The sequence below is a fragment of the Elephas maximus genome, chromosome 17, assembly GCF_024166365.1.
Source record: "Elephas maximus indicus isolate mEleMax1 chromosome 17, mEleMax1 primary haplotype, whole genome shotgun sequence".
NCBI classification, from domain to species: domain Eukaryota; kingdom Metazoa; phylum Chordata; class Mammalia; order Proboscidea; family Elephantidae; genus Elephas; species Elephas maximus.
In genome coordinates this window covers 20,059,404-20,131,492 of record NC_064835.1, presented here as the reverse complement: position 1 = coordinate 20,131,492, position 72,089 = coordinate 20,059,404, and the positions used below count along the sequence as shown (strand labels likewise).

The 72,089-nt window shown below is 40.7% G+C and overlaps 1 long non-coding RNA gene across 1 annotated transcript; it reads right to left on the bottom strand.

Moving 5' to 3' along the window:
- Positions 1 to 20,208: 20,208 nt before the first annotated feature.
- LOC126060688 (uncharacterized) lies at positions 20,209 to 62,285 on the bottom strand. Its single transcript, XR_007513636.1, has 3 exons — positions 62,149 to 62,285; positions 24,343 to 24,463; positions 20,209 to 22,900 (listed from the first exon to the last, which is right to left on the bottom strand). It is a non-coding gene; the product is annotated as an uncharacterized LOC126060688 (long non-coding RNA).
- Between the last annotated feature and the right edge of the window lie 9,804 nt (positions 62,286 to 72,089).

The following is a 72,089-nucleotide window of genomic DNA, read 5'->3' as shown; positions in this document are numbered from 1 at the left end:
CAAAACCAAATAGAGAATTTTAAGAGCGGCTAGGAATAAATGAAAAGTCAGCTACAAAGGAGAACCAACAAGACCTAGCTCGGACTACTCAGCAGAAACCATGCAGGCAAAAAGGAAATGGGATGACATATTTAAAGTCTTGAAGGAAAAAAATTGCCAGCCAAGAATTTTATATTCAGCAACACTGTCTCTCAAATATGAAGGTAAAATTAGGGCATTTCCAGATAATCATAAGTTTAGGGAATTTGAAGAAACCAAACCAAAATTACAAGAAATACTAAAGGGAGACCTCTGGTTAGAAAATCGATAACATCAGGTAACAACCCAAGACTAGAACATAGGACAACGCAACCAGATACCAACCCAGATAGGGAAGTCACAACAATAAATCAAAGCTAAAACACTCAAAACAGGGAAACAGAGATGTCATTATGTAGAGGGTGAAACATTAAATAGAAAAGAGGGACTAAAAATGTAGTCATAGATCTTTCACATGGAGAGAAAGTCAAGGCTATATAAAGAAACAAAAGTTTGGTTTACACATAGGAAAATGAAGTATATATTAAGTTAACCAAAATGGAAAATGACAATCTTACACATCAAAATAAAAAACAAGAAAAACATACTCAGCAAATACAAAAGCAAGGTCAATGAAAAAGAGGAAAAGACAATATATAAAGAAAAACTACTCAGTGCAAAAAATTAAGAGAAAAAAAGAAACTGTCAACAACACACACACAAAGATGTCAAAATGATAGCACTAAACTGATACCTGTCAATAATCACCCTGAATGTAAATGGACTAAAAGCAACAATAAAGAGACAGAAAGTGGCAGAATGGATAACAAAAAAACACAATCCATCTATATGCTGCCTAAAGAAATGTACCTTAGACTTCAAGACACAAACTAAAACTCAAAGGATGGAAAATATATATATATATCAAACAAACAACAACCCAAAAAGAGCAGGTGTGGCAATATTAATTTCTGACAAAATAGACTTTAAACTTAAATCTACCACAAAGGATAAGGAAGGACACTATATAATGATTCAGGAGTCAATATGCCAGGAGGATATAATCATAATAAATATTCATGCACCCAAGGACAGGGCTCCAAAATACATAAAACAAACTCTCAAGGCATTGAAAAGAGATAGACAGGTCCACAGTAATAGTAGGAGGCTTCACCACACCACTTTCCGTGAAGGACAGAACATCTGGAAAGAAGCTCAATAAAGACACAGAAGATCTAAATGCCACAATCAACCAACTTGACCTCATAGACATATACAGAACACTCCACCCAACAGAAGGTAAGTAGACTTTCTTTTCTAATTCACATGGAACATTCTCCTGAATAGACCACATATTAGGCCATAAAACAACCTTTAACAGAATCCAAAACATGGAAATATTACAAAGCATCTTCTCTGACCATTAAGCCATAAAAGTAGAAATCAATAACAGGAAAAGCAAGGAAGAAAAATCAAACACATGGAAAATGAACACTTTGCTGAACAACTACAGGGGTATAAAGAAATTAAGGATGGAATAAAGACATTCATAGAATCCAATGAGAATGAAAATACTTCCTATCCAAACCTTTGGGACACAGCAAAAGCAGTTCTCAGAGGTCATTTTAGAGCAATAAAGGCACACATCCAAAAAGAAGGGTCAAAATGAAAGAATTATCCCTATAACTCAAACAAATAGAAAGAGAGCATCAAAAGTAGCCCTCAGGCACCAGAAGAAAGCAAAAAATAAAAATTAGGGCAGAATTAAATGAAAAGGAGAAGAGAAAAACAACTGAAAGTGTTAACAAGACCAAAAGTTGGTTCTTTGAAAAGATCAACGAAATCAATAAACCATTGGCCAGAATGACAAAAGAAAAACAGGAGAGAAAGCAAATAACTAGAATAAGAAATGAGATGAGCGACATCACAACAGACCCAACTGAAATTAACAGAATCATAACAGAATACTAAGAAAAATTGTACTCTAACGAAATTGGAGACTAGAGCAAAAGGACAAATTTCTAGAAACACACTATCTACCTAAACTAACACAAACAGAAGCAGAAAAACTAAATAAACGTACAACAAAAGAAAATATTGAAAAAGTAATTTAAAAAAACTCCCCAAAGTGACGATAACAAAAGCCCAGGCCCTGACGGCTTCACCAGAGAATTTTACCTAACTTTCAGAGAATAGTTAACACCACTACTACTAACGTATTTCAGACCATAAAAAAAGACAGAATACCCCCAAACTCATTCTATGAAGCCAGCAGAGCCCTGATACTAAAACCAGGTAAAGACAACATGAAAAAAGAAAATTACAGACATATAACCCTCGTGAACTTAGACGCAAAAATCCTCAACAAAATTCTAGCCAACAGAATTCAACAACATAGCAAACAAATAATTCACCATGACCAAGTGGGATTCATACCAGGTATGCGGGGATGGTTTAACATCAGAAAAAACAACCAGTGCAACCCATCACAAATGTAAAACAGAAGACAAGAGCCACATGATCTTATCAATTGATGCAGAAAATGTACTTGACAAAGTCCAACACCCATTCATGATAAAAACTCTCAGCAAAATAGGAATAGAAGGGAAATTCCTCAACATCATAAAGGGCATTTATACAAAGCCAACAGCCAATATCATCCTTAATGGAGAGAGTCTGAAAGCTTTTCCCTTGAGAATGGGAACCAGACAATGATGCTCTTGCTCAACACTGTGCTGGAGGTCCTAGCCAGAGCAATTAGGCTAGGAAAACTAATAAAGGACATCCAAGTTGGTAAGGAAGAAGTAAGGGTATCTCTATTTGCAGATGATATGATCTTATACACAGAAAGACCTACAGAATCCTCAAGAAAACTACTGGAACTAATAGAAGAGTTCAGCAGAGTAACAGGATACAAGACAAACATACAAAAATCAGTTGGATTCCTCTACACCAACAAAGAGAACATTGATGAGAAATCACCAAATCCATAAAATACCATGTACAACAGCCCCCAAGAAGATCAAATACTTAGGAATAAAAAAGACGTATACAAAGAAAACTACAAGACACTGCTGCAAGAAACCACAAGAGACCTATATAAGTGGAAAAACATACCTTGCTCATGGATAGGAAGACTTAACATTGTGTAAATGTCTATTCTACCCAAAGCGATCTATATAGATACAATGCAATCCTGATCCAAATTTCTGTGGCATTTTTTAATGAGATGGAGAAACAAATCACCAACTTCATGTGGAAAGGGAAGAGGTCCCTATAAGTAAAGCCTTACTGAAAAAGAAAAATGAAGTGGGAGGCCTCACACTGCTTGATTTTAGAACCTATTTTATTGCCATGGTAATAAAAACAGCCTGGTGCTGGTACAACAGTTACACAGAATAGAACAGAATAGAGAATTCAGGAGCTGTTTGAATTTATGAACAGCTATTTGACAAAGTTCTGAAGTCTGTGAACTGGGAAAACACAGCCTCTTTAACAAATGGTGCTGATATAACTGTATACTCATCTGCAGAAAGAAATGAGACAAGGCCTATACTCACACCATGCACAAAAACTAATTCAAAATGGATCAAAGACCTAAATATAAAAGCTAAAACGACTAAGATCATGGATGAAAAAATTGGGACAATGCTCGGATCTGTAATACATGGCATAAACAGTATACAAAACATTACTAATAATGCAGAAACACCAGAAAACAGATACCTGGGAGCACCTAAAAATCAAACACCTATGCTCATCCAAAGACTTCACCAGAAGAGTAAAAGACAACGTACAGACTGGGAAAAAATTTTTGGCTGGGACAAATCTCATCAGTGTCTAATCTCTAAAACCTACAAGATACTGCAAATCCTCAACAACAAAAAGACAAATAAACCAATAAAAATGGGCAAAAGATATGAACCGGCACTTTACCAAAGAATTATTCAGGTGGATAACAAATATATGAGGAAATACTCATGATCATTAGCCATCAGAGAAATGCAAATTGAAGCTACAATGAGATACGATCTCACACCAAAAAGGCTGGCATTAATCCGAAATACACAAAATAATAAATGTTGTAGAGGTTGTGGAGACACTGGAACACTTACACACTGCTGGTGGGAATGTAAAATGGTAAAAAGACATTGGCATTTCTTTAAAAAGCTACAAATAGTACCATACGATTCAGCATTCCCACTCCTTGGAATGTATCCTAGAGATCTAAGAGCCCTCTCACAGATAGATATATACATACCCACGTTCATTTCAGCACTGTTTACAATAGCAAAAAGATGGAAACAACCAAGGTTCCCAGTAATAGATGAATGGATAAACAAATTATGGTATATTTGCACAATGGAATACTACACCATGATAAAGAACAAGGATGATACCGTGAAACATCTCATAACATGGATAAATCTGGAAGGCATTATGCTCCGTGAAATGAGTCAGTTGAAAAAGGACAAATATTGTATAAGACCCCTGTTATAAGAACTCAAGAAAAGGTTTAAACACAGAAGAAAACATTCTTCGATGGTTACGAGTGTGGGGAAGGAGGGAGAAGGGTATTCACTAATTAGATAGTAACCCACCCAGTCAACCCAGTGCCGTTGAATTAGATAGTAGACAAGAATTATTTTAAGTGAAGGGAAGGACAACACACAATATGGGGGAAGTCAGTACAACTGGACTAAAAGCTAAGAACTTTCCTGAATACAACCAAACACTTTCAGGGACAGAGTAGCAGGGCTGAGGTTCTGGGGACCATGGTTTTAGGGGACATCTAGGTCATTTGGCATAACAAAGTATATTAATAAAACGTTCTGTATCCCACTTTGGTTTGTGGCATCTGGGGTTTTAAAAGCTGGCAAGTGGCCATCTAAGATGCATCAATTGGTCTCAACCCTCCTGGAGCAAAGGAGAAAAAAGAACACCAAAGACACAAGGAAAATATGAGCCCAAGAGACAGAAAGGGCCACATAAACCAGAGACTTCATCGGCCTGAGTCCGGAAGAACTAGATGGTGCCTGGCTATCACCAATCAGTATTCTGTCAAGGAACTCAACAGAGAGTCCCTGAAGGACCAGGAGAAAAGTGGGATGCAGAACTCAAATTCTAGTAAAAAGACCAGACTTAATGGTCTGGCTGAGACTGGAGGGACCATACAGGACATGGCCCCTGGAGTCTCTCTTAGGCCAGAACTAAGACCGTTCCCAAATCCAACTCTTCATACAAAGATTAGACTGGACTATGAGACATAAAATGATACTGGTGAGGAGTGTGCTTCTTAACTCAAGTAGACACATGAGACTATGTGGCCAGCTCCTGACCAGAGGTGAGAGGAGAAGGCAGAGGGGGACAGAAGCTGGCTGAATGGACATGGGAAATACAGGGTGGAGAGGAGTATGCTGTCACATTGTAGGGAGAGCAACTAGGGTCACATAACAATGTGTGTATAAGTTCTGTGTGAGAAACTGACTTAGATTATAAAAAATTCACTTAAAGCACAATAAAAAAAGAAGAAAAACAAGCAAACAAAAAAATCTCCAGGACTTTCTTCTGATGCAACACTGAGTGGATATAAACCTCAGATTTTTTTGTTAGCCTATGTGGCCATAGGTCAACCGTGTGCACCACCCAGGTACTCCATATACCCAGGAGTTACACTAAATTACTAGTATATTGGATCATAAATTTCAAAAATGACCTTTAGATACTTCTAGTATAATACTGCAACTCATATGTATCCAGAGTAGGTAATATCCTGGGAAACATTAAACAATATATTCAAATGAAAAAAGTCAAATACAATCACACATATGAGCACAATTTTGTTCCTATGCTGCCTCCACCTGAGCCACTACTTTAAACCTGAGAAAAGTGTGCTTGTCTTCCATCCTTTCCTGAGTCATTTCACACCACAGCCTACTTTTTTCCTGCCACCTGGCCCCCGTCTTCTAATAGTTGTATTTTGGATCTTTCTCATCTTTGCCACTCACTATTTCCTGGAACTAATAGGACTGCTCCAGCTATCGTTTATTTTAAGGCCCCATTAACACATGACTGGTGAATGCACTTTTATTAAAAACAGTTTGGGGATAAAAAGTTATCACACCACAGGGAGAATACAACTGCAAATGGAGTGTTAGAAAGCCATGGCCATAAGGAATGTCTTACTAACACTGTCACTCCAGCAGCCTGAGTTTGTCTGCCATGTTCTCCTATCTGTCTACATCAACAGATGTGAATTGCTGAGCTTGTGAAGAAGTAGTACAATAATTTTTTTTGGGGGGGGGTAACACAGTGCTTTAGAAATATATTTAAATTTGGAACCTTTCACAAAACATGCATCTTTCAAATCACCAGTCTTTAAGTGTTACCCCTTTATATAACTGTGTTATCTCCTTGATCCATAAAGGCATTCAAGTTTCTGACTCCTTGCTAGACCCTTTTCCCAATTCTCTCCTTTTTAAGAACCAACTCTTCCTAGGATGGACAAATGGCAACTCCAAATTTCCCCTTTTAAAAAATACTACAAATTCACTTTTATTTTTGAAAAGATTCCTCAAATTTAAATGATTATAACGGTCAGGTGGATATAAGAAATTAGAACTTTATGATACAATATGATGAGTACATGCTCTGATGAAAAACATTCTTTTTTTTTCCAAAAAAAAAAAAAACACACAGCTAACATCATACTTAATGATAAAAGACTGAATGTGTTCTCCAAATATCAAGAACAAGAGAAGAATGTTCACTCTAGGCATTCTATTCAATATTATACTTGAGGATCAGGGCAGAACAATTAAACAGAAGATGAAATAAAAGTGCTCGTACTAGAAAGGAAGAGGTAAAACTGTCTATTAAAAGATTATAGAAATTTGTATATGGAAACTCAAAAATTCAAACGTATTTCTATATATTAACAATGCTGTTGTTGCTAGGTGCCATCAAGGCAGTTCCAACTCATAGCAACCCTGTGTACAACAGAACAAAACACTGCCTGGTCCTGCCCCATCCTCATAATGTTGCTGTGTTTGAGCCCATTGTTGTAGTCACTGTGGGACTCCATCTCATTGAGGGTCTTTCTCTTTTTTGCTGACACTCTAGGAAAAATGATGTCCTTCTCCAGGGACTGGTCGCTCCTGATAACATGTCCAAAGAGTATGAGACAAAGTTTTGCCATCCTCCCTTTTAAGGAGCATGCTGGCTATACCTCATCCAAGACATTTCTTCTGGCAGTCCACGGCATATTCAGGATTCTTTGTCAATATCATGATTCAAATGCATCAATTCTCCTTTGGTCTTCCTTATTTATTGTCCAGCTTTCACATGCATATGAGACAAATGAAGAGGCCATGGCTTGGGTTGAAACCAAAAGACCCATTGCTGTCCAGTCGACTGCCCCATAGGGTTTCCAAAGAGCAAGTGATGGATTCGAACTGCCCACCTTTATGGGTAGCAGCTGAGCTCTTACCCACTGCACCACCAAGGCCTCAAGGTGATATTTTTACATTTTAACACTTTAAAGAGGTCTTTTACAGCAGATTTGCCCAACGCAATATGTCATTTTATTTCTGGTATTGACCATGTTGAATTGAGCAACCATGTGGCCTACTATCCAAGAATGACAAATTGAAGAAGATGGGTGTCACATTCATCTTCAAAAAGAACATCTTGAGTACTATCCTGAAATACAACCCTGTCAGTGATAGTATCCATATGCCTACAAGGAAGTCCAGTTAATTAATACAATATTATTCTATTTTACACACCAACAACTAATGCCAAAGATTAAAAAAAAAAAAAATTGAAGATTTTTACCAACTTCTGCCATCTGAAATTGATCAAATATGCAATCAAGATGCATTTATAATTATTGGTGATTGGAATGCAAAAGCTGGAAACAAAGTTAAAGGGTCAGAAGTTGGAAAATATTGCCTTGGTATGAGAAACGATGTGGGAGATCCTATGCTACAATTTTATAAGACCAGCAACATATTCATTGGAAATACATTTTTTACAACATCATAAATGGCGACTAAACAAATGGACCTTGCCTGATGGAATGCAGAGCAATCAAATCAAATACATCTGTGGAAAGAGACAATGGAGAAGCTCAATATCATCAGTCAGCACAAAGCCTGGGGATGACTGCAGAACAGATCATCAGTTGCTCATATACAAGTTCAAATTGAAGCTGAAGAAAATTAAAACAAGTTCACAAGAGCCAAAGTATGACCTTGAGTACATCCCACCTGAATTTAGGCACTATTTCAAGAAAAGATTTGACATGTTGAAGGCTAATGACTGAAGACTAGCTGGCACCTAACCAAAACAATATCTAGAATATGCTAATAATTCTTATAACTGAACAAAAAAAAGACACACACCCAATAAAAATACAAGCAAAATAATTGAATAGATATTTCTCTCAAGAAGATATACAAATGGCCTATAAACACATCCAAAGATGTTCAACATTATTAGTCAATAAAAACTTTTGCCATCAAGTTGATTCCCATTCTTGTGATCCTATAGGACATAGTAGAGCTGCCCCATAGTGTTTCCAAGGAGTGGCTGGTGGATTCAAACTGCTGACCTTTTGGTTAGCAGCCTTAGCACTTAACCACTACAATAGGGCTCCCATGTGTCAGCACCCAAAAACAAACCAAACCCATTGCTGAGGAATCCCTTCTGACTCATAGCGACAGTATCAGACAGAGTAGAACTGCTCCATAGAGTTTCCAAAGAGCACCTGGTGAATTTGAACTGCCAACCTTTTGTTTAGCAGCCTGAGCTAGAAAGGCACTATGTTATTTGTGTAAAAATACAGTATATGTGACCATCCCCTGCCCCTAAAACTGATTCTGACACGAGCTTTTAATTCCTGTTGCTGTCGGTTCTGCCATCCTGTCTAACACCATCTGTCTGAATGCCCTGTGACTGCTGTTTGTGGAGGATTCACAAAATCACCTGCCCTGTGTCAGTGGTTTTAGCCTACTTTGACTACCTTGGAAATCAGTGAAACCTGAGCAAAATAGTTTAAGAAAAAATACATTGTGAGCTCTCATAAAAGAAAGCGCTGGTGATTCAAAGCTAGCATAAGATTGCTAAGGTAAGCCAGGGATTTTTGTTTTGAGTTTTACTGGGTTGGTAGAATAAAAGAATGTTACAGTCCCAGATAATCTTGATTTTAGTAAAGTATTTGGTAAATCTCTTGTATATGCTTATGTATGTGATGTTCTTATGTGTGATAGATGAAATATAGAAAAATATTTCATAGTAACATGAACTGAAAGAGCATCTCAAGAATAAATACGAGTGAATAATCTCAAGTTGTCATTTCATAGGACTTTATAATCTTCTCTTGAAAAATCATCTTATGAATAATTGGATGAAGTCATAGAAGAAATTATTATAAAATCATAGATAGTATCAACATAGAAAAGAGTAATGAATACTTACATGATAACGATTCAAGAAGATATTGGTAAGCTGTGAATACGGACTGATAATTAAAAGGATAAATTTAACAGTGACAAAAATAAAATTTTATGTGGAACATCAATTTATTCTTTTCATGGATATTTGGGCACCTCGCATAAGCCAGAGCTTATTTAGGGCGCTCCAAATAGAAAGATGAATAAGATAGAATTCCCTGCTGTTCAGAATCTCACAGTCTAGAAAGAGAGAAGGGCAGATGAGAACCTTTACAGGTCCTACAAAAACACAGTAACTACAATACTAACTCAGAATGGGGGGAACATTGCAGAAGCATAGCAAGGGAGTGTGCAGGGAGGCACTTCCCCTGGAAGCAAATCCGAGGAGGCGCCAGACAAGATGGAGAATGATATTAAGAGGTCATAAATAGGAAAGGCACCTGACTGAGGCAGCCAGACAAGGGGGGTGGAAGGCATTTCTGCTGACACAAGATCGCTTTCAATGTCTATTCATCTTGAAATTGGGGAGGGGGGTAACTTAGAGATTGCCCCGTACACTCATTATCATCCCTAGACCTGGATCATTGAAGGCTTCCATGAGAAACCTAAATCTAGAAGGAAAAATTATAATTATCCAGAAAAATTCAAGACTTGGATCAAGACGATTTGAAAGAAATAATAACATGACTGATAACTTGGTAGTGGGATTGGACTTATTGTATGTTTCCTCAAATGGCACAGCTGTGTCTAATGTCTCAACATCAGAACCTTTCTAAGGATAAATGTGTCTGAAAGTAGGATAGGTTGAAATATGAAAAAGATAATTTTCTGTCTTTGTAAAATATTACACGAAAAAATGAGTAACTATTTGGCAGGTAGTTTTAGGAAATTCCTATATTGCCATACAGTGGCTAAGACTTCAAGAAGACCAAAAGGTTCTAGGACAGAAGGGATTCAGATACTCACCTTTTCTCTATGTGGAATGCTCAGCCAGGCTGCCCTGTATGCTTTAGACCAAATGCCTTCTAAATGAAATAAAAAAAAAAAAAAAAAAAGGTCTTAGTAATGTTGGTGGTGACAGTTCAAAGTACAGACTTCTTGGTTCTTTTTTACTGAGGGCTCAGGATGCAGATCTCAGTTTCTGAGTCACTTGTGTAAATATTATGAATCAAAAATCATAATTCCCTAGTGTAGCTCCCTCACAGTGCTACCTGAGACACTTGCCAAAGTGGCATTCCTATCCAGGGTTTGGATATACATGAGGTCTCATCAAAAACATACGGAGAGAAGGTCCTTCAAGATTTCTGTTCACCAAGGATGAGTTAATGTGAAAAAGAGCAATTAAAATTTTTCTTTTCTTTTCCTTTGTGCAATGCTCTCATTAGCTCCTTTGTGTATAATACTCTCCCTCAGTGCTGAAATACTAGACGGACATTACATTATTGACTAGAAATTAAGATCTGGAAGACTTTGTCCTATGAGGTTTTACAGTAGTGGTCTCATACGATATTTTTCCTTTTGTGGTTGACTTATTTCACTCAGCATAATGTCCCCCAGATGCATCTATGTTATGAGATGCTTCCCAGATTCATCATTGTTCTTTAGCGTTGCATAATACTCCATGAGTATGTACCACAGCTTGTTGATCCATTCATCTGTTGATGGGCATCTAGGTTGTTTCCATCTTTTTGCTATTGTGAACAACGCATATATCTATAGGTGTGATGGCTCTTATTTCTCTAGGATATATTCTTAGGAGTGGGATTGCTGGATCATAGGGTATTTCTGTTTCTAGCTTTCTAAGGAAGCACCATATCGTTTTCCAAAAAGGTTGTATAATTTTGCATTCCCACCAGCAGCGCATGAGAGTTCTGATCTCCCTGCAGCCTCTGCAAATTTTTATTTTCTGTTTTATTGGCTTGTGCCAGTAATGCTGGGGTGAGATAGTATCTCATTGTGGTTTTGATTTGCGTTTCTCTGATGGCTAGAGATTGTGAGCATTTCCTCATGTGTCTGTTGGCCACTTGAATGTCTTCTTTGGTAAAGTGCCTGTTTATTTCCTTTGCCCATTTTTAAATTGCATTATTTGTCTTTTTGTTGTAGAGGTGTTGGATTTTCTCATAGGTTTTAGAAATTAACCTTTGTCTAATTTGTAATACCCAGAAATTTTTTCCCAGTCTGTACGTTCTCTTTTTACCCTTTTGGTGAAGTCTTTTGTTGACCATAAACGTTTAATTTTTAGAAGATCCCTGTCATCTAGCTTATCCTCTGGGGCTTGTGTGCTGTTGGTTGAGGTTTGTATCCTGTTAATGCTGTGTATTAAGGCCTCTAGCGTTGATCCTATTTTTTCGTCTATGAACTTCATAGTTTTTGGCTTTATATTCAGGTTTTCGATCCATTTTGAGTTAGTTTTTGTATCAGGTATGAAGTATGGGTCCTGTTTCATTTTTTTTTTTTTTATTTGCAGGTGGACATCCAGTTTTGCCAGCACCATTTGTTAAAAAGACCGTCTTTTCCCCATTTGATGGACTTTGGGCTCTTGTCGAAGACCAGGTGAGCATAAGTGGATGGATTTACATCTGGGTTCTCAATTCTGTTCCATTGGTCAGTGTGTCTGTCATTGTACTAGTACCAGGCTGTATTGACTACTGTAGCTGTATAGTAGGTCCTGCTCTTTTTTGATTGTTGTTTGCTTGACATATTTTTTCCATCCTCTGAGTTTCTTTGTTTCTGTCTTTATGTCTAAGGTGTGTCTCTTGTAGGCAACATATAGAAGGATTGTTTGTTTTTTTTTTTAAATTCATCCTGCTACTTTGTCTCTTTTTGGTGCATTTAGTCAATTTATATTCAACATAACTATTGGTAGGTATGCCTTTCGTGCTGTCATTTTGATGTCTTATTTTGTGTGTGTGTTGCTGACAGTTTCTTCATTTCACTTGATTTTCTGTGCTGAGCCATTTTTCTTATTGTATTTTCTTTTCCTCTTTTTCATTGTTGTTGATTTTGTATTTGCTGAGTCTTTGTCTCTCTGTTTTTTATTTTGCCGTTTAAGAATGTTAGTTTCCTTTGTGGTTACCTTAATATTTAACCCTATTTTACTTTTTTTTTATTTTACTAAGTTTAAACTAATCTTTTATTTCTTTATATTGCCTTGACTTCTCTCCATATGACACATCTATTACTACATTGTTTAGTCCCTCTTTTATGCTTTAATGTTGTCATCTTTTATATAATTACATCTGTTTCCTTATTTTCAGTGTTTTAGGTTTGATTTATTTTTGTGATTTCCCTATCTGGGTTGATATCTGGTTGCTCTGTCCTGTGCTCCAGTCTTGTGGTGTTATGTGATGTCATTGATTTTCTAACCAGAGGACCCCATTTAGTATATCTTGGAATTTTGTTTTGGTTTTTGCGAATTCCCTAATCTTCTGTTTATCTGGAAATGTCCTAATTTCACCATCATATTTGACAGATATTTTTGATGGATATATAATTTTTGGCTGGCAATTTTTTTCCTTCAAGGCTTTATATATGTCATTCCACTGCATTCTTGCCTGTGTGGTTTCTTCTGGGTAGTCCGAGTTTAGTCTTATTTACTCTCCTTTGTGAGTGACTTTTTGTTTATACTTAGTTTCTTTTAAAATTCTCTATCTTTGGTTTTGGCAAGTTTGATTATGTCTTGGTGACTTTCTTTTGGGATCTATCTTGTGTGGGGTTTGATGACCTTCTTTGATAGATATCTTGCCATCTTTCATGATACCAGAGAAGTTTTCTGCCAACAAATCTTCAACAATTCTCTCTGCATTTTCTGTTACCTACCCCCACCCATTCTGGTGCTTCGGTCACTCGTAGGTTATTCCTCTTGATAGAGTCCCACATAATTCTTAGGTTTTCTTCATTTTTTAAAATTCTTTTATCTGATTTTTCCTCAGATATGTTGGTGTCAGGTCTAGCAGTTCAAATCCACCAGGTACTCCTTGGAAACTCTATGAGGCAGTTATACTCTGTCTTATAGGGTCGCTATGAGTTGGAATCAACTCCACGGCAGCGAGTATATTGGTGTCAAGTGCTTTATCTTCAATCTCAGTAATTCTGACTTCCATTGCTTCAATTCTGCTCCTATAACTTTCTATTGAGTTGTCTAATTTTGAAATCTTATTATTAATATTCTGGATGTCTGTTTGCTGTCTCTCTATGGATTCTTCCAGCCTATTAAATTTGTTGTTATACTCTTCTCTAATCTTCTTCATTTTCTCTATTGTTTTTTATGTGTGCTCCTTGACTCGTTCTGCATTTTGCCTGATCTCCTTCCTAATTTCTTAAAAAGTTCTGTATATTAATCTTTTGTATTTCACCTCCGGTAATTCCAGGATGTTTTCTTCACCTGGAAGAATTCTTGATTCTTTGATATGGTAGCTTGCTGAAGCCATAGTGGTCTGCCTCTTTATGTGGTTTGATAGTGACTGTTTCTCTGAGCCATCAATAAGTTATTGTATTTATTTATTTAATGTTTGCTTACTGTGTCCTATCTTCTTGTTTGGTTTTGATATCCCCTAATAGGCTGTTCGTATGAGCTAGTTTGATTACTGGCACCTTTGAAGATTTAATGTCCTGGCTCCAGGTGGTTAGAGCTGTTACTAGGTTTGTGAGCCCAGGAGCCCATTTTCTTTTCTTGTATGGATTCAGCTCAGGTATCTAGGTCGTTGGTCACCAAGTGTGTGGTGTAGGCTGTCACCTACGGTCCTAGACAAGTAGGGGTGATTGGTGTAGGCACAGGTATCTGGCTGTGGTAGGGGGTCCAGCTCTGCGCAAGGCAGACTTTAACAAGATTCCTTTCTGCTTCTAGTTTAAGGTGTTTTTGTTTTGTTATAAAACAAAATAAATAATTGTTAAAGGCTAATGTTTTCTTAAGGGTTTTTCTTTGTGTATTTTTAAGGAATATAGGTATTTAGGGTATTTTTTTGAATTTGTGTGTGGGTTTTGTTTGTTTTTTGTTTTTTTACTTCTTAATCTGGTTTTGGGGTCAGAATGTCAGGTATCAGGATATGCTAGCCTCATTAAATGAGTTGGAATGTGGTCCCATCTCTTCCATTTTCTGGAAAAGATTGTGTGGAATTGATGCTTTTTCTTCTTTAAACGTTTGAAAGAATTGACCAGTGAAATCATCTGGGCTTGAAGTTACCATTTTTGAAAGATTTTTTTTTGTATAAATGCAATTTCTTTAATAGATATAGGGCTATTGAGATTGTCAATATCTTCTAGGAAAAATCTTGATAATTTTTGGCTTTCAAGAAATTGTTTTTTGGGCAGGGCCGAGATGGCATAGTCGTCAGACGCCTCCTGTGGTCTCTCTTACAACAAAGACCCTGAAAACGAGTGAATTGGTTACATATGACAATCTGGGTGAACATCAAAGACTAAGCTGAGAAATTGGACTGAGCTGCAGGGGGAGGTAGAGATGGTTCAGAAGCAGCGAGGAGTTGCCAGACCTGACCTGGCTGGCACCAGCACCCTGCAGGATGGATCAGCTAACTCAGGAGGGGTAAGGTAAGCAGTAGCACTCAGGAGGCATTTTCCCAGTGGTGGAGAGCCTGCTGAAGTCTCCAGAACCACCAAGAAATGGTACTCAATCAGGGAAAGTACAAGTGTCTAGCCTACTGCACAGATCAAAAAAAAAAAAATAAACTTTTGGCGAAGTACCTCTCTCCCATTTACCTGCCCCCTCCCCACTCTGCTCAGGGTCCCAGCCTGCCTTCAGAGATTCTTGTACTTCCTGGGCCAGAAGTAGGACCCATCTTGTGCTCTGAGCCATTCTCCCAGCTTTGAAGAGGGAACAAAATAACAAAAAGGAAAAAGTAATCTGTCAGCTCCCCTAAGCCAGTAACTCAGACCAGGCACAGCCCCTTTGCCTAGGCACAGGCATAAGGGGTCCAAGAACTCTGAATGCCTTTCACCCTGCATAGATCTGTGTGGGCCCATTTCAACAGTGCAGGCCCTCATTAACACAGTATGACAGGGTATATACTTGAAAACTATTTTCATCTCTATCAGCTATAAGGGGTAGTGGCAGATTTGTGACATTTAACACAACCCTCCCCATTAGGCAGGGTCCTCACCTACCCACATTAGGGGCCTGAGGACTGGTGGCTCCACCCACTCCACTGAGCCACCCATGACAGGGGTCCAAGAGTAAGTACAAATAAAAAGCAAGAAAAACATAAATACTCAGCAAATACAAAATCAACAAGACTAAAAAACATGAAAAGAAAATATATAAAGAAATTGGTCTTCATTTATGTAAAAAACCAAAACCAAACCTGCTGCCATTCAATCGATTCTGACTCATAGTGACCTTATAGGACAGAGTAGAACTGCCCTAAAGAGTTTCCAAGAGTGCTTGGTGGATTTGAACTGCCAACCTTTTGGTTATGCCACTAGGGCTTCCTTCATTTATATAAGAAAAAAAGAAAATTTTATATAAGGTTATCACAAATTCAGACCTCATATCAGCTTGGGAATATCTGCCGTGCTGTTTGTGTTTGTCCTGCATGTGGAGTACCCCATGGCAAATCTGGGACTGGGACTAGAGCAGTCCTGTACCCCAGGTTATCAAAGCCTTTTTTTTTTTTTTTTTTCCTAATCTTCAGATCCATGAATGTACAGCTTGGGAAGGATTCCTGGAGTTCATAAACAAACTTGATGGGATAACAAATTTTTACCTCTTGACACTCTTAAGGAGCTACAATTTTAGCTTCCTTCACTCATCTTGTAGCTAGAAAGTTGGGACTTTAGTTTTTTTACTCTGTTTCACATTTTTGTGATGGCATCTGCCTTTAGGGACAATGAGGGGGTAAACAGAAAACACAACAGGGCTTCTTCTCACTTCCTTGAAAACATGGTTATAGGCACTTGCCTAGCTATCATTGTTCTCACTGTCACACCACAATCACTGCTCCCTCAGTATTATCTGGTGAGAGGAAGGGGGAGGAGGAAAATGGACACAACAAACTCACACACAAGAACCAGGGGATTTCCCTCACTCTACTCTTCCACCACACATCTGTCAGTTTGTCATACTGTGGTGGCTTGTGTGTTGCTTTGTTGCTGTGATGCTGGCAGCTATGCCACTGGTATTTCAAATACCAGCTAGTAGCTAGCTATGCCACTGCTATTTCAGCTAAGCTTCCACTCTAAGACAGACTAGGGAGAAGGTCCTAGTTGTGTACTTCTGAAAAAATTGGCCAGTGAAAACCATATGAATATTAGCAGAACATTGTCTGATATAGTGCAAGAAGATGAGCCCCTCAGGTTGCAAGGTACTTAAAATCATCATGCTTAGTACGGTAAAGGATCACTGAAAAAGAGGAAGACCATTGAGGAGATGGATTTACACAGTGGCTGCAACAATAGGCTCAAACATAACAATTGTGAGGATGGCGCAGGTCTGAGCAGTGTTTCGTCCTGTTGTACATAGGGTCATTATGAGTTGGAAACAACTGGACAACACCTAACAACAACAATAAGTCTAACTTTGGACCCTTCTTTTAAACTCTTCAGATCAGAAAGAAAAGGCCTCTGTTAGAGATGTCTCTGTGAGCAAGAAGTGTGAAATTTTGCATTTCAAGCTGCCTTTGAGTTCAGGGTAGAGGACACTGGAGAAACAGGAAAAAAAAGGACATTCACTGCTGGATTGACCTTAATTTGGGTCTTTTTTTTTTTTTTTCTCTCTCCGACCTCCCTGCTACCACTTACTTTTCAGAGTCTTCAGGTAGCAGCTCCATGCATTCAGTGTGAGAATCCAGGTAGAGAGCACTTTTTCCATCTTAACCAGAACCAGATACTTTTAAAGGTGTTTTTAATGAGCAGAAATGTTTAACTTATATAAAGTTTAACTTTTCTTTTCCAATAAATTCAACATTTTAGATAAAACAAATTCCTTAAAAAGCATACATTTCTAAAACTGACACAAGTTGAAAGAGAAAATCACGTTAGCTCTTGGACCATAAAATAAATTGAATATGTAATCAAAAACTTGCTGTAAAGGAAACTCAAGGTCCAGATGGTTTTATAAAAATTTTAAGAAAAAATAAAGTCAAATATAAACACTCTTTTACAAAATAGAGTAGGAAGGAATACATAGCAATTCTTTTTATGAGAGGAGTATAAATCTGATCCTAAAACTTGACAAAGATATGACAAGAAATAAAAATTAAGACCCTGCATCTTTAACAAAATATTAGCAACTAGAATCCTATAATATACAAAAAGAGCAATACAACATGACAAAGTCAAGTTTATCTCACTAATACAATTTGGTTAACATTTGAAAATAAATAAATCAACATTTAAACAGAATAAGGAGAGAAAAACAAGTGATCATCTCAATAGAGGAAGGAAAATAGCATAATTTTTTATGGCAAAATATTGAATGACGTTCCCTTAAGATTAATGTTTTCTTTTTTGTATTGCTAACTTTATCCAAAATTGTACCAGAGACCCTTGCAAATGCAGCCCCATTTCCGGTTGCCATGGAGTCGATTCTGACTCATATCGACCCTATAGGACAGAGTAGAACTGCTCCATAGCATGTCCAAGGCTGTATATTTTTATAGGAGCAGCCCGCATCATCTTACTCCCATGGTGTGGCTGATGGATTCGCATCGCTGACCTTTCGGTTAGCAGCTTAGCCATTAACCACTGTGCCACCAGGGCTCCTGCAAGTGTAGTAGGGCAATAAAAAGGGGAGGTGTATAAAATTGGAAAGGAATATGTAAAACTTTGCTTTTGCAGATGACATGATTTTCTGCAAAGAAACTTTTAAGGCATGTACAATGCAACTACAAAGTCAAATAGGTAAATTTAACAAAACTAGAAGATTCTCTATAAAGCAGCCATGTACAATGCAGTGTGGAAGTGGCATAAGGATAGACAACTAGGTCAGTGAAATAGAACAGAAGGTCCAAGAGAGGCCCATTCATCTATAGTCAATTGATTTTTCACCAAAACCTCACAGCAGTTCAGTGGGAAAAGAAAACTCTTCAACAAATTTTGCTGGAACAACACAAAACCCATATGGAAACAAAGTTAACCTCAAATTTTATCCCATATGCTAAACGTAAATTAATTTGAAATGGATCATAGGTCTAAGCATTTTATAAAAAGTGAGGCTATAAGTCTTCTAGAAAAAAATAACAAACAGTATTCACAACCTGGTAACATAAATGTGGCATTTCATTGTTCCCCTACCTCATTTTATAAACTTTTCCCATGCTGCTATATAATTTTAATACTCAATAATATTGAGAACCATATAATAATGTGGTAAATCAATATGCTATCATTTACCTAATAAGTTACCCAATTCTGGACTTTTAAGCTATTTCCTTTTCCTTTAGCTTTAGAAATGAACTGGCATTATATTTTGTCCTTTGGAATGTTTTAACATCATAATTTTCCAAACACAAAACTCATTGAGTCAAAGTGTATGAACATATTTATTATTATTCTTTTTTAAATTTACTTTTCTAAATGATGCACCAATATTTAAGCCCTTGAGTGAGTCATCCCACTTTATTACTTTGTGCTTTCATTAACCTTGCTCACTTTTTCCCTCCCTTATTCTTAAATATTAATTTAAGGTTTCTCTCCTCATTGGAATTTTTTTCCTGATGTAGCCCCTATTTTGACATAAATATCACTCGAGTTATCTCCTAAAATCTGTCTGTTCATGTATCATTCCAATAATCTCCTTGAGGGCATGGCCAATATCTTATTCAATTTGTATCCCCAGTTCCTGTCACTACGCATAACACAGAATAGATAATAAATGCAGGTTGAATGGATGCATGAATAAAGAAATGCTTCCATGATTTATGAATGTTGCAGAATTTCTGCAGCCTTGTTAATATGTATTTTGATTGTTTAATATTATTTTGCTAATGGAATAGATGTAAAATGGTACCATAGCATCCACTGTTTAAGAAAAAAAAAAACTAATAGTGAACTCTTAGTTTTATCTCATGTGAGCTATATTATATATCATTTTATGCTTGACATTATTATATTGATATGTTGATTTTTTGTATTCAATTTTGATCTATGTGTAATTTTTATATTATCATTTTAAAAATTTGAAATATACTGAATTATGTCTACTTCTCCCACTCTTTGATGTGTAATTCCTCTTCCTCCAATTATTGAGCTCCTTCTGTGAACCCAGCACACATTGTGAAGAGTAACATACAGAAATCAGAAGCACACCTTTGACCCTCAGGAAACTCAGAAAGCACTGTTCCAGGAGTAATAGCATGGTATTCACCATCTACAATTAGAGCACAAAAGAAACACAGCCTGTGTATCTTGTGGGAATCAGGGCAGACAGGCTTTCTGCAGAGGAATTTTGACAGATGAAAATAGAGTGAATTGCATTCCAGAGGGTGGGGGCAGCATATCCAAAGACACTAACATGTGATAGATTCTGTTCTGGAGGAATAACAAATAAATTGGTAATCTGAGAGTGCAAGGAGGAAAGGAAAACTAGATAGAAAGTGAGGTTGCCATTTAGATATGATCAGATTATAAAAATCATTGTATATATATTAGAATTTAGACTTTAAAGTTAATAGGAAGTCAGTGAAAGATTTTACAGCAAGGGAGTAACATCATATTTGCTATCAAATAAATGGATAAAACTGATTTTTAAAAATATTTGACTTTATTCAGTGGCTTTGCTACTTAAAGAAATAAAATTAATTTTAGAGATTCCAAAAATAATCACCCATATTAATTCCATATTAATTATAAGGAATTCATTAAAAATGCATATTAGACGAAATGCTCACAATCCAACTAATTAGATGTTAACTATTTTTAACATACTGCCCTGGTGGCACAGTGGTTAACATGCTCAGCTGCCAAATAAAATGTTAGTGATTTGAGATATGAACCCACCAGGTGCTCTGCAGGACAAAGATGTGGCTGTCTGCTTCCACAGAGATTTTACAGCCTTGGAAACCCTATGGGACATTTCTACTCTGTCTTATAGGGCGGCTATGATGCAGAATTCACTCGATGGCAGTGGGTTTGATTTTTTTTGTAAACATTTTTCAATATTTCTATTGTTTCCAATTTTCCAAATCTTGTCAGTAACATAATGATAAACATCTCTGTACATAAATATTTATGCAGATATTAATATCTCTTCCGAATTCTCAAGTACCTGGAAAAACAATTTTTCTTTCCCTTTCCCCACCCATCCAAACACAAACACATCATGATCCTTAAAACTAGGGAGAATCCTTATTACCAGGTGCTAAGAATGAAGATGGTTTTACTTCCACCACGGGGAAAACAGCACAGCTTCCAGACTATGAACAGGTAGAAGGAGAAATTTATTTTCACTAGTTACTGACATATTAAGCTGTATCATGTGTCCCATATGCTGCCTGAATCTTTACTATCTGTAGAGCTAATATAGGCTAAGGTGGAGAAGAAGGCGACCATACTGGCCATCTTAGTGCAGGGAAACAGACCAGAAGGGGCAAGGAAGATTTAGAGAATCAAAAGAGATGTCTGTATGTCTCATTTTTTAAAGTACAAGCCCAGAAAGCAAGAAGATAAAAGTGAGTTCCTCATCTTGATCAGTTCTCCTTCCACCCTCCAGTCAGCTCAGGGCTTGCAATGGGGACTGCACACACTGATTTGCTTTCAGTTTGGTGCGGTAGGCCACAAGTGGGGTCACTGTGACCATCCAGACATACATCCTTTTCATTCCTCATTCCCCTGTTGTGACAAAAAAAAAAAAAGGTTTTTCTAAACGCAACCTGAAGGCATGAAGCCCAATGCGGTCATTCTTTCTCTCATATTACAGGATCCTAAGACTCTAAAGACGAGGATTAGAGCCCATGACTGACATATCTGCCCATGGGAAGGTCCAAATTCCCCAGCTCCTAGGGTTGCTAGAAGCAAAACATAAGGAATATTTTTGTGATCAGGGCTTGAAGTTTAGTACAAATCTTAGATTCAATATAAATTTAAAGTGTACTGTCTAAAATCTATCATATTCTGTATTTGTTAATTCCCTTTTACCTAAGTGGATAATCATAAATAGAACTTTAAGAAAACTTATGAAGGCTTTCTGTTCTCTAAAACGAGGCATTCAGTTTAGCCACAATGAATACAAGTACTTTCCAGTGATGACCACTGGTTCCGTAATTGTCATGAACACTGTGGGTCAGTTACCAATACATATCTTTAGTTTTCATGGCATCCTAAATATATAACTGCTTGTCAGAGTTTGTAGTGTACTTCAAACTCTTCTTACAATTTGCCAAAACTGAGCATCAGACATTCTGCTATAAGCACCATTCTGGTCTTACTTTATATGAACTTCTCGAACTTAGTAGAACTTGATTCCATTGTATATGGTAGGGATAATACCAAGACCCAGAATCACCATGGCATTGGATCAAGCATAATGTGTGAAATGTGCACTAACATAGCAACAGATTATTTTAAGTTAGGATTGTCATGAAGGATTCAAGCTATATTGTTACATTATTTTGGAGAATTTTAAAGTAGTTTGGGTTGACTTGCAGAAAAGTCAAGTATAAAAGGGGAATATTGTCATTGTTATTGTTAGGTGTCTTTGAGTCTGTTCTGACTCATAGGTACCCTATGTACAACACAATGAAACACTGCCTGGTCCTGTGCCATCCTCACAATCTTTGTTATGTTTGTTGTAGCCACTGTGTCAATCCACCTCACTGAGGGCCTTCCTCTTTGTCCTTAACCCTCTACTTTACCAAGCATGATGTCCTTCTCCAGAGACTTGTCCCTCCTGATAACATATCCAAAGTATGTGAGATGAAGTCTCGCCATCTTTGCTTCTAAGGAACACTTTGATTGTACTTCTTCCAAGACAGATTTGTTCATCCTTCTGGCAGTTCATGTACATTCAATGTTCTTTGTCAACACCATATTTCTAAGGTGTCAGTTCTTCCTTGATCTTCCTTGTTCATTGTCCAGCTTTTACATGTATATGACGCAATTGAAAACATCATGGTTTTGTTCAGGCACACCTTAGTCCTCAAAGCGATATCTTTGCTTTTCAACACTTTAAATATGTCTTTTGCCGCTGATTTGCCCAATGCAATACATCATCTGATTTCTTGATTTCTGCTTCCATGGGTGTTGATTGTAGATCCAAGTAAAATGAAGTTCTTGATAACTTCAATATTTTCTCTGTTTACCATGATATTGCTTATTGGTCTGGTTGCATTTTTTTTTTCTTTATGTTGAGGTGCAATTCATACTGAAGGCTATAGTCTTTGATCTTCATCAGTAAGTACTTCAAGTTCCTCTTTGTAAAACATTATAATCCCAAGAAGGATGAAAAGAAAAATCTCACACATATCAGAGGGGAACTACTAAAAAAGGAAAAAAAAACAGAGAAAATCATAAATGCACTAAGGAAATGATTATTTCATTTCTTAAATGATAAAGTCAGAAGACAATGGGAAAATATTTCTAAAGTGTTAAACAAAATAACAACCAACCTAAAATTCTACAGCCACTGCCAATATACTTCAAAAGTGATGGCTGGAAAATAAAAGCATTTCCAGATGAATAAATATAATAATAATAATAATTGTCTCTATTAGGCACAAACTTCAAGAAATGTTAAGAGACATCTTCTGGCAAAAAGAAAATAAACTAAATGGAAATGTCTATCTGCACAAAATAATAAAGAATGGCAAATATGTAGGGAAACATAAAAGCAATTTCTATCATTTTAAAAGCTCTTTAAAAGGTAAATACTAATGAATAATAATAACAGTTTATTATGGATTTTATAACATGTGGAAGTAAAACGGATAACAACAGTAGTACAGATCATGGGAGGAGTCAATGGAAAGTATACTGTAAATTTCTTACATTATACATGACATGGTATGGTATTATTTGAAGATAGACTGTGGTAAGTTAAAGTGGTAAAACCTTTATCATTCACCAAAAATAAAAACAAAGGTATAACTGATAAGCCAATGTTCTATTATTGGTGTTAGGTGCCGTCAAGCTGATTCAACTCATATCAACCCCGTGACAGAGTAAAACAGCCCTACAGGGTTTTCTTGGCTATAATCTTTATGGAAGCATATCACCAGGTCCTTCTCCAGTGAAGCTGCTGGATGGGTTTAGCAGTTTTAAAGCCAAGCACTTAAACATTTGTGCCGCCACAGCTCCATGATAAGCCAAAAAAACCAAAAGCAAACCCATTGCCATTGAGTCGATTGCAACTCCTAGCGACACTATCGGACAGAGTAGAACTGCCCCATAGGGTTCCCAAGGTGCGACTGGTGGATTCAAACTGCCAACCTTTTGGTCAGCAGCTGAGTTCTTAACCACTGGGCCACCAGGGCTCCGGAGATAAAATGGAATATAAGAAAAATGAAGAAAGATTGTCTATTACAAATAGAAAACAAGCAGCAATGTGGTAAGTTTAAACCTAATCATATCAAAAATTAAATGTAGTCTAAACACTCCAATTAAAAAAAGGAGAATGTCAGGGAAGGAAAAACAAAAAGAAGATATACATGTGGTCTAAAAAATAAAATAACCAACCAAAACAAAGAAACAAGCGAAAAAAAAAAAAAAAAAACCCACAAACTTCAAATGTAAAGGTATGGAGGTTAAAAAGTAAAAGGATAAAAAAGATATACAAAGTAAAAAACAAAGCTAGAATAGCTATATTAACATCAATGAAACTAGATATCAGAAAAAAGAAATCTACCAGGGGCAAAGAGTAATATTTTGTGATGACAAAAGGTCAATTCATCAGTAATACATGAAAACTCACATATGTATTCACCTCATAACAGGGTTTCATAATAGACATGTCTATGTCTGTGAGGTCTCACTCTTCAGATAGGCATGGCTATCATACTTTGTTTGAACACCAGCTTGCTACCTTGGAGTCAGGAAATTGTGTCCTGGCAGAGAACAAACAAGGTTGTGAGACCTAGATCACGAGTTTTTCTTTGCTCAGTAATCATGGTTTTTGCAATACTTGTCCATTGCCTACAAACAGTTTATATATTTTGTCCAGTTTTTTGTACTGCCTTAGCAGTCTAGTACCAATAACAGTGTCAAGATCCAAGTATATTTTAAACTTCCCAATTCCTATTATCTTCCCTCAATTTCAATCTAAAATGATGTAAGCCATCAGATCTAGAACGGTGAAAAAATCATCTTAAATTCCCTCAATATGTTGTCACACATTTTTTAAATTTTTTTCTTTCCTGCTTCTTTGAATCTGCTCGACTGAGGGTAAGGCCAGTCTTGAAAATCTTTGTCTCTCACCTTGCAGTCCTTTGTCTGTTTGGATGGCTCAAGCATCTTCCTGTATTTTTGACAGAACCCAACCTACCGCCCAGGAGAAGACAGCCTGTGCTTTCCACCACGGTGATCTTCATGCTCATTTCCCAGTTCTATAGTTTGAGGACAACAATGCTTCCAGTGCCCGAGACCACGCTGCAAACAGCCTAATTAAATACGGCTGTCATTTATTTCTGAGTCACTGGTTACTTTTAAGACAGTGTTTTATTAGACATTATTAAATGTGTGTGTAAAAAGCTTTTGGTTGACCTTTATGCCTATTCCAACTGCCCAGTGCCTTCTCAGATCCCTAGCTTCCTAGAAAAAAAGAAAAAAGAAGCCCCTGATAATTCAGTTCTTCTGACCCACTAATCCAGAGCAAGCTTCTCTGACCTATGTCCTGGAGTCAGTTCCGAATGGTAAAACAAAAACAAACAAAACAGGGGTCTGCACATTTACAAAAGAAAGACTATTAACACAACATTGAACCTAATCATGAATGTCTATGGTGGGATTATGAGAACTTTTCCCTTTCTTCCTTATGATTTACTTCTTTTCAAACTTCATTCATTAGCTATACAATCATAAATTACAGTTTAAACACAAGATAAATTTTAGAGAAAATATAATCATTATTTTTGAAAAAAAATATAAAGAAAAAAACTACCTTTTTTTCTATCACTACATTAACTCTTTCAAATATCCTTTCAGTATAATGTTAGTTTTTCCGTAACTCAATTCAATTAATTGTGAATCATATATTTCCCTTAATATATTATATGTGTGTATTTCCTATATCCTGATACATTGCTCCAATTTCTTACTTAATGATTTTTTGCATATTTAATGTCCTTGTAGATTTCTATTGAATAAATAAATGTGAATATAACATCATTCACCCTGTAAGTCTGACTTGCCTGCCAAGTGACTTAGCAAGCCAAGCAGTAGGTATTTAATTCTATTTATGCCAAAGTTTCTTGATCCATTTCTACTTGCTACAAAACTGCCCCATTCCATTACTGCCATTGTTGGTTCCAGACTTCTGAGTGTGGCAGTCGACTCTGTGCAGATTACAGCCTTGGAAACCCCTATGGGGCACTTCTACTTTGACATATAGAGTCACTAGGAGATGAAATAGGCTCGACAGCAATGAAATTTTTCGATTATTTTTTTACTTTTTTTTTTAATATGTCTTTAAGAGATTGAAGTAAAACTAACTGCTGGAAACCGTGGAGAGACATATTTTGTTTGAAGACAAATAAGAACATTTTAGCAGTCAGACATCCAGAAATGAAACTAGCTGCCTTACTGTGCAGCCACATACCCAAATTAGAACTGTTCAAGCATAGCCTGAAAATCACTTAGCATTTATATTGTTCAAGGACAAAAGCACTGGATGGAACATGGATATGTCATCTTTAATACCTGTCTCAATTCTAGCATTTCAAGATTTTATACATTTAATTGGACTACTGTTAGACACCTCAGTGGTTAACAGCTCAGCCGCTAACCAAAATGTCTGCAGTTCGAATTTACCAGGGGCTTCTTTTTTTCTTGGAAACCCTATGGGGCAGTTCTGTTCTGTCCTATAGGGTCTCTGTGAGTTGCAACTGACTCAGTGGAAAGGGGTTCTTGTTAGACAGTCCTGCATTCAAATCTCAGCTCAACACATACTTGCTGTGTGACCTTGGGCAAAGTATTATTACTCTCCAAACTTCTGGAAAAAAAAAAAAAAAACACAGAGATGTTAATATCTATGCTCTGGAGGTGGTGTGAAAAGAAACAATTAGAATTTCCCCTTTTCCTCATTGGTTCTCAAGTATTTACTATTCTCATATAAGTGTAATTTATTGCTCATATGTCACTGTAGATTTCAAACAAAGATGTGACAGATATCGTTGCAGCACCAGTGGGCTTCATGCTATTCTATTTAAATTTGTCAACATTCAAAATTTCAGGAAATTTTGAAAATATAGACGAAATATATTTTCTAAAGTGATTCCCCGATCTTGCTTGCTGAAAGTGAAGAGGACTTGAAGCACTTACTAATGAAGATTAAAGACCACAGCCTTCAGTATGGATTGCACCTCAACATAAAGAAAACAAAAATCATCAAAAATGGACCAATGAGCAACATCATGATAAACGGAGAAAAGACTGAAGTTGTCAAGGACTTCATTTTACTTGGATCCACAATCAACAGCCACGGAAGCAGCGGTCAAAAAATCAAAAGACACGTTGCATTGGGTAAATCTGCTGCAAAGGACCTCTTCAAAGTGTTAAAGAGCCAAGATGTCACCTTGAAGACTAAGGTGTGCCTGATGTAAGCCATGTTATTTTCAATCACATCATATGCATGTGAAAGCTGGACAACGAATAAGGAAGACTGAAGAAGAATTGACACCTTTGAATTGTGGTGTTGGCGAAGAATATTAAATATACCATGGACTGCCAAAAGAACCAACAAATCTGTCTTGGAAGAAGTACAGCCAGAATGCTCCTTAGAGGCAAGGATGGCGAAACTGCGTCTTACATACTTTGGACGTGTTGTCAGCAGGGATCAGTCCCTAGAGAAGGACATTATGCTTGGCAGAGTACAGAGTCAGTGGAAAAGAGGAAGACCCTCAATGAGGCGGATTGACACAGTGGCTGCAACAATGAGCTCAAGCTTAACAACGATTGTAAGGATGGCTCAGGACCAGGCAGTGTTTCATTCTGCTGTGCATAGGGTCGCTATGAGTCGGAACCAACTCGACGGCACCTAAGAACAACAATAACAACAAAGCTATTCCCTATGGGGAAAATAAACAACCTAAAATATAAGACTTAAAAGTTTTTTTTTTTTTTTTCCAGTGATCTCTACTAACGCTATTTAGGCATTAAGATGTACACATAACAATAGTACTTGGAATATTTTAATTTAATATGTTAATTTCAGTCAGCATATCTGCAAGATTCTGAATGAAAGCATCTTGCAAATATTGCCATTGAGTTTCTAACAAGCCTACCATAGAGAGATAATACCTTTTTTCTTTTAAAGTAAAAGAGAATTGTATTTAAAAACTGGAAATATATGCATTATAGAGGTTATTTTAATTCTTTATAAAGACTGAACTACATTGTTATGTATAAAATTTATATTTTTAAAGACCAATTAAAGTATTTGTTAAATATTATCTCATTATCATATAGTAATTACAATTAGTAAGTGCAATAATTGCAATAATTTGCTTAGTTGAGTTTACCTTAAATGTTTTAATTACTGATTGATGCAGGCTTTAATCTATTTATTTATTTATTTATATTGAACTTTAGATGAAGGTTTACAGAACAAACTAGCTTCTATGAAATAGTACACATATTGTTTTATGTTGTTGCTTAACAACCTCAGGACATCTCAACACTCCCCTTCTCGACCTGGGGTTCCCTATTTCCTGTCCCCTCTTGCTTTCTAGTCCTTGCACCTGGGCTGTTGTGTCCCTTTAGTCTTGTTTTGTTTTACGGGCCTGTCTAATCTTTGAGCAAAGGATGAACCTTGTCCATGGAGCTTGCATGACCTTACCCTGAACAAGGTGTGCTGGCTTCCCCAGTATTGCATACTGTCTTACCCTTCTGAGTTACTACTTATCTATTTGTTTATTTAGTGTTTTACATCCCTGCCCCTCCCCTCCTTCATACCCATCAAAGATTGTTTCTTTTTGTGTGTAAACCTGTTCTGGAGTTTTTATAGTAGTGGTCTCATACAATATTTATCCTTTTGTGATTGACTTATTCCACTCAGCCCTCCAGATTCATCCATGTTGTGAGATGCTTCACAGATTCATTATTGTTATTTATCGTTGCATAATGTTCCATTGTGTGTATACCATGGTTTGTTTGTCCATTCATCTGTTGATGAGCACCCAGGTTATTTCCACCATATTGTATTGCTATTGTGAAAAATGCGGCAATGAACATGGGTGTGCACGTGTGTCTATTCATGAAACAGCTTTTATTTCTCTAGGGTATATTCCTAGAAGTGGGATTGCTGGATCATATGGTGTTTCTATTTCTAGCTTTCTGAGGATGCACCATATCATTTTCCAAAATGGTTGTGCCATTTTGCATTTCCACCAGCAGTGCTAAGAGTTCCAATCTCCCTGCAGGCTCTCCAACATTTGTTATTTTCTGGGTTTTTTTTTTTTTTTTTTTGATTCTTGACAGTAATGCTGGGGTGAGATGGTATCTCATTGTGGTTTAGATTTGCATTTGTTTAATGCCTAGTAATTGCAACCATTTCTTCATATGTCTGTTAGCCGCTTGAATGTCTTCTTTGCTGAAGTATCTGTTTGTTTCCTTTGCACATTTTTAATTGAATTATTTGCCTTTTTGTTGTAGAGGTGTCAGATTTTCCTGTAGATTTTAGAAATTAGACTTTTGTTGGTCGTAATAGCCAATTTTTTTTCCCTATCTGTAGGTTCTCTTTTTACTCTTTTGGTGAAGTCTTTTGATGGCATAAGTGTTTAGTTTTTAGAAGATCCCAGTTATCTAGCTTATCTTCTGGAGTTTGTATGTTGTCAGTTATGGTTTGTATCCTGTTAATGTCGTGTCATAGGATCTCTAGTGTTGATTGTTTTTTCTTCTATGATCTTTATAGTTTTTGATTTTATATTTAGGTCTTTGATCCATTTGGAATTAGTTTTTGTGTATGGTGTGAGGTATGGGCTCTGTTTCATTTTTTTTTTTTTTGCAGATGGACATCCAATTGCCAGCACTATTTGTTTAAAAGACTGTCTTTCCCCATTTGATGGACTTTGGACCCCTGTGTCCATAGGTGGGTGGATTTACATCTGGGTTCTCGATTCTGTTCCATTGTTTGATGTATCTGTTGTACCAGTACCAGGCTGTTTGGACTACTATAGCTCTATACTAGGTTCTGAGATCCGGTAGTGCGAGTCCTCTTACCTTCTTCTTCTTCAATAATGCTCTACTTATATGCGGCCTCTGGCCTTTTTATATAAAGTTAATGATTGTTTTTTTCATCTATTTAAAGAATGTTGTTGTATTTGGATCAGGATTGCATTATATTTGTAGATTACTTTGGGTAGAATTGTCATTTTCAGAATGTTGAGTCTACCTATCCAGAGCCTGGTATGTTTTTTCTTTTTTGTGGATCTCTTTTGGTTTCTTGCAGTAGTGTTTTCTAGTTTCCTTTCTATATGTCTTTTACATCCCTGGTTAGATTTATTCCTAAGTATTTTATTTTTTAGGGGCTGTTATACATGGTATTGTTTTCCTGATTTTCTTTTCATCAGTCTCTTTAATGTTGTATAGGAATCCAACTGATTTTTGTATATTTGTCTTGTATCATGCTGCTCTGCTGAATCTTTCTATTAGTTCCAGCAGTTTTCTTGTGGATTCTTTTCGGTTTTCTATATATAGTATATATCATCTGCAAATAGGGACAGTTGTATTTCTTCATTATTAATTTGGATGCCCTTTATTTCTTTTTCTTGCCTTATTGCTCTAGCTAAGACTTCCAACACAACGTTAAATATGAGTGATGACAAAGGACATCCTTGTCTTCTTCCTGTTCTCAGGGGGAATGTTTTCAGCCTCTCTCCCTTAAGAATGATGTTGGCTGTTTGTTTTGTATCGGTGCCCTTTTTTATGTTGAGAAATTTCCCTTTATACCTATTTCGTTGAGAGTTTTAGCAGAAATGGTGTTGGAATTTGTTGAATGCCTTTTTTGTGTCCATTGAGGTGATCATGTGACTCTTTGTGTGGTGTATCACGTTGATTAACTTTCTAATATTGAACCATCCTTGCACGCCTGGTATGAATTCTACTTGGTCATGGAGTATTATTTTTTAGATATGATGCTGAATTCTATTAGAATTTTGTGGAGAATTTTTGCATTTATGTTCATGAGAGATATTGGTCTGCAATTTTCTTTTTTTGTGGTGTCTTTGGCTGGTTTTGGTATCAGGGTTATGCTGGCTTCATCAGATCAATTTGGAAGTATCCTTCCTTTTCTCTGTTCTGAAATAATTTGAGTAGTTTCGGTGTAAGTACTCTGAATGTTTGGTAGAATTCTTCAGTGAAGCCATCTGGGCCAGGGCTTTGTTTGTATGTATTTTTTTTTTAACCTTTTTGATCTCTTCTGTTGATATGGGTCTGTTCAGATTTTCAACATAGATTTGTGATAGTTTGGGTAAACAGTGTGTTTCTAGAAATTTGTCCATTTACTCTAGATTTTCAAATTTGTTGGACTATGGTTTTTCATAATACTCTGTTAAAATTCTTTTAATTTCATTTGGGTCTGTTGTAATGTCCCCCATTTCATTTCTTATTTGGGTTATTTGCATCCTCTCCTGTTTTTCTTTTGTCAGTTTGGCCAGTGGTTTGTTGATTTTGTTGATCCTTTCGAAGAGCCAACTTTTAGTTTTGTTGATTCTTTCTATTGTTTTTCCATTCTCTATTTCATTTATTTCTGCTCTGATCTTTATTATTTCCTTACTTCTGGCTTCTTTGGCTGTCCTCTATTTGTTCAAGTTGTGTAGCTAATGCTTTGATTTTCTCCCTTTCTTCTTTTTTGTGATGTGTGCTCCTATTGCTATAAATTGACCTCTGATCACTGCCAAAGGTTTTGGTATGATGTGTTATCATTCTCATTTAATTCTAGAATTTTTTTTATTCCATCTTTGACTTCTTCTATTACCCAGTGGTTTTTAAGCACCTTGTTATTTAGTTTCCATGTAATGGATTTCTTTTACTTGATCTTCATGTTGTTAATTTCTACTTTGATGAAATTGCAATCTGAGAAGATACTTTGTATTATCTCAATGTTTTAGATTTTGTTGAGGGTTGTTCTGTGGCCTACTATGTTGTCTATTCTGAAGAATGTTCCATGTATGTTGGAAAAGAGTGTGTACTTTGCAGCTGATGGGTGGGCTGTTCTGTATATGTCTATGAGTTCAAGTTGGCTGATTGCAGCCTTTAGATCTTCTGTATCTTTGAGTGTCTTTCTAGATGTTCTGTTCTTTACCAAGATTGGTGTATTGAAGTCTTCTGCTATTATAATGGAACTGCTAATTTCTCTTTTCAATGATATTAGTTTGCTTTATGTATTTTGAAGCCCAGTCATTGAGTGTGTAGACATTTATTATGATTATGTTTTCATGATGGATTGTCCCTTTAATCATTATATAGGGCCCTTATTTGCCTTCTGTGGTAGATTTTGTTTTAAAGTGTATTTTATCTGAGATTAGTATTGTACTCATACTCTTTTGTGGTGGCTCTTTGCTTGGTATATTTTTTTTTTCCAACCTTCATTTTTATTACATTTATGTCTTTGTTTCTACGGCATCTCTCTTGTAGACAGTATACAGATGGATGCTGGTTTATTTATTTATTTATTTAAATCCATTCTGTCACTCTCCATCTCCTTATGGGTGAATTTAGGCCATTTGGAAACCCTGATGGCATAGTGGTTAAGAGCTATGGCTGCTAATGAAAAGGTTAGCAGTTCAAATCCACCAGGTGGTCCTTAGAAACCCCATGAGGCAGTTCTATTCTGTCCTATAAGGTCACTGTGAGTTGGAATCGACTTGACAGCAAAGAGTTTGGTTTGTTTTTAGGCCATTTACGTTCAGTGTGATAACTGATAGGTGTGAGTTTATTGTTGTCAGTTTGTAGTAATTTCCTTGTGGTGCTGAGGATTTCTTTGTTCCTCTTACACTCCTGCACTAAATTCCTTTTGTTTGTGTTTTTTTATTATTATTTTTATTGTGCTTTAAGTGAAAGTTTACAAATCAAGTCAGTCTCTCACAAAAACTTATATACACCTTGCTACATACTCCCAATTGCTCTGCCCAATGAGACAGCCTGCTCCCTCCCTCTACTCTCTCTTTTCGTGTCCATTTCGCCAGCTTCTAACCCTCTCTGCCCTCTCATCTCCCCTCCAGGCAGGAGATGCCAACATAGTCTCAAGTGTCCACCTGACCCAAGAAGCTCACTCTTCACCAGCATCCCTCTCCAACCAATTGTCCAGTCCGATCCATGTCCGAAGAGTTGGCTTTGGGAATGGTTCCTGTACTGGGCCAACAGAAGGTCTGGGGGCCATGACCACCAGGGTCCTTCTAGTCTCAGCCAGACCATTAAGTCTGGTCTTTTTACAAGAATTTGGGGTCTGCATTCCACTGCTCTCCTGCTACCTCAGGGCTTCTCTGTTGTGTTCCCTGTCAGGGCAGTCATCGGTTGTAGCCAGGCAACATCTAGTTCTTCTGGTCTCAGGCTGATGGAGTCTCTGGTTTGTGTGGCCGTTTCTGTCTCTTGGGATCGCAATTACCTTGTGTCCTTGGTGTTCTTCATTCTCCTTTGATCCAGGTGGCTTGAGATCAATTGATGCATCTTAGATGGCTGCTTGCTAGCATTTAAGACCACAGACGACACTCTCCAAAGTTGGATGTAGAATGTTTTCTTAATAGATCACTCTGCCCAGTATTTTAGTCTTGGGTTGATACCTGATATTATTGATTTTCTAACCAAAGAACTCCCTTAAGTATTTCTCGTAGTTTGGGTTTGGTTTTTAAGAATTCCCTAAACTCCTGCTTATCTGGAAATATCCTAATTTCACCTTCATATTTGAGAGACAGTTTTGCTGGATATAAGATTCTTGGCTGGCAATGTTTTTCCTTCAGTTTTTTAGATAAGTCATCCCGTTGCCTTCTTGCCTGCATGGTTTCTGCCAAGTTAAAAAAAAAAAAAATCCGAGCTTATTCTTAATGTTCTCCTTTGTAGGTGACTTTTCCTTTATCCCTAGCTGCTCTTAAAATTCTGCCTTTATCTTTGGTTTTGGCAAGTTTGATTATAATATGTCTTGGTGACTTTCTTTAAAACCTACCTTATGTGGAATTCAATGAGCACCTTGGATAGATATTTTCTCATCTTTCAAGATATCAGGGAAGTTTTCTGCCAACAAGTCTTCAACAATTCTCTCTGTGGTTTCTGTTATCCCTCCCTGTTCTGGTACTCCAATCACTCATAGGTTATTTCACTTGATAGACTCCCACAAGATTCTTAAGGTTTCTTCAATTTTTCAAGTTGTTTTATCTGATTTTTCTTCAAATATATTAGTGCCAAGTGCTTTATCTCCAAGTTCAGGAATTCTGCCTTCCACTTGCTCAGTTCTGCTCCTCTGACCTCTACTGAGTTGTCTACTTCTGTAATTTTATTCTTAATCTTCTGAATTTCTGATTGCTATCTGTCTGTGGATTTTTCCAGCTTATTAAATTTTTCATTATGTTCCTGAATAACCTTTTTAATTTCTTCAATTGTTTGATCTGTGTGTTCCTTGGCTTGTTCTGTGTATTGCTTCATTTCCTTCCTGATGTCTTGAATGGTTCTGTATATTAATCTTTTGTATTCTACCTCTGGTAATCCCAGGAAGGCACTTTCATCTAGAAGATCCCTTGATTCTTTGTTTTTAGAGCTTGTTGAGGCGATCATGGTCTGTTTCTTTATGTGACTTGATATGGACTGTTGTCTCTGAGCCATCTATAAGTTATTGTATTAGTTTATTTTGTTTGCTTATGGTGTCATAGCTTCCTGCTTTGTTTTGTTTTGATATGCCCAAATGGGTTGCTAGAGTGAGCTAGCTTGATTGTTTTCACCTTTGGCACTTTGATGTCCTGTTCCCAGATGGCTAGAGCTCTTATCAGGTATATCAGTCTAGGAGTCCATTCACTTTTCTTGTATGAATTCAGCTCAAGTGTCCAGGTAGCTGATCAACAAGTGTGTGGTACAGGCTCTGTCCTACAGACTTTAGAGGGGCAGGGGTGATTTGCGTAGGTACCAGTATCTGGTTGTAGCAGGGGAACACACTCTGAAAAAGGCAGGGGGTTGAGAATCATCTCCCATATGTCTCTGAGCAAAGTGTGTCTCTGTTCCCTAGAGCATACAAGTGGGTGGGCTCTGCAGATGGGTCACGGGAACACAATATTTTTGTTTGTAAGGACTGGGAAGTACCAGTTATCCTTGGACCCCTGTCGCAGGTGGCTGGGTGACCCGAGTGGAGTCACCAGGTCTTAGGCCCCTGAAGTGGGTAGGTGAGGATGCTGTTTAATAGGCAAAGCAATGTCAAACATCAAACACCCACCTCTCGGCCGCACAGCTAAAACGGTTGGAGCCTGCCAAAAAGGGCCTATTCTCCTGAAATAGGCCCACACAGGTCCATGCAAGGGGAAAGGTACTCAAAGTCCACGGACCATTTATGCCTGGATCGGAGCTGCTTCTGTCCTGAGCTCACCTGGTTAGTGGAGCGGACAAATTATCTTTTCCCTCAATTGAAATTTATTCCTTCTCCAAGGCTGGGAGGATGACTCTAGGCACTCAACGGGGCCTATCTCAGGCCTAGGGAAATCACCCCCTGAATCTGGCCTAGGAGCGGGGAGTGGGGAGTCACAGTAAAATATATGCAAGTACTTGGATTTTGCCAGGAGCGCCGTTCTTCTCTGGTTCCGGAGGTGTGAGTAGGCTGTGTGGCTGGCTGCTTCTCCCTGAGGAAACTGCAGCCAAATGCTAGTACCAGCCTGCTGCTGCCTCTCCCAGGAATGTTGACTGAGGGCTCCCAGCAATTCAGGTCCAGTAAGTCCTCCCCCGCCCTTCAGCTCGTTTTCTAAGCTTGCCTTTGATGTTCAGGGTTCCTAGCTTTTCATAAATATACTCATTTCTCTTGTTTTTTCGGGTCTTTGTTGTAAGAGGGCTCTCCAGAAGCATCTGTCTATTCTGCCATCTTGGCTCTGCTTCTTGTATAGGTCTTTTACATCTCTGGATAGATTTATTCCTAAGTATTTTATCTTCTTGGGGGCTATTTTAGATGGTATTGATTTGGTGATTTCCTCTTCAACGTTCTCATTGTTGGTGTAGAGGAATCCAACTGACTTTTGTATGTTTATCTTGTATCCTAATACTCTCCTGAAATCTTCGTTTAGTTTCAGTAGTTTTCTTGAGGATTCCTTAGGGTTTTCTGTGTATAAGGTCATATCATCTGCAAAAAGATACTTTTACTTCTTCCTTACCAATTCGGATGCCCTTTATTTCTTTTTCTAGCCTAATTGCTCTAGCTAAGACCTCCAGCACAATGTTGAATAAGGGTGGTGATACCGGGCTTCCTTGTCTGGTTCCCGTTCTCAAGGGGAATGCTTTCTCCATTTAGGATGATGCTGTCTGTTGTCTTTGCATAAATGACCTTTATTATTTTGAGGAATTTCCCTTCTCTTCCTGTTTTGCTGAGAGTTTTTATCATGCATGGGTGTTGGACTTGGTCAAATACCTGCTCTCTGCATCAACTGATAAGATTATGTGGTTCTTGGCTTTTGTTTTATTTACGTGATGGATTACATTGATTGTTTTTCTAATGCTAAACTATTCCTGCATACCTGGTATGAATCCCAATTGGTTATGGTGAATTATTTTTTTGATACATTGTTGGATTCTATCGGCTAGAATTTTGTTGAGGATTTTTGTATCTAAGTTCATCAGGCATATCGGTCTGTAATTTTCTTTCTTTCTTTCTTTTTTTTGTGTGTGCTGTCTTTCCTGGTTTTGGTATCAGGGTTATGCTGTCTTCATAGATTGAGTTTGGGAGTATTCCATCATTTTCTATGCTCTGAAATACCTTTAGCAGTAGTGGTGTTACATCTTCTCTGAAATTTTGGTAGAATTCTCCAGAGAAGCTGTCAGGGCTAGGGCTTTTTGTTGTTGTTGTTGTTGGGAGTTTTTAAATTACCTTTCAATCTCTTCTTTTGTTATAGGTTTATTTTGTTGTTCTACCTGTTTGTGTTAATTTAGATAGGTATTGTGTTTCTAGAAATTTGTCCATTTCTTCTAGGTTTTCAAATTTGTCAGAGTAGAATTTTTCATAGTATTCTTTTATACCCAAACCAAACCAAACCCATTGCCATCAGGTCATTTCTGACTCACAGTGACGCTATAGGATAGAACCACCCCACGGGGTTTCCAAGGAGTGCCTGGTGGATTTATACTGACAACGTATTGGTTAGCAGCTGTAGCACTTAACCACTACGCCACAAGGGTTCCTACTATTCTGATTATTTGTGGAGAACACCGCTTCTCATTGATTTTGGAGGCCTGAGTGAACTCTCCATCGCTTGCTCTGTCTCTCCTAATGTGGAAAACACGTCCCAAATGCCACTGCTTTTCTCATCATGCTCTCACCAGTGAATCCGGTCTGAGGGGCGCCAGCTCCTGCCAGGTCAGGTCTTGCAACTCCTCACCACTTCTGAACTGTCTCTTCCTCCCCCTGCCACTCAGTCCAATTCTTTAACTTTGTCTTTGATGTTCAGGGCTCCTAGATTGTCCTATATAATTGATGCACCTGTTTTTTGGGATCTTTGTTTTAAGAGGGACTAAGAGTCTGACTACTGCACAGTCTTGGCCCTGCCCCCCCGGACTAGTTTTCTTAATATTTTAATTACCTTTAAAAGATAATCTTCTGTTTAAAGAAAAAATAACATTGCACTGTGGAATTAATAACATACGTAGATGTCAAAATATGGCAACAGTACCAAAAGGCTGGCACGAAGGTTCTTGCATATGTGAAGTGGCATAATATCACTTGAAGGTAAACAGTGATAGCTGGAACACACATCCAATGCATTCTCTAAAGCCAAAATCACCTGGATACTAAAACCAGACAAAGACATCACAAGAAAACTACAGACCGATATCCCTCATGTATATAGATGCAAAAATTCTTTTTCTAATTTATTTTGTTTTTGTCATTGTTAATGTACACAGCAATTCAACAATTTCTACATGTACAATTCAGTGACACTGATTGCATTTTTCAGGTTGTGAAACCATTCTCTCTCTCTTTTCCAAGTTGTTTCTCCTCCATTAACATAAATTCAGTGCCCCTAAGTATCCCATGTAATCTTTTGAGTTGCTGTTGTCAGTTTGATACCAGTGCTCAAGGCAGACATTCTTTACTATTGCTTGGTTTTAAGAACGCTTCAGGGGATATTTTTTGTTTTAGGTTTAAGGTCTAAAGATTATCTCAGGGCAAGAGTTTCAGGGGTCCATCGAGCCTTCACGGCTCCAAAAACTATGGATTCTATGAAAACTTGAAATGCTACTCTGCATTTCTGCCCCTTCAATCAAGAGTCTTCTACAGAATCTTTTATCAAAATGTTCAGTGATGGGGCGGGACCAAGACGGCTGACCTTGGTAGAAGCTTCCGCTTATACCTCTCACAACAAAGACTCGAAAAAACAAGTGAATCGATTGCATACAGAACAGTCTACGAACCCGGACCATCAAACACAGAACTAAGGAGTTGACATGAGTGACAGGAGAGCGAAATGCCACATGCTGAAGCAGCGGCCATTTCCGGAGCTAGTGTGCCATGCCACAGCCTTGAGTCCTTGCAGTTCTCTGGTGCCACAGTGGTAGGGCTGATTGTGGCTTACTGTGATGGGCATGCACGGATGCAGGCCTAACCCCTGGGACCAACCTCAGAGGGGACACAGCCAGCGCACGCAGGCTGCACACAGATTCAGCTGACAGGCAAACAAAAAACCATGGGGAAGCAGCATTTGTTTTGGTGCCTGGAGCACAGCGTCCCGGACAGGAAACCTTGGCACTGGGCTTGGACTAAGCGTGGAGATGATTGTGGCTTCCTGAGATGGTGCAAGCACATGAAGCAGCCCTAACTCTCTGGGGCAGTCTCAGCAGGGATACAGCCAGTGCACACAAGATATACAACCCTCTGGAATCTCAGGAAAAACAGTCCTCAGCAAACAAGATAAGTAACTTTGTCTATCTTGCCATGTTACTCTCTACTGTCTATCTGATCCCTTCCCTCCCTGCCCCACCCGGCTTCATTAACATTGGAATTCCCTGGGCCAGAGGGTGAAGTGCACTGCCTGTTTTTTTTTTTTCTTCTTCTTTCTTTTCTAACCCATTCTCCTGCCCTGAGAAAAGCAGCATTTGACAATCAAAGGAAAAATCCTTCCCTGACTTCATAAACCAGGATAACAATACAGAACCAGCTCCATCTAGGCATAAGAGACCCACAGTCTTTGGTTTTCATCCCTACAGGGAACTAGGTGGCTAGTATAATGCAAAGGCAATTCTGATAGAGATCTGACTGTAAATGTATTAGCTGAGCAGAGGAAAGGCAAGTTTTGGAGGTCAGATACCTCTCTACCTATTAAACTGAGCTCTTACTGATCCACATGAGGGAACTTAGGGCTGAGGCTCCACCCACACCACCTAGCCACCTTCTAAAGGAGTCTGAGGCTAGTGACGCCTACCAATCTATAGAGGTACAAGCATTGGGTGCCTAAGGTACAACTGCAGAGCCCATACAGCAGAGTGCTCTAGAGAATAAAGCCACTCTTACCTCACTGACACTTGGGGGAAGGCTGTCAGCATCCTACCCTCCTTGGAATGTGACCCCTTCTGCTACTAGAAACTGGCACATACAACCATCAACACTACTCCTCTAAGTTAATAGGTGAGAGCCTACACCACACACTAGGTGACCTGCTATCAGGACACTTGAGCTGATTCTATTCAAGGACAGTGAATGGACTCATAGGCTTATATACCTGGTACCAGCACAGACCAGCTGATAATAGGACATAGGGAAAGCTAGAGCAATCAAGATAGTGCAATCTAGTAGCACATCTGGGTGTACTGTAACAAAAGAAAACAAGAAGATAAGACTCAGTGAGCAAATAGAAAAGAAAATATTATAATATCTTATGGATGGCTCAGAGACAGCAGCCGGTATCAAATCAAATAAAGCAGCAGACCATGCTTGCTTGCTTCTACATACCTCCAAATCAAAGAATCAAATCATTCCCAGATGTAGATACATTCCTGGAATTGCCAGATGTAGAATACAAAAACTAATATACAGAATGCTTCAAGACATCAGGGATGACCTCAGAAATGAAATAAGCCAATCTACAGAAAAAGCCAAGGAACACACAGATAAAGCACTTGAAGAAATCAAAAAGATTACTCAAGAACATAGGGAAAAATTTAATAAGTTGCATGAATCCATAGAGAGGCAGCATTCAGAAATTGAAAAGATTAACAAATTACAGAATGAGACAACTCAATAGGAAGTCAGAGGAGCAGAATCAAGCAATTGGAATGCATAGTGGGGGAGACAGAGGATAAGGCAAACGTTACCAATACATTTGAAGATAAATCAGATAAAAGAATTTAAAAAAAAATGAAACCCTAACAATCATGTGGGACTCTACCAAGAAAAATATAACTCACGTGTGACTGTAGTTCCAGAACAGGAAGGGATAACAGAAAATACAGAGAGAATAGTTGAAGATCTGTTGGCAGAAAACTTCCCTGGCATCATGAAAAATGAAAGGATATCTATCCAAGATGTTCATCAAACCCCATACGAGATAGATCCCTAAAGAAAATCACCAAGACATATTATCATCAAACTTGCCAAAACCAAAGATAAAGAGAATTTTCAAAGCAGCCAAGGATAAAGAAAAAGTCACCTATGAAGGACAGTCAATAAGTTCAGACTACTCAGCAGAAACCATGCAGGCAAGAAGGCAATGGGATGACATATATAGAGGACTGAAAGAGAAAAACTGCCAGCCAAGAATCATATATCCAGCAAAACTCTTAAATATGAGGGTGAAGTTAAGACATTTAGAGATAAACACAAGCTTAGAGAATTTGCAAACACCAAACCAAAACTGTAAGAATTACTATAGGAAACTCTATCGTCAGAAAATCAATAGTATCAGATACCAACATAACACAAGGTCACAGAACAAAACATCCTGATATCCACTCAGAAAGGGAAATCACAAAAACAAAATAAGATTAATTAAAAAAAAAAATTGCTCAAAACAGGGAATCATTGATGTCATTAACTAAAAGATTACAATAATCAAAAAAGAGGGACTAAATAGAGGAGGCATTGATCTTATGTACGAAGAAGAAACCAAGGTAATATAGGGAGATACAAGTTAGGTTTTTACTTAGTCAAATAAGGGTAAATATTAAGGTAACCACAAAGAGGTCTAACGGTTTTATTTTTCAAAATAAAAACCAAGATAAACATAACGACTCAGCAAAAATAAATTCAACTACTGTGAAAAGGAGGAACACACATTCTACAACGAAAAACTTCTCAGCACAAAAAAGTGGAAAAATAAAATTGTCAACAACACACACAAAAAGGCATCAAAATGACAGCACTAAACTCATACTTATCTATAATTACACTGAATGTAAATGGACTAAAGGCACCAATAAAGAGACAGAGAGTTGCAGACTAGATAAAAAAAAAAAAAAAATGAAGACCTAATTGCTACAATCAACCAACTTGACCTCATAGGCTTATACAGAACAATCCACCCAACAGCTATAAAGTATACTTTCTTTTCTAGTGCACATGGAACATTCTCTAGACTAGATCACATATTAGGTCATAAAACAAGCCTTTGCAGAATTCAAGACATTGAAATATTACAAGGCATCATCTCAGACCATAAGGCCGTAAAAGTAGAAATCAGTAACAGAAAAACCAGGGAAAAGAAATCAAATACTTGGAAACTGAACAATATCCTGCTCAAAAAAGACTGGGTTATAGAAGACATGAAGGAGGAAATAAAGAAATTCATAGAATTCAACGAGATTGAAAACACTTCCCATCAAAACCTTTAGGACACAGCAAAAGCAGTGCTCAGAGGTCAATCTCTATCAATAAATGCACACATACTTAAAGAAAGAGCCAAAACCAAAGAACTGTCCCTATAACTTGAACAAAGAGAAAGAGAGCAACAAAAGAAACCGTCAGGCACCAGAAAGAAACAAATAATACAAATTAGAGCAGAATTCAATGAATTAGTAAACAGAAAACAATTCAAAGAGTTAACAAGGCCAAAAGCTGATTCTTTGAAAAAATTAACAAAATTGACAAACCATTGGCCAGACTGACTAAAGAAATACAGGAAAAGAAACAGATAACCCAAATAAGAAATGAGATGGGCCATATCACAACAGATCCAACTGAAATTAAAAGAATCATATCACATTATTATGAAAAATTGTACTCGAACAAATTTGAAAACTAGAATTAGACGAATTCCTAGAAACACACTACCTACCTAAACTAACACAAACACAGGTAGAACAACTAAATAGACCCATAACAAAAAAAGAGATTGAAAAGATAATCCAAAAAATCCCAACAAAAAAAACAGGCCCTGGCCCTGACGGCTTCACTGCAGAGTTCTACCAAACTTTCAGAGAAGATTTAACATCACTACTACTGAAGATATTTCAAAGCATAGAAAAGGACGGTATGCTACCTAACTCATTCTATGAAGCCAGCATAACCCTGATACCAAAACCAGCTAAAGACAACACAAAAAAAAGAAAATTACAGACCTATATCCCTCATGAACATAGATGCAAAAATCCTCAACAAAATTCTAGCCAACAGAATTCCACAACGTAGCAAAAAAATAATCCACCATGACTAAGTGGGATTCATACCAGCTTTTTTTAATGCACGGATGGTTCAGTATTAGAAAAACAATTAATGTAATCCACCACATAAATAAAACAAAAGACATGAACCACATGACTTTATCCATTGATGCAGAAAAGGCATGTGACAAAGTCCAACACCCACTCATGATAAAAACTCTCAGCAAAACAGGAATAGAAGGAAAATTCCTCAACATAATAAATGGCATTTATACAAAGCCAACAGCGAACATCATCCTAAATGTTGAGAGAGTGAAAGTAGTCCCCTTGAGAACGGGAACCAGACAGGGATGCCCTTTATCCCCGCTCTTACTCAACATCGTGCTGGAGGTCTTAGCCAGAACAATCAGGCTAGACAAAGAAATAAAGGGCATCCGGATTGGCAAGGAAGAAGTCAAATTATCTCTATTTGCAGATGACATGATCTTATACACAGAAAACCCTAAGCAATCCTCCAGAAAACTACTGAAACTAATAGAAGACTTCGGCAGAGTTTCAGGTTACAAGATAAACATACAAAAACCGCTTGGATTCCTCTACATCAACAAAAAGAACATCGAAGAGGAAATCACCAAATCAATACCGTTTACAGTAGCCCCCAAGAGATAAAATACTTAGGAATAAATCTTAACAAAGATGTAAAACACCTATACAAAGAAAACTGCAAGGTACTACTGCAAGAAAGCAAAAGGGACCTACATAAGTGGAAAAACATACCTTGCTCACGGATAGGAAGACTTCACGATGTAAAAATGTCTATTCTGCCAAAAGCCATCTATATATACAATGCACTTCTCATCCAAATTCAAACGACATTCTTTAATGAGATGGAGAAACAAATCATCAACTTCATATGGAAGAGAAAGAATCCCTGGATAAGTAAAGAATTACTAAAAAAAGAACAACAAAGTGGGAAGACTCACTCTACCTGATTTTAGAACCTGTTATACCGCCACAGTAGTCAAAACACCCTGGTACTGGTACAACAACAGACATAGAGACCAATGGAACAGAACTGAGAATCAAGATACAAATCCATCCACATATGTGCAGATGATATTTGACAAAGGCCCAGTGTCAGTTAATTGGATAAAAAATATTCTTTTCAACAAATGGCGGTGGCATAACTGGACATCCACCTGCAAAAAAAGGAAACAGGACCCATACCTCACACCATGCACAAAAACTAACTCCAAATTGATCAAAGATCTAAACATAAAATCTAAAAAAATAAAGATCATGGAAGAAAAAATAGGGACAACGTTAGGAATCCTGATACATGGCATAAACAGAAAAAAAAATATTACTAAAAATGCCGAAGAGAAAGCAGATAATTGGGAGCTCCTAAAAATCAAACACCTATGCTCATCTAAAGACTTCACCAAAAGAGTAAAAAGACCACCTAGAGACTGGGAAAAAATTTCCAGCTACAACATCTGCGACCAGCACCTGATCCCTAAAATCTACATGACTCTGCTAAAACTCAACCACAAAAAGACAAGCAAACCAATTAAAAAATGGGCAAAGGATATGAACAGGCATTGCACTAAAGAAGACATTTAGGCAGCTAACAGATACACGAGGAAATGCTCTCTATCATGAGCCATTAGAGAAAAGCAAATCAAAACTACAGTGAGATTCCATCTCACTCCAACAAGGCTGGCACTAATCCAAAAAACACAAAATAATAAATGTTGGAGAGGATGTGGAGAGATTGGAACACTTATACACTGCTAGTGGGAATATAAAATGGTACGACCACTTTGGAAATCGATTTGGCGCTTCCTTAAAATGCTAGAAATAGAACTTCCATAAGACCCAGCAATCCCACTCCTCAGAATATATCCTAGAGAAATAAGAGCCTTTACACAAACAGATATATGCACACCCATGTTTACCGCAGCAGTGTTTACAATAGCAAAAAGATGGAAAACAAGGTGCCCATCAATGGACGAATGGATAAATAAAATATGGTATATTCACACAATGGAATAATATGCATAAAAAAGAACAGTGATGAATCTGTGAAACATTTCATAACATGGAGAAACATGGAAGGCATTATTCAGAGTGAAATTACTCAGTTGCAAAAGGACAAATATTGTATAAGACCACTATTATAAGATCTTGAGAAACAGTTTCAACTGAGGAGAACACTCTCTTTTGTGGTTACAAGAGTGGGGAGGGAGGGAAGATGGGAGCAGGTATTTACTAAACAGATAGTAGACAAGACCTGCTTTAGGTGAAGGGAAGGACAACACTCAACACAGTGGAGATCAGCACAACTGGACTAAACCAAAGCAAAGAAGTTTCCTGAATAAGCTGAATGCTTCCAAGGTCAGCGAAACAGGGGCAGAGGTTTGGGGACCGTGGTTTCAGGGGATATCTAAGTCAATTAGCATAATAAAATCTATTAAAAAACATTCTGCATCCCACTTTGAAGAGTGGCGTCTGGGGTCTTAAATGCTAGCAAGCGGCCATCTAAGATGCATCAATGAGTCTCAACCCACCTGGATCAAAGGAGAATGAACACCAAGAACACAAGATAATAACGAGCCCAAGAGACAGAAAGGGCTACGTGAACCAGAGACTATATCCTGAGACTACATCATTCTGAGACTACATCATCCAGAAGAACTAGATGGTGCCTGGCCACAACCGATGACTGCCCTGACAGGGAACGCAACAGAGAAGCCCTGAGGGAGCAGGAGAACAGTGTGGTGCAGACCCCAAATTCTCATAAAAAGACCAGACTTAATGGTCTGACTGAGGCTAGAAGGACCCTGGTGATCATGGCCCCTAGACCTTCTGTCGGCCCACGACAGTAACCACCCCCGAAGGCAACTCGTCAGACATGGATTGGACTGGACAACGGGTTGGAGAGGGATGCTGGTGAGGAGTGAGCTTCTTGGATCAGGTGGACACTTGAGACTATGTTGGCATCTCCTGCTTCGAGAGGAGATGGGAGGGTAGAGGGGCTTAGAAGCTAGCAAAAGGGTCACGAAAAGAGAGAGTGGAAGGAGGGAGTGGGTTGTCTCATGGCGGGGGTACAGTAATTGGGAATATGTGCAAGTTGTATATAAGTTTTTATGTGAGAGACTGACTTGATTTGTAAACTTCCACTTGAAGCAAATTAAAAATTATTTAAAAAAAAAATGTTCAGTGATGGTAGCCAGAACACCATCCAGTTCTTCTGATCTGGCGGCAGCTGTTGGACCTTGTATGACTGATTGCAAGCTTTTAAGACTACAGGCACTATTCAGTGAACTTGGGAGTGCAACAGAAGCACTAACCACGTTATCAGGCCAATTAACTGAAATGTCCCATGAAACCAGGACCCTAAACCTCCAAACCAAGGAACCAAATCCCATGAGGTATATGGCTGTACCTAAGCAGCTCTAGCAGCTATACTTTTTTTTTTTCCTGGTCATTGTTATAAATATATCTATCACTCAATTTTTGCCAATTTTACTTTTAACAGGTGTACAACTTAGTGATAGCAATTGCATTAATAGGTTGTGCAACCCGACTGTTGATGCAAAAATTTTTGACAAAATTTTAGCAAGTAAAATTATGACTAAACAAGTGTCTTAGGCTGTGTTCTCTAGGGAAGCTTTATACCAATAAAACATATAAATATATACAGAGAGAGATTTTTATCAATTCACGTAGCCACATGGGCTGATGAATCCCAGACCGGCAAGACAGAGAGAAAGGCTCTTGCTCACAAACGGCAAAGATAGACAAATCCCAAGATCACCAGACAAGGCAGCAGGAAAGCAGCTAGCTCAAGTCCAGGAACCGAGGTCAGAAGAACAGGTGCCAGCTGGATACAGAGCAAGCAAAAGCCCACGAGCTCCACCAGAATGTCTATGCAGGCCACAGGCCGAATGAAAGGCCCTTTCAACTGACTGGCTACTCACAACAGATCCCATTAGATGTGATCACATTCTATCAAATCTCATCCTGGAAGTCATCACAACATCATACAGCTGCCAAACCACTGAGATCATGGCCTAGCCTAGTTGACACACAGCCTTAACCATCAAGACAAGGTTTATTGCAGAAATGCAGGTTGTTTTAACATTTGAAAATAAGCACTCACCATACCTGCTGGTGGAGGACCGGAGGCTGGAGGTAGAACAAATACCCTCTTCAGAGATTATCAGCCCAAGAATTGTTTGGCTGTCAGACCAGTCTCACTGAAAGGCCTTTTCAAGGAAACACAGAAATCCTGGGGTGTTACAAGCATATCACAATATCGAAAGAAGCCAAGCAGGTAACGTAAATGTGTAAAATAAGGGTAGACGGTAGAAACGCTGGGTCCTGGGACTGAATTGGAAAACGCCTACCTTGCCTAAAGATTTCCAGAATCCAGGTTGAAAACAAAACAGCACAAAAAACTTCTCCAGTCAAACAGCATGCATCCAGAGTAGATGAGTAGATCTAACCACGAGCAACTAGTTTGTGGCCCTTAGTTGAAAGTGGCCACCAACCCATCTCTGCAGGTAGTCATCTCCCTGAGGAGGCAAAGGCTGGAACATCTGTAAGGGCAGCTCTGGGAAACCAGGCCTTGGACAGGCCTCCAGAGCTGAGGCTCATTCCTCCGCCTCCATAGAAGTAGTGTTTACAATCTCTTCTCAGGCACACAGCCTGGAGGCATCCCTTTCTTGTTCCCACAATGTCATTTAAAGATACTGCTGCTTTGGTCTTTTCCTGTCACCTCAGCCTTGGTCCCCTTCCTGCACCTCTGATTACCAACCACCCATTACTTGTAACATCAAAGCTCTCCATTTCCAAGCCTTAACCTGACTCTGCCTGCCCTAAACTCTTGTGTACTTTCAGGTAAGTTTCTAGTACAAGTGAAGGAGCTGGTGGAGGGTCCTCTGCCCTGGCTACTCTTTCTTATAAGGTGCCCTGTGTGCTTAAACACTCAGTTTCTGGAGAGTTTCAGACTGTTGTAACAGAGAGAGCTGAGTCATCAGGCTGGTGTAAAGTGTGGACAGTGGAGAGAGAAGGGGAGCGTAGACACTGCCTGTGGCCTGGCCATGGCATCTTTAGTTGCAAGCTCTGAGACCCTCAGAGGTAACCCGATGCCCTCATCTACAGACTGAATCACCACATAAACTTCCCTAAGACAGCTACAAGGCTTTGATGCCACACCTGCTTTATGACACGGGAGGCCTTTGTGATGCAGTCGATGACAGTGAGGTGGAGCTGACAAGGCTCAGTGCTGAGAATCATTAGGCACCAGTATCCTGGATGCCTAGAGAGAGGGAGGACTGGTCTCCTCAATGTATTGAGGCAAGACCATGTTGTGCCCTACTTTCGTTTGGTGGCATGCTGGATATCCCTTATATAAATATGCCTCTGTTTTCTGCCTTATAATAAATATTTGGCAAATAAAAAAGAAATACCATGGATTCAGACTGGAATCTAACAGGAGTGCCCATGAGGTAGGGAAACACCCTGAACACTATTGATCTGTTAAGTCTCAGACAAGAAGCTTTTAAACCCCCAGTTTCTCTCCTTAGCCCTGCTTGAGAGTTTTGTTTTTTTTTTTAATCAAACCTTCAGTTATTCTTGTATAGTCATTTACTTCTTAGAGCCTAGAACAATCCCTTGCCAGCCCTCCATGTAATGTACTCTAATTGAAACGCCAAGGATATTAGCTGATTTGGGTTGAGGGGTCAAAGATATAAAGTCTACCTTACTGGACCTCCCAGTTTGGGTGATTTTTCTAGTTGGTGGTTCTTTAAGGCCTTTGTAAGCTGAAGCTTTTGGCTACTGGAACCATTCGCCCTTTAATCTGTTCCACTCTTCCTCCTGTGTCATCCTAAGCCGCCCACAGAACTCCTAGAAATGGGGTATAAGGCATGGGGTCTGGAAGAGCCTAGAAGTGAGTCAAATAAGCAGAAAAGAGAAATGTTGGGGTAAAAAAGGGGGACTAAGGAAAGGAAATATAGTAAAAGTATAAAATATAGAAAGGTATATAAAAGGGATTAGAAAATGTTTATTGGTTTTATCCCATTTTGGGCATGAAAAGAAATTTGTGTCAAAGCTTCACATTCTAACGCTTTTTGTCTTTAAGCAACACCAAAGGGTCAGCCAAAGGGCCAGAGATGCTCCAAAAAGAGGTAAGGTCCCAGTCTCTCCTCTGATTCCCCTTCACCGTGAGCGAGGTTCTCACGGATACTAACCCTATCCCTTGGTGCCAGGAGCAAGCTACTCTAACCACTAAAGGCTGAAGTTCCCCAAATTGACAATTTCTTATAGAAACTTCCTTGGATAGGAAATCAGAGCCTGGACATGTCCAGATTTCTCTACCTTAACCTGCTGGGAATGAGGAAATAGGACAGAGGTCCTTAACTGTGTTATTTACTAGTTTTTATGACACTGTGCAAGTCATTCCATGTCTCAGTCTTATTATCCATAAAACAGGCATAACACTGATGATCTGGCTGCACTCACACTGTGATTGTGAACATCAAATGAGATTAGGAATGAGATACATAGTGTAAATATTTAAGCTATACACACACATGCCTTGGAGCCTGACTCTTGAAGCCTTTAGTCTCCTTTACTGAGAGTCCAAGGCCTCACTACTAGCTTCCTATAGAATGCCCCTACCCTCTCCTGTCCATGTAACACTGTTTCCTGGTTCTTCAGCTAGGAGACCTTCCAAGGAAGAAGCTGAAAAGCTCCAAAAGGGTCTCGCTGTCCCAAAAAGGTGATCTCTTGCTCTCTGTCCTTTGTTGTCTCCCAAGTCCCAGCCTGGGCTATGATGATTTCTCAGTTTGGCCAGGGACAAGGAAGAGGAGAGGGACAACGCATGGGAGGGAACCATACATGAGACAGGCTGGTTCACTGGTTGAGAGAGTTGCCAGGACAGAAGTGGTCAGACATCACAGGAGAGAACAGTCTCCCAATCTGCTCTGTGCTAGAGTCACATTATTCCTGGACTTCAGGTCTGACTAGTACGTAATTTATAAAAGATTCTACATGAAGTGGAACTTAGCAAGGAGACATGTTATTCGGCCTAGAGTCTGGATTTTGCATAATTAAGTCATCACTGTCATATTCCTTTTGTTTCTACATCGTTTCAAAGGCAGACTCCTCTGAGTCTGGCTTGGCCTGGAAACATAGGGAGGTCACTCACTAGGACAGTCTTCAGACAGAAGCCTGTCATCTTATCCTCCTAATAAGATCTCCAGAGGACAGGACTAGTCCCCAAGAGATGGTGTATATAGCACCAGGGACAATCCACAGTCCCTAGAATACAGTATTCACACAAAGATGTCATTATCCACAAATATGGATAACAGACATTGTTTTCATAGCCCCAAATGAGACTGACTCTAGGTTATACTTGGTGATGTGCCTGGTGATGACCATTCTGCTAACTAGCTGACATCCTCACCTGCTTTGTTCCCTTCTAGTTCAGCTTCTCAACAGAGTTCAGCAGAGAATTCACCCTACCTCCCAGTCCTATCTGAGGGCCCTGCCCACCCAGAAGCTGTCTGAGACCTTGCCCAACAAGACCAAGAGCCTCAGCTCAGCCAGGCCTAACACGCAAAGTGGTAGATTCCCAGGGGTAGTCCCAGGGCTTACAGGCCTAAAGGAAAGGAAAGGCCAATCTCCCAGACCACACTCTTCCAAGGAGGCAGATGACACTGCATCAGTAACAGTTGCCATGCGTCCCTTTCCAGGCAGGCCTGGCTTCCTCGAGAAGGACGTGTGTTGCAGCTCCTATATGCAGACCTCTACTATCCGGTCTCCAATGCCATGGCTCTGGACATTCAACAATTGGTGACAGGTAAAAACACCCTGATCACCCTTACTTCGGCAGGGACCTCACAACACTCTTCTTGCCTAGAAATTCTGTCCATCTCTGGAGTGTCTAAGCAGAGTCTGCAACTGCGTTCCAAGAACTCCAGAGAACTTTTACCGGCATCCGTAACCTCCACACTGTTACAATTAACGGATCAGAAATCCTTAACCCAGACGGCTGCCCCATCAACCAGTGTGGTCATCATCCAAGATCACTGGGATGAACACCTGCAGCTAGGGAAGGGATTTCAACTGCCAGATGTGCCCAGGAACCCAGGAACTATACCTTCTTCAAGCCTTGGGGAGACCAGAGTTCCTGTGAACCAGCAAGAGATGCTGTATAGCAACCACAAATTTTTCCATGGGAACCAAGGCCAGCAGCCCTTGAGATCCCATGTCTCTCTGCTGTTCCTGACCACAGACCTCACGAATCTGACACATGCTATAGCCATGCATACGGTCACAATCTTTCCCGCCCACCTCCCATTACTCAGTCCTGAACTTCTCAGGTTTCTTGAGGTCCATGTAAAAAAATGGATGCATTTCCAGAGGTGGGGACGCCCCAGGCATCTGGAAGAGTCCCTGAGGCAGCTTATGAATGATAATTTGAATGCTTGTGTTGAAACAACTGGGACCATTTCCCACAAGACTTGGGGTTCCTGTATGCTCAGCCAGCCTACTCAGGCCTTCTGGCTTTTTAAATGCTCCATCAGGGACCAAGACCAAAGCTGCCACTGCCAGAAAACCCCAAGCTCTCTGGCTCTGGCCTTGCCCTCTCCAGCCCTTGAAGTTCTAAATAGCCTCTATCCACAGCCTGAGAGACAGGCTGAAGACTCAGGTGATCATCTGAAGCAGAAGCACAGCCAGCAATTCTGCAGCTTCTCTTGTCTAACCAGTGAGTCCCTGCTTGTCACTGACATTGATCGTCTGAAGCAGAAGCACAGCCAGCAATTCTGTAGCTTCTCTTGTCTAACCAGTGAGTCCCTGCTTGTCACTGACATTGAGTTTCAAGGGATTTCCACAAACAGGTACATACCCCAATTTCCCTTGAATGTTCTTTTTTTCTTCAATGAGCACTCCTTCCTCCCGCTCTTGCCTAATAATCCACCCCAGTCAGCTTCACCTTCTTCCACATCTGTCCCAAATTTGGTGTCTCCAACTGACCATCAACGAAACCAGATCAATATCCTATTTCGGGCTTTGGTCAAGTTCAAAGTGTTGGAGTGGAACCTGCTGCAGAGGCAGCTCCAGGTTAGGTGGGAATTGCCAGCTGCTTTCGAGAGATCTCAGTATGCCCAGAGTCTCATGCAATATAAGACCGGTGACACAACCCAGTCTCCAGAGACCCTGAGATCTTCCTGGTCCAGGAAGCCCATCTCACTCCTCAGCGGGGAACTACCCTTCTTCCCGGACCATGCCCAGAGGCTGCTGGAGTTCCACCTTCAAAAGCAGTTAATTCCCCAGCACGGTGGCATGTCTCAGAGGATCAAGCTGTCCACTGCATTGCTCCTGTCCCCTGCTGAACAACAGCCTCTGCTCTTGAGCAGTAAAGCCTTGGACAATGTGAATGCCTCCTGGTCTGCAGCCCCAGAGGTCAGTGGGATTAGTGACATGACCTCACTCACATTGGCCCCAGTGTTAGACTCCATGCCACGCTTGCTCACCCAGACCAAAGCAATACAGCAGAACCACATCGATTACAAATGCTGGCAGACCCTCCAGGGCACTGTCACTGCCCATATATTTATCTGCCAGGACTGTGGAATTCCGGGGAGTATGGAGGTAGCTCAGTACCCCTGCATTCCAGAAAACAAGCTCTTAGAGCTGAAGGCAGCAACTGATCCTGAGATATATCAGAAAGTTATGCCCTCACAGACCTCACCAGGTGCTGTCATTGACCACACTAAGCTGTCCAGATCCCTGCCCAAGGGACCCATGGAGAAGCTGGGAACTAATTTACAGGACAAACATCTAGCCTTCCTGTCAGGGCTGCCTGATCTCTATTATTTGGCTCCCTCCAAGGCCACAGGCCTGCCAATCACTAGCCAATCTGAAATTGCAGAGATAATGCCTGAGCCTGTTGAAATCACACCAGAGCCTCTGACTGAGATGATCTCCTACGAAGAACAATGCAGAAGTCCTGGGCCAGGTCTTCAAGACGACGAGACTGGTGCAGACGGTGCACAGGAGTTTCTTGCTGAAGTGCAGGAGGAACAAACAAAGGAGATGGTGCATCTAGAAAGTCAAACAGATGCTGCTATTCTAAAGGCACTCAAAACACCCATCTTGACCAAACTAAATTTCCATCTGAGAAAAAAGGTCCTAGAAATACAGATGGGAATTCCCATAAAAGCAAGGGAGTCTCGGAACCAAACTGTAATAGTCTCAAAGAAATTACCCACACAGGAGGCATCTGGGAGTCTAAACAGTGAAGGGAAAACATGGCTCCAGAAACTCCACATCCCACCAAACAGTCCATATGCCCCAGATCCAGAATTGATCTGTCTGAGAAAACAGCTGATATTTGAGCTAAAGACAGTACAGCAGAGGAAGAAACAAGGCAGTTCCAGAGCAGGGCCCCATGGTTCTACCCACCAGGTCTCCAAGATCGCACATCTCAGCAGGGACACGGCAGATGTCCAGGAGCTTTGTGCTCAGCTAGAAGCCAGAGTGAACAGCTCCAGCCTGGAAGAGGCCTGCTGCCCTGAGTCCCCAGACCCCGTCCCAACCAAGGACTCAGCCCAAGTACCCACACTGGCAGAGACAGATGCTTATATTCCAAAGGCACTCAAAACATCCATCTTGACCAAACTAAACTTCCATCTGAGAAAAAAGATCCTAGAAATACAGTTGGGAATTCCCATAAAAGTAAGGGCATCCCAGAACCAATTTGTAGCAGTCTTAGAGAACTTACCCACACAGGTGATACTTGGGAGTCTAAAGAACCAAGGGAAAACATCCCTCCAGGAATTCCTCATCCCAACAGACAGTCCACATGCCCCAGAACACGAATTAATCTGCCTTAGAAAACAGCTCATTGTTGAGCTAAAGGCAGTACAGCAGAGGAAGAAACAAGCTAGTTCCAGAGCAGGGCCCCATGGTTCTGCCCACTGGGTCTCCAATATCTCACAGCTCAGGGAGGATACTGCAGATGCCCAGGAGCTTTATGCTCAGCTAGAAGCCAGAGTGAACAGCCCCAGCCTGGAAGAGGCCTGGTGCCCTGAGTCTCAAGGCCCCAGCAAGACCAATGACTCAGCCCAAGTACCCACACTGGCAGTGAAGAAAGAATACCCACGGAAACTGAAACCACAAGGGGACACTACAGAATGGAATCCAGGGTTTGGGCTGCCCTCACCCACAGAAAACAGACCCCCTGCTGAAGACCAGAAGCCAGCAGGGTTATCTGTGAACAGGACACCCCGAGGTCCCTGGCAAAGGAGTGTGAGCTTTGATATTACAGCCCCCTCTCAGCAGAGTCCTCAGTACTGTCCTCAGTTTAAGCTCCCAAAACTACCTCCAGGGGCACCTGGGGGGAAAGATTCTGAGAAGAATGGTGTGGAAGACAGTGAAAGCAACCTGAATGTCATTACAGAACCAGGCAGGATTCCTGGGACTGCCCAGCCTGTGGTGCCCCAGGCTTCACAGGGCCGGTCTTCGCTGGGCCCACTAATTCAGGGTAAGCCTTTGCAGGACAAACTTTTGTGGAATGAGACCCCAGAGGAGGGAATGAGACTAGCCCATACTCAGAAGAGCCCTGGCCTTCCAGAAGCTGGCTTAAGAAATAAGGTGAAGTGCATTTTTAGCTGTATTCATTCCAAGACAGTAGATGAGAAATCCATGTTTTCCTCAGAGGAGAAAGTGACCAAAACACGAAAAAATCGTCTTAAGAAGAGCCTGGCCCCAGCCAAAGGCCTGTGGGACAAGCTAAGACAGAGAAGACAACAAAGGATCCGAAGCCCAATTTCTCCCCACTGAGAAACAGGTGAGCCTGGCCTTCTCGGATGGCCTGGAGGCCCCGGACAATCAGCTCTGGCACTACTCTCATCATCTTTGCTCTGGCTCTATGCTGGGCCACCTCCACAGCTGCTTGGCACCATCCTCAAGAGGCTTGTGCCACCCAACCTGAGAACCCACCGTACATCCCAACCCTTACTTCAGAGAAAAACACTGCTTTCTTCAAGAAGATCCAGTTCATTAAAATAGTCTGTAGGGTATCAAATCCCTGTATTGTCATTTTCTTTAACGTACAGGTTGTGCAAAGCATAGCCCAAATATATCCCTAGGCAGAGATACATGTCTGCTTGTTCCTTCTTGTCTCCTTGTGATATGTTAAAGGTTGAGCGGGAGGTATACAGTCTTTTCTATTAGAGAATAACCTTCAACCCACAGTTCAGATGTGTTAGCATTCCACATAACTCCTCCCAGCCCTATCCTGGACTGTGGATAAAGGGACTTGAGTAGAGAAGGCAAGGCCCTTGTCTAAGGTACACTGAGGGTAAAGGTCAGGGTGGAGTTCAGTCAAAGCTTCCCATGATAATCTTGAACCCCATGACAACAGTACTGACAAGAAGGAGTGGTCGGGAAATCAATGCATTGTATGCCCACCCATAGGCAAAAATCATTAATTGATGGCTGATACATACATACGCCTGCAATCTGGAAGGTTTTTAGGGGACTGCCACAGTGCTTCATCCTTGAAGATGTACTTTTGTGATTCGAAAAAGCAGTTTCTATGACAGAGGTCAAAACCAAAATACAGAATCTCCCCTCTCTGCTCCCTGGTTGGTACTAACAAGATCTTTCAAACAATCTGGGAGCCTGCTGTGGCCCTGTTGCCTGTTTCCCATCTCCAGTGCCTCTCAGCTACATGGAAGGAATGCCTACTAGAATGAAGACCAGAGTAGGAGGTAGAGAGGTTTGTCCCCCAGCCCTAAGGCTCCCAGGGAAGGAAGCCAGTAGGGAAAGAATGTAAATGGTAGTGTGAATACCTGGGACAGCACACCATGCTCCTGACCAGGGCATGATAATGGAGAAAAGCTGGGTTTTTCGGAATGAAAAAAAGTCCAGAGCCAGAAAGTCAACCCAAAGCCTAAGTGCTCTTGGTGGAGGGAGGTAAGCAAACTCTGAGATTTATGAGCCTGACAAAGAACATGGGCCTAGCAATGCAGAAAGAGGGCAGATGTGGTATCTTAGCCTTCAGTGGCCAGTGAGGTTTGGGGCCAGGAAAAAAGAACTGGGAAACAAAAAGACAAAGAGGTTGCCCGAAGCATGTGGGATAGACTACTATTTTGGCCACCACCTAGTAGCCTTCAAAAGGTACCATCCCTGCGTCCTCCTCTGACCTACCACAGAGAAGCCAAGAGCTGGAGAAAGAGCAGGAAATGTGGCTTCTTCATGATGTGGTACAGGGGACTGTGGGATACCCCTGCCTCACTGGTTCCTAAGGAAAGCCAGGATCACTCACCATCCCATCAAACCAGGAGGAGGTGGTGGCTGCACTCACTTCCTCTATAGGATTCCACTGCTTAGCACAAGGTGTCCACTGAGAGGATGCAGAAAAACCAGGATGGGAAGAAGCATGGATGTATCCCTGTTGAGAATGGTGATTCTGTGCCTAAATCATGGGGACCCAGCTCCTATTGTGGCCACCAGAGGAGGCAGGCACAAGCCCTAGGCCTGCCATGCCAACATTTTCTACGTGTTTTACTAATGCATCCCCGAAGGAGATCAAAGGAGGTCTTGTGGCAGGTACATCCTCCCTGCCTGGTGGGAGTTGGATAGAGAGCCATGGAACAGAGAGAGAAACAGAGGAAGGCAAGAGTGAAGGGAAGTGACTCAAAAGGGTCAAAACAGCGTCAGGTGGGAAGCAAGGGTTAGTGTGCACACAACCTGACATATGGTGGAGCAGGTCCTTCCCGTGGTCCCCGCAGGCTCCTACCTGCCCCACCCCAGCATGGGCTCATGATGCTGACCAAAGTCCTGTGCCAAAGGGCTGGGCCAGTGAGATGAGCTGGAACCAATACCTTCAGGATTATGAGCTCTCAGCAAAATCAAGAGCTGAGAAGAGACAGGGTGAGAGCCTATGAACTCATGCAGGATGTTGTTGAGTGGATGTAGCTTTGCTCATCCTATCCCACAACGCTAGCAGAGCCCCTACCTTCCTCCTCCCCCCAGAGCTCAGGAGAGTTAAAATAAGAGCAAAATAAATGCTTCAGGGCAGGGCACAAACTCCAAAAATGTAATATACCCCAGAAGGGGTGGTAGATGCTTGGAATACATCACTGCTTGCTCGGGATCTTTGGAGTTCACCACTGGGCCTTTGATGTAACATGTCATGGTGAACAGCCCTGACCTTCTACAGCCCTTCCTTTGGGCTTTCTGGGGGTCTGGGTGAGTACTTCAGAATTCTATAAACGTAACTTACGGTACTGAGTAACAGCAGTAAGAGAAGTATGTCTTCTCCAAACATCACTCTGCCTTTTAATCACTGAGTCCTTGAGGACAGGGACCATGCCTGACTCATTTTGTACATGCTCACCCTGTCCCATCCAGGGAAGGACAAAAACACACTGAGCGCAGGAGTGAGAGGGTAAAACCCCACTGAGATGCTATTTTCTGCACCACGAGAGAGGTCACTGGGCCTCTGCTCTTTTACTGGCCATCAAGCCCTAATGCTCTACCTGTGCTCAGGGGCCTATGGCATTAGCCAGGGCTGTCATGAAAGAAAGGCCAAGAAGCTTTCTGTGTCCACCGTAGGGATAGGAAAGGAGGAAGGACAATCTTGAGCTAGAGTGGACAGATGGACAAAGGGCACCATGCAGACAGGTAAGGTGTTGGGAGACAGTACCGAATTCCTGACACACCTGGCTGGGCTTGCAAAGAGATGTCCATTCCCATCCCCAGAGACACTGAGGTCAGGACCCTGAATACTTGGTCTGTATGGGAGCACAGGGGAAGAAGGGGCCCTGAGAAGGAGACAGAGAAAGATATCCATTCCAAGAAGGAGGGATGGGTTCTGCCAACAGCCTCCCTTCCCCGATTTGTATCTCTCCTCCACAGTAACTCCTCTGGGTCCATGGGCAGGCAAGGGGCATGCTGGGGGCTTTCCAGAATGTTTTACTTCCAAGCTCAAGCCTGTACAGAGGCCACAGGGTCAGGATCCTGGGCAGATAGTCTTACCCGTGGGAATCCAGACCACGGGAAGGGAAACCTATCTTTGAGGTAAATATTACTGGCAGCTGCGGTACACTGGGGAGTGGGATGGATGATTAAAGACAGACGTCAGACTAGGATCTCACTACACACAGTGAATAACACGTGGACACACAGACATCCAGTCACACATGTACATAAAGAGAAAGACACAGATTCAAAGATGCCACACAGAAATACTACAAAGTACGAAGAAACTTTGACCAGAAATACACATCTACATAGACCAGGGAACCCCCTGGGTCGGAAATACTCAAGTAGACACAGGCAGAAATACACAAGCACATACAAAGCTGACTTGCACACATAACAAAAAGATACAGCCCATCTTGTAGACTCACAAACACATATGCAGTCCAAATTCATCCTTCAAAGCCCTTTTCCTCTATAAAGCCTCCTAGGCCACCTCAGAACCAGGCCTGCATATCCCTCCTCTAAACTCTCCTTTGTAATTTCTGTTTCACTGCTTGTTCTTTAATAGAGACAGCAGTGGATTCACGTGCATACCCCTGGTCTCACCAACTTCTCTGCATGCTCTTAAAAAAATGTCAAGGGCTTGCAGTAGATCTACTGCCCTCATCCTTCACCTATGCACCCATCTCCACAAGGGCCACCAATTTACTACTGCTTCCATCCCTGCAGGGCCCTGCCCCCAGCCCCTTCAACACAGCAGATAGACACACCTGCCAAGGGTACTCTCAAGGCACCGTGAAGATGCAGGCCTTGGTTCCCCAGGACGGAGGCCATGACGCATGGCATGACTACATGTGTAGTTCTAACCCAAATCTTAATGTTAATCAGGATTCCACACCTGTCAACCCTACCCCCTACTGCAGACCTATTTTCAGGGACAACTCTAAACCCGTAGTGCTTTTAACTGCAAACTTTGGAACAACTGTACCTCGGGAAGGTAAGAAATGAATTCTTCCAAAAGCCTGAGTGAGCTTGGAAGTGGATTCTTCCACCTTCAAGCCTCCAGATGAGAACACATCCTAGTGAACACCTTGATTGCAGTCTTGTGAGACCATAAGCAAAGGACTAAGCTAAGCCCTGCCTATAATCCCGACCACAGAAAACATGGCATAATAAATGGGTATGGTTTTAAGCCACCAAGTTTGTGGTACGTTCTTATGCAGCAGGAGAGAGGGAAAAAAATAGGGAAAGAGAAGGCATCTAGGGAACCCTTCTCCTTCAGCTTTCTATAAAAATAAGTAGCTCTGGAGGGTCCACAGCCTTCCTAATAAGCCATGGCTCCCTTGTCCTTCATGTTAAATGGAAAGTAACCTTGAGTGCCTTCACCTGATAATTGATATGAGCGTGGCATATGTTGGAAAAAGCTAAAAACAACAGCAACAACAAAACTGACAGTGATCTTGCAGAAGAAGGTGGGAAGGTTTTCCCCAGCAGCAATAAAGGAACGAAAACTTGAAAAAAACCAGTAGGTTTAACAGGTAGCTCCAGATTTTCTTTGAGCTCAGAAGGGAGGAACAATCTAAATAGGATCACAAGGAGAAAATGTTCAATAAATATTTGTTGAATAAATTTTGCAAAGATGATTGGAGAAAACAAAGGGCTTACCTGAGATCATAGTGCCAGTATCCCCAAAGGGGCTCATCAGACCAAATCTTCACAACTTGTTTCTAGAAACTACACAGTCACCAGCTCATCATATCCACTCTGCTTCCTCAGAGGTGGAACCTAAGTTGTGAATCAAGGCTAGGAGGGATGAGAACAGGTAACCCATACAGTAGCTATGGGTGATTTCTCTGACCATTGGAAGGGCTGCTAAGTTTTGGGATTTAGCCAGTTTCCACAATCACGATGATAAGGTCAACATCACCTGCATTTATGCGATATCCTGTAGCACTCTGTCCTGGCCCACAGGAAAGCAGCTGACCTAAAGGCACTGTTAGGGATTGAATTGTGTCCCCCAAAAATGTGCATCAACTTGGCTAGGCCATGATTCCCAGTATTGTGTGGTTGTCCTCCATTGCGTGATCTGATGTAATTACCTCTGAATGTGTTATAAATCCTAACCTCCATGATGTTAATGAGGTAGGACACGATCTATAGGACTTGGTCCTATCTTGAGTCAATCTCTTTTGAGATATAAAAGAGAGAAGCAAGCCGAGAGGAGGGGGACCTCATCACCATCAAGCAAGAAGAGCAGGAGGGAAGCACGTTCTTTGCATCTGGGATCCCTGCACTGAGAAGCTCCTAGGCCAGGGGAAGATTTATGACAAGGACCTTCCCCGAAGCTGACACAGAGAGAAAGCCTTCCCCTGGAGCTGGCACCCTGAATTTGGACTTCTAGCCTCCTAAATGGTGAGAGAATAAATTTCGCTTTGTTAAAGCCATCTACTTGTGAGATTTCTCTTATAGCACCACGAGGTAACTAAGACAGGCAGTAACCAAAAACTTGAAAATGCATCTCTTCTGTCCTGGATTTGATCTGGAAGAATGGAGCACAAGCAGCACTTGTATATAAGGGTAAAAGTTTGCAAGGTAGCAGACAACTGGCTTCTAGAAGCATAGGCCTCAGGAATAGCAACTTCATCTAACACAGAAGACCAAGGGACTTTGGGAAATCAGCATAACTGGAACCTCTAAAAAAGTTAGTATACACACACAGACATTCTGAGTGCTCAGTGCACATCTGGGTGATTCAGATCAAATAAAGCTACAAGTGCGGCCAGTTTCCCCAAAGGTTATGGACAAACTAATTTGATAGAGTAACGGCAGGGGGACTAAGAATGTGACTGCCAGAAGAGGGAAAAACAGTAACTAAGTGTCAGTGTCACCTCTCAAAAGGCATAAAACCAAAAAAACAAAACAGTGGCCATCAAGTGGATTCCCACTTACGGTGACCCTATGTGTTTCAGGGTAGAACTGTACTCTGTAGTGTTTTTAAAGACTGTGACCTTGCAGGAGGACATCGCCAGATCTCTCTTTCGAGGTGCCCCCAGGTGGATTTGAACCACCAACCTTTCAGTTAGTACCTGAGTGTTTAACCATTTGAGCCACCTAACCCGTTGCCATTGATTCCGACTCATAGTGACCCTATGGAACACAGTAGAACCGCCCCATAGGGCTTCCAAGAAGCAGCTGGTGGATTTGAACTGCCCACCTTTTGGTTAGCAGTCGAGCCCTTACCCACTGCGCAACCAGGGTCCTTGAGCCACCCAGGGACTCCATAATATACGTTAACTCCTATAAGTGCACCACAAAGCTATAATTTGCCCCTTATGGCTCAAAAACTGGCAGTATATGAACTCAAGAGCATAAAACATTTACTTCTTTAGCATAGTGCCTGGCAAGTTGGTAGCACTTAGTAAATACATCTGGGTCTCTGAGGTGATTACTGGGAATGGGAGAAGGCTATGAAGCAGAAAGTTGTAATGGGAAAGATGATCATGTCTCCACTGATGGTCTTGGTTCCTTGGTCCAAAGCTTGTGAGCAATTTCTGACAGAACTTGGCCATTGAGATCTAAGCGTGGAGTGGCTGATGATATTCCTATTAGAAATGAGAGTAAACCAATCTGGGAAATGGGGATACCAGAAAGAAAGCAGCTCTGCTTGAAGACAGACATGTGAGATTGGGAGACAAAAGATTTTGAAACTAAAGAGATAGGAAACTTTTTGCATAAATAAGATCCATTTAGGGGCAGATACGGGAAAAAATAAATGTGAAGAGTGCAAGAAATGGGCCTAGGGAGGTCCTCTCGTTTATGTTTGCAGGGGGAGAGTGTCACATGTGACAAAGTAGAAGAATAAGAATGTGATCAGAGAATAAGTGGAAGATCAGAAGCTGAAAAATCCAGGCAGTAAGGATATCGGTCAGCTTTGAAATGAATATATTCAAATGGATCTGCGGTGAGCTATTCTCTCCACATTTATTTCCTTTTCAGATAGTGTTTTTGAGAAGATTTACAGCAACCTGCTGACATCCTTCACTTCCATGCTGGAACTATTTGCAGAATATTTGTGATTGGGCTAGAATTAAACCGTATTCTTAGGATCTGTATCATCTTAATATTTACCTAACAGACCGGGCTTGGTTTTTCCTCTCACTGCTTTAATCCCCAGGAAGGCCACTGCTACTGAGGAGGGTGTATTAGTTATCTAATGCTGCTTAAGAAATTGCCCCAAAACTTAGTAGTCTAAAACAAAAAATACTATGTGGGTCAGGAATTTGGGAGTGGCTTAGAAGGGTGCTTCTGACTGCCATGAGGTTGCAGTCCAGACATCCGCCAGGGCAGCAGTCATCTGAAAGCTTGACTGGAGCTACAGGGTCTGCTTCCAAGTTCACTCACATGGCTGAGGGCCAAAGGTTTTAGGACCCCAACACGTGAGCCTATCCATTGAGCAGACTGAATATCCTCACAACAGGGCACTCTCTTCCACAGAGGCAAGTCCAGAGGCCGCCCTTGGGGGTCCGTAGTTACACTGAGGAGCCCAGGGGGACAAATACAGAGAGACTCCTGGGGAGGCTCCGTTCACACAGGGGTGCTCCATGGGGGCGGCTCTCCAACCCTCCTCAGGAACTCTCTCGAGGGGCCAGGGGCAGCAGACACATAGGATCATTCTCCTACACAGGGGCACCTTGGGGGCGGCCCTCATACAAACACCTCAGAGTCCCCGGAGGGCCGCCCGCAGCCCTACCCCTTGGGGTGCCCGCCAGGTCCCGCTGTCTTCGCTCCCGCTTACCGGGATGTCCGGGTGCGGGACGCGGCTCCGGGGGTGACCGGCTCTACACCGCGGGCCTCCCGCCTTCATTGGCCGCTCGGCGGGCCTGCGTACTGGGTCCCAACGCCGGGAGCAGAGGGCGCAGGCGGAGCTGCAGACTGAGGCGGCAGCGGCGTCGGGGCGCGCGCCCCTAGCACACCCACCCACCCCGCCCCCCGCCGCCAGCCGCTGCGGCGCGCGCGCCTGCCCCTCCCCGCCCAGCTGGCCACCGGCGCTGGGGAGCGAGGTGCTAAGGGACCGCTGGAGGGCGGCGGCCTGGCCGGGACTCGGCGTCGCGCTCCCATGAGCCCTCGGCCCAGGTGCCGATGGGCGTCCCCAGCCAGCGCCTGGCACTGCGGCGGGGGCCCTGAGCCAGCCTGGCCGCCTGGGGCAAGGTAGGTGTGGGTCCCAAGGAGGCGGCCCAGGAAGGGGGCGCCTCAGGGGGCCGAGGCCGCTCACAACTCCTGTCCACGCCAAGGCTAGGGCGGGTGTCCGGTGTGTCCTGCAGCGGGCATCTGCCTGGGGGGAAAATGACTCTGTCAGCCGCCCAGGCCGGTGCCCTACTTCCCCCCCAAGACTCTGCTGCCCACCCAGGCTTCTGGGCCACTGGTCATCTGGCGCTTATCTTCCAGAATGCCATCCGCCCCCCCATCCCGAATGCCAGTGCCCAAGAGTTCGCTGTTTTCTGAGACTGTTGGTCTTCCGTCTCCAGCAATAAACCCATACCCTATTGTAACCCACTTTTTGCTGCAGCAACCTTGCCCCTCTGCAGTTCTGAGAGCTATAAAGTGCATTACATTAAACTAGATGCTTTGAAAAAACTGAGAGGAAAAAAAAGAATGTTAAAAGTCTTAAGCCCCTAACACAAACTATAAAGCAGTAATTGAAGAAATACAAATATGCTGAGGACCTTTTAATTAAATTTATATTTTATGTATATTTAAAAAAAAATTTGTTGTGCTTTAAGTGAAAGTTTAAAAATCCAATCAGTCTCTCAGACAAAAACTTATGTACACCATGCTATATAGACTCCCAATTGCTCTCCCCCTAATGAGACATCCCACTCCCTCCCTCCACTCTCTTTTGGTGTCCATTTTGCCAGCTTCTAACTGCCTCTACCCTCTCATCTCCCCTCCAGGCAGGACATGCCAACATAGTCTCAAGTGTCCACCTGATCCAAGAAGCTCACTCCTCACTGGCATCCCTCTCCAACTGACTGTCTAGTTCAATCCATGTCTGAAGAGTTGGCTTTGGGAATGCTTCCTGTCCTGGGCCAACAGGTCTGGGGGCCATGACCACCGGGATCCTTCTAGTCTCAGACCATTAAGTCTGATGTTTTCATGACAATTTGGGGTCTGCATCCCACAGTTCTCCTGCTCCCTCAGGGGTTCTCTGTTGGGTTCCCTGCCAGGGCATTCATTGGTTGTAGCCTGGCACCATCTAGTTTTTCTGGTCTAAGGATGATGTAGTCTCTGGTTTATGTGGCCTTTTCTGCCTCACGGGCTCGTAATTACCTCGTGTCCTTGGTGTTCTTCATTCTCGTTTGATGGAGGTGGGTTGAAACCAATTGATGCATCTTAGATGGTGGCTTGCTAGTGTTTAAGACCCCAGAGGCCACACTCCAAAGTGGGATGCAGGATGTTTTCTTAATAGATTTTATTATGCCAATTGACTTAGATGTCCCCTGAAACCATGGTCCCCAAACCCCGCCCCTGCCATGCTGGCTTTCGAAGCACTCAGTTTATTCAGGGTACTTCTCTACTTTTGGCTTAGTCCAGTTGTGCTGACCCCGCCTGTATTGTGTGTTGTCCTTCCTGTCACCTAAAGTAGCTCTCATCAACCATCTAATTAGTGCATGCTGCTCTCCCATCCTCCCTCCAGCCCCCCTCTCATAACCATCAATCAATATTTTCTTCTCTGTTTAAACTATTTCTCGAGCTCTTATAATAATGGTCGTATAAAATATTTGTCCTTTTGCAGTTGACTAATTTCAGTCATCATTATACCTTCCAGATTCCTCCATGTTATGGAATGTTTCACAGATTCATCACTGTTCTGTATTGATGGGTAATATTTCCTTCTGTGAATGTATCATAATGTATTTATCCATTGATCCAACGATGGGCACCCTGGTTGCTTCCATCTTTTTGCTATTGTAAACAGCGCTGTAATAATAAGCATGGGTGTGCATGTATCTGTTCGTGTAAAGGCTCTCATTTCTCTAGGGTATATTCTAAGAAGTGGGATTGCTGGATCCCATGGTAGATCTATTTCTAGCTTTTTAAGGAATCACCAAATCAGTTTCCAAAGTGGTTGTACCTTTTTACATTCCCACCAGGAGTGTATAAATGTACCAGTCCCTCCACAGCCTCTCCAACATTTATTATTTTGTGTTTTTTGGATTTGTGGCAGCCTTGGAGTGAGATGAAATTTCATTGTAGTTTTGGTTTGCTTTTCTCTAATGGCTAATGATCATGAGCATTTCCTAATGTGTCTGTTAGCTACCTGAATGTCTTCTTTAGTGAAGTGTCTGTTCATATCTTTTGCCCGTGTTTTAATTGGTTGTTTGTCTTTCTGTAGTTGAGTTTTTGCAGTATCATGTAGATTTTAGACATCGAGTGTTGATTGGAAATGTCATAGCTAAAAACTTTTTCCCAGTCTGTAGGTAACCTTTTTACTTTTTTGGTGAAGTCTTTTTTTTTTTTTTTTTCAGTGTCCACCTGATTTAATTAGCTCACTCTTCATCAGCATCTCTCTCCCCCCCACTGACCAGTCCTTTTCATGCCTGATGATTTGTCTTCGGGGATGGTTCCTGTCCTGTGCCATCAGAAGTTCTGGGGAGCATTGTCTCTGGGATTCCTCTAGTCGCAGTCATACCATTAGGTATGATCTTTTCATGAGAATTTGGGGTCTGTATCCCATTGGTCTCCTGCTCCCTCTGGAGTTGTCTGTTGTGCTCCCTGACAGGGCAGACATCGATTGTGGCCGGGCACCAACTAGTTTTTCTGGTCTCAGGATAATGTAGGTCTCTGGTTCACGTGGCCCTTTCTGTCTCTTGGGTTCTTAGTTGTCGTGTGACCTTGGTGTTCTTCCTTTGCCTTTGCTCCAGGTGGGTTGAGACCAATTGATGTATCTTAGATGGCCGCTTATTGGCATTTAGGACCCCAGGCGCCACAATTCAAAGTGGGATGCAGAATGTTTTCATAATAGAATTATTTTGCCCATTGACTTAGAAGTCCCCTCAAACCAAGTTCCCCAGACCCCAGCCCCTGCTCCGCTGACCTTTGAAGCTTTCATTTTATCCCGGAAACCTCTTTGCTTTTAGTCCAGTCCAATTAGGCTGAACTTCTTTGTATTGAGTGTTGTCTTTCCCTTCACCCAAAGCAGTTCTTATCTACAGATTGATCAATAAAAAGCCCTCTCCCTCCCTCCCTCCCTCCCCCCTTTGTAACCACAAAAGTATGTGTTCTTCTCCGTTTTTTCTATTTCTCAAGATCTTATAATAGTGGTTTTATACAATATTTGTCCTCTCGCAACTGACTCATTTCGCTCAGCATACTGCCTTCCAGATTCCTCCATGTTATGAAATGTTTCAGAGATTCGTCACTGTTCTTTATCGATGCGTAGTATTCCATTGTGTGAATATACCACAATTTATTTACCCATTCATCCGTTGACGGACATCTTGGTTGCTTCCAGCTTTTTGCTATTGTAAACAGAGCTGCAATAAACATGGGTGTGCATGTATCTGTTTGTGTGAAGGCTCTTGTATCTCTAGGGTATATTCCGAGGAGTGGGATTTCTGGGTTGTATGGTAGTTCTATTTCTCACTGTTTAAGATAACACCAGATGGATTTCCAAAGTGGTTGAACCATTTTACAATCCCACCAGCAGTGTATGAGAGTTCCAATCTCTCCGCAGCCTCTCCAACATTTATTATTTTGTGTTTTTTGGATTAATGCCAGTCTAGTTGGTGTGAGATGGAATCCCATCGTAGTTTTAATTTGCATTTCTCTAATGGCTAATGATCGGTAGCATTTTCTCATGTATCTGTTGGCTGCCTGAATATCTTCTTTAGTGAAATGTGTGTTCATATCCTTTGCCCACTTCTTGATTGGGTTGTTTTTCTTTTTGTGGTTGAGTTTTGACAGAATCATGTAGATTTTAGAGATCAGGCGCTGGTCTCAGATGTCATAGCTGAATATTCTTTCCCAGTCTGTAGGTGGTCTTTTTACTCTTTTGGTGAAGTCTTTAGATGAGCATAGGTGTTTGATTTTTAGGAGCTCCCAGTTATCTGGTTTCTCTTCATCATTTTTGGTAATGTTTTGTGTTCTGTTTATGCCCTGTATTAGGGCTCCTAGGGTTGTCCCTATTTTTTCTTCCATGATCTTTATCGTTTTCGTCTTTATGTTTAGGTCTTTGATCCACTTGGAGTTAGTTTTTGTGCGTGGTGTGAGGTATCGGTCCTGTTCCATTCTTTTGCAAATGGATATCCAGTTATGCCAGCACCATTTGTTAAAAAGACTATCATTTCCCCAATTGACTGACACTGGTCCTTTGTCAAATATCAGCTGCTCATACGTGGATGGATTTATATCTGGGTTCTTCATTCTGTTCCATTGCTCTATGTGCCTGTTGTTGTACCAGTACCAGGCTGTTTTGACTACTGTCAGGTAGAGTGAGGCCTCCCACTTTCTTCTTCTTTTTCAGTAGTGCTTTGCTGATCCGGGGCTTCTTTCCCTTCCATATGAAATTGGTGATTTGTTTCTCTATCCCGTTAAAATATGACATTGGAATTTGGATCAGAAGTGCATTAAATGTATAGATGGCTTTTGGTAGAACAGACATTTTTACTATCTTAAGTCTTCCTATCCATGAGCAGGGTATGTTTTTCCACTTAAGTATGTCCTTTTGAATTTCTTGTAGCAGAGTTTTATACTTTTCTTTGTATAGGTCTTTTACATCCTTGGTAAGATTTATTCCTAAGTATTTTATCTTCTTGGGGGCTTCTGTGAATGGTATTGATTTGGTTATTTCCTCTTCGGTGTTCTTTTTGTTGATGTAGAGGAATCCAAGTGATTTTTGTATGTTTATCTTATAACCTGAGACTCTTCCAAACTCTTCTATTAGTTTCAGTAGTTTTCTGGAGGATTCCTTAGGGTTTTCCATGTATACGATCATGTCATCTGCAAATAGTGATAGCTTAACTTCCTTCTTACCAATCTGGATACCTTTATTTCTTTGTCTAGCCTAATTGCCCTGGCTAGGACTTCAAGTACGATGTTGAATAAGACCGGTGATAAAGGGCATCCTTGTCTGGTTCCCATTCTCAAGGGAAATGCTTTCAGGTTCTCTCCATTTAGAGTGATATTGGCTGTTGGCTTTGCATAGATGCCCTTTATTATGTTGAGGAATTTTCCTTCAATACCTATTTTGGTAAGAGTTTTTATCATAAATGGGTGTTGAACTTTGTCAAATGCCTTTTCTGCATCTATTGATAAGATCATGTGGTTTTTCTCTTTTGTTTTATTTATGTGATGGATTACATTAATGGTTTTTCTGATATTAAACCAGCCTTGCATACCTGGTATAAATCCCACTTGATCAGGGTGAATTATTTTTTAGATGTGTTGTTGGATTCTATTGGCTAGAATTTTGTTGAGGATTTTTGCATCTATGTTCATGAGGGATATAGGTCTAAAATTTTCTTTTTTTGTGATGTCTTTACTTGGTTTTGGTATCAGGGAGATGGTAGCTTCATAGAATGAGTTGGGTAGTATTCCGTCTTTTTCTATGCTTTGAAATACCTTCAATAGTAATGCTGTTATGTCTTCTCTGAAGGTTTGGTAGAACTCTGCAGTGAAGCCGTCTGGGCCAGGACTTTTTTTTGTTGGAAGTTTTTTGATTACCGTTTCAATCTCTTTTTTTGTTATGGGTCTATTTAGTTGTTCTACTTCTGAATGTGTTAGTTTAGGTAGGTAGTATTGTTCCAAGAATTTATCCATTTCTTCTAGGTTTTCAAATTTGTTAGAGTACAATTTTACGTAGTAATCTGAAATGATTCTTTAATTTCATTTGGCTCTGTTGTGATGTGGTCCTTCTCGTTTCTTATTCGGGTTATTTGTTTCCTTTCCTGTTTTTCTTTAGTCAGTCTAGCCAATGGTTTATCAATTTTGTTAATTTTTTCAAAGAACCAACTTTTGGCTTTGTTAATTCTTTCAATTGTTTTTCTGTTCTCTAATTCATTTAGTTCAGCTCTAATTTTTAGTATTTGTTTTCTTCTGGTGCCTGATGGGTTCTTTTGTGGCTCACTTTCTATTTGTTCAAGTTGTCGGGACAGTTCTCTGATTTTGGCTCTTTCTTCTTTTTGTATGTGTGCATTTATCGATATAAATTGGCCTCTGAGCACTGCTTTTGCTGTGTCCCAGAGGTTTTGATAGGAAGTATTTTCATTCTCGTTGCTTTCTAAGAATTTCCTTATTCCCTCCTTGATGTCTTCTATAACCCAGTCTTTTTTCAGGAGGGTATTCTTCATTTTCCAAGTATTTGATTTCTTTTCCCTAGTTTTTCTGTTATTGATTTCTAGCTTCATTGCCTTGTGGTCTTAGAAGATGCTGTGTAATATTTCGAAGTTTTGGATTCTGCAAAGATTTGTTTTATGACCTAATATGTGGTCTATTCTAGAGAATGTTCCATGTGCACTAGAAAAGAAAGTATACTTTGCAGCTGTTGGGTGGCAAGTTCTATATAAGTCAATGAGGTCAAGTTGGTTGATTGTTGTAAGCAGATCTTCCGTGTCTCTATTGAGCTTCTTACTGGATGTCCTGTCCTTCTCCGAAAGTGGTGTGTTGAAGTCTCCTACTATAAATGTGGAGGTGTCTATCTCACTTTTCAATTCTGTTAAAATTTGATTTATGTATCTTGCAGCCCTGTCATTGGGTGCGTAAATATTTAATATGATTATGTCTTCCTGATCAATTGTCCCTTTTATCATTATATAGTGTCCTTCTTTATCCTTTGTGGTGGATTTAAGTCTAAAGTCTATTTTGTCAGAAATTAATATTGCTACTCCTCTTCTTTTTTGCTTATTGTTTGCTTGATATATTTTTTTCCATCCTTTGAGTTTTAGTTTGTTTTTGTCTCTAAGTCTAAGGTATGTCTCTTGTAGGCAGCATATAGATGGATCGTGTGTCTTTATCCAGTCCGTGATTCTCTGTCTCTTTATTGGTGCATTTAGTCCATTTACATTCAGCCTAATTATAGATAAATAAGTTTTTAGTGCTGTCATTTTGATGCCTTTTCAAGTGTGTTGTTGGCCATTTCATTTTTCCACATACTTTTTTGTGGTGAGACGTTTTTCTTAGTAGCTTGTGAGATCCTCATTTTCATAATGTTTAACTTTGTGTTTGTTGAGTCGTTACGTTTTTCTTGGCTTTTTTCTTGAGTTATGGAATTGATATTCCTTTTTGTGGTTACCTTATTATTTACCCCTATTTTTCTAAGTAAAAACCTAACTTGTATCCTTCTATATCGCCTTGTATCACTCTCCATCTGGCAGTTCAATGCCTCCTATATTTAGTCCCTCTTTTTGATTATTGTGATCGTTTACCTATTGATTTCCATGATTTCCTGTTATGTGTATTATTTTGTTCATTTATTTATTTTTTAGAATTAGTCTTAATTTGTTTGTTTTTGTGCTTTCCCTATTTGAGTTGTGTTGATATCAGGACGTTCTGTTTTGTGACCTTGTATTGTGCTGGTACCTGATATTATTGGTCATCAGGCCAAACAATCTCCTTTAGCATTTCTTGCAGTCTTGGTTTAGTTTTTGCAAATTCTCTAAACTTGTGTTTATCTGTAAATATCTTAATTTCTCCTTCATATTTCAGAGAGAGTTTTGCTGGATATATGATCCTTGGTTGGCAGTTTTTCTCCTTCAGTGCTCTGTATACGTCGTCCCATTCCCTTCTTGCCTGCATGGTTTCTGCTGAGTAGTCTGAACTTATTCTTATTGATTCTCCCTTGAAGGAAACCTTTCTTTTCTCCCTGGCTGATTTAAAAATTTTCTGTTTATCTTTGGTTTTGGCAAGTTTGATGATAATATGTCTTGGTGTTTTTCTTTTTGGATCAATCTTAAATGGGGTTCGATGAGCATCTTGGATAGATATCCTTTCGTCTTTCATGATGTCAGGGAAGTTTTGTGTCAGGAGTTCTTCACCTATTTTCTCTGTGTTTTCTGTCCCCCCTCCCTGTTCTGGGACTCCAATCACTCGCAAGTTATCCTTCTTGATAGAGTCCCACATGATTCTTAGGGTTTCTTCATTTTTTTTAATTCTTTTATCTGATTTTTTTTCAGCTATGTTGGTGTTGATTCCCTGGTCCTCCAGAAGTCCCAGTCTACATTCTAATTGCTCGAGTCTGCTCCTCTGACTTTCTATTGCGTTGTCAAATTCTGTAATTTTATTGTTAATCTTTTGGATTTCTACATGCTGTCTCTCTATGGATTCTTGCAACTTATTAATTTTTCCACTATGTTCTTGAATAATCTTTTTGAGTTCTTCAACAGTTTTATCAGTGTGTTCCTTGGCTTTTTCTGCATTTATCCTAATTTCATTTGTGATATCTTTAAGCATTCTGTAAATTAGTTTTTTATATTCTGTATCTGATAATTCCAGGATTGTATCTTCATTTGGGAAGGATTTTGATTCTTTTGTTTGGGGGGGTTGGAGAAGCTCTCATGGTCTGTTTCTTTATGTGGTTTGATATGGACTGCTGTCTCTGAGCCATCACTGGGAAACTAGATTTTCCAGGTAATCAGATAAAAAAATGCAGTCATATCCCTATCTGAATTCTCCCTCTGGCTCCGGGTATTCGGATGTTAATGGAGCTGCCTGGGGAGGGTGGGGGAGGGATCGGAGAGCTAGGGGTGTAGCACCACAGAATATAGAGCTGATCCCCGTGTTCACGCTCCGCCCCCGTCCGCCAAAATCCGGGCGGGACGGCTCCCCGATTGGGACGCTACTCTCCCTGCTCCAAGACCTGTCACTTCCTCCTGGGGACATCTCCCTCCGGTGCGCGGCACCGCTCGCGCGAACTGGGTGGGCGTCTCCCGCATGAACTGGTGGGACCACCCCCAGGGTCTATTCAGGATAATATAATTGGACCCCGCGCTCACGCCCTGCCTGCTTTCGCCAAAATCCCAGCGGGACGGCTCCCCGCCTGGGGCGATGCTTTCCCTGCTCCGAGACCAGTCACTTCCTACCGGGGACTTCTCCCTCTGGTGCGCCGCAGGGCTCGCGTGAACTGGGTGGGCGTCACCCGCACGACCAGGTGGGCCCGCCCCCTGGGTCAATTCAGGGGAATATAATTGGACTCCACGCTCACACCCCACCCGCTTTCGCCAAAATCCCAGCGGGACGGCTCCCCGGCTGGGACGCTGCTCTCTCCGCTCCAAGACCAGTCACTTCCTCCCGGGGACTTCTCCCTCTGATGCACCGCCCCGCACGCGTGAACTGGGTGGGCGTCACCCGCACGAACGTGTGGGCCCTGCCCCGGGGTCGCTTTAGGGAAATATAGCTGACCCCCCCCCCGCTCGCGCCCCACCCGCTTCCCGCCAAACTCCCGGCGGGATGGCTCCCCGGCTGGGACGCTGCTCTCCCCGCTCCAAGATCTGTCACTGCCTCCCGGGTGCTTCTCCCTCCGGCTGCGCCACTACGCCGCCTGTGCCAACCAGCTAGACTCTCTCCTGGGATGGGTTCGGGGGGATAGAGCTGAGCCCCTTGTCTGTGCCATCTGCCGCCCTGGGCTCTGCCCTAGATCGGGGTCCAAAGGTCACCTACCTGGTACGCTGGTTCCTAGTTCTGAAAACGGTCGCTGTCTGCCCGTATTTGTTCGTTTTCCATCTCTAAGTCTGTGCTTGTTGT